At 40.5% G+C, this 59952-nt stretch overlaps 1 protein-coding gene across 2 annotated transcripts; it reads right to left on the reverse strand.

The window, feature by feature from the left end:
* Window positions 1-1366: 1366 nt before the first annotated feature.
* On the reverse strand, window positions 1367-59702 carry WDFY1 (WD repeat and FYVE domain containing 1). Of its 2 annotated transcripts, none has more exons than XM_049888316.1 (12): window positions 53976-57831; window positions 37382-37449; window positions 32362-32435; window positions 28751-28805; window positions 25730-25880; window positions 23977-24089; window positions 21791-21917; window positions 17155-17260; window positions 13878-13979; window positions 11805-11935; window positions 10257-10365; window positions 1367-9427 (listed from the first exon to the last, which is right to left on the reverse strand). In XM_049888316.1, exons 2-12 carry the CDS (start codon window positions 37386-37388, stop codon window positions 9368-9370), a joined length of 1035 nt encoding a protein of 344 aa, XP_049744273.1. In that variant the 5' UTR covers window positions 37389-37449; window positions 53976-57831; the 3' UTR covers window positions 1367-9367. The 2 variants fall into 2 exon arrangements, with proteins under 2 accessions (XP_049744273.1, XP_049744272.1); XM_049888315.1 differs by lacking the exon at window positions 53976-57831 and adding an exon at window positions 59471-59702 and having other exon boundaries at window positions 1372-9427.
* Window positions 59703-59952: the final 250 nt, after the last annotated feature.

Below are 59952 nucleotides of genomic sequence, written 5' to 3' on the forward strand. Positions count from 1 at the left end.
GGCAGTCATCAGTTGTAGCCAGGCACCATCTAGCTCTTCTGGTCTCAGGCTGATGTAGTCTCTGATTTATGTGGCACTTTTTGACTCTTGGGCTTGTAATTACCTTGTGTCTTTGGTGTTCTTTATTCTCCTTTGCTCCAAGTGGGCTGAGACCAATTGATGCATCTTAGATGGCCGCTTGCTAGCACAATCTAACTAGTCTTTTCACTAACCTTCTTCACATCCTACTCAGTGCTTCCCACTAAAACATAATGAAGGAGTTATCTCTAATTAAATGGGGCTTCTCAGGAAGATGGACTTTTCTTTCTTTTCAAGGCCTGTATATTGTCTAAAAGACCCTGAAATTTTTATTGAGGTCCACACAGACTATTAATAGCCCTTGGGTGCCATAGTTTCAGCTAGCCATTTTTCTATTCTATTCCATTCCATTATAGTGTAATGTAATGTCCATGAGGACAGGGGTTCATCTGTTTTGTTCATTGCTATATCTCAGTGTTTTGCTTAAACCAGTTCTAGCACCTATTAATGTGAAGGAAATATGTGAATAAATAAATGAATAAGTAAACATTTACCCTCTTTGATACTCTCTTCAATTGACTTTGTTGCAATTACCAGTTGGATCTATGTAATAACCCAACTTTCTTTCACTTCACTGAATTAAATCTATTAAGGCTCCTGATGACAGGGAAAAAAAAAAAATCAAGTAGGCTTTAAGACTTACTCAAAGCACACACACTTTCTTTTGTGTTCTTGGCAGTATGTAATTTCTAGGCACAAAGTGCAAACAGTGAGATAAAATTTGTTATAGTATTTTATTTCATGAGAAATAACTGCTCCTTGAATCTTGCTGCGACTTGGTTTTGAGACTTAGGCAATAAAAATAAATAAATAAATAAACCCAGTGTTACGCACTTAATCAGTACCCTCTAGTGCATTTATTAGGATGCAGACAAACAGTTTAAATACGGAGATTAAAGAGCAATTGAAATGGTTATAAAAGCATAGAAACAACTTGGCAACCAGAGGAAATTTTCCTAAATGTGCAATTGCATTTTCAGCACAATTAGATGCTTAATTGTATGCTATTCTTAGTTAATACATTTTAACACACAAAACATTAGATGCTTTTTAAAGCCACCTTTGTCTGTTTTTCAGAAACTCAAGGGCTAAAACAATATATGAAGGTTTCTTCCTACCCTCTTCCCAAAGTATTACTAAATAGTTCAAATTTGCACAAGTATAATCTGCTTAATATTTATAAACATTTGAAATTTTCTTAAAAAAAAATTATAAGATTCTATATGAAAGAAGTATATTCATATTCCCAGACACCAGCCACAAATTTCACAACTTTGTAACACAGTTAGGGCTTGAAATTCTTTTTTTTTAATCATAGTTAAATATGAAGATTTGAACTAGTGTATTAAAATGTAATTCTCATTTATCTACTTTCACAAGTTATAGTTGAAATGTGACAGAAAAATCTTTAAATTATCCATTACAAGGGTGCCACTAACTTCCAGGTTTTATGAAGACAAACAGGTTTTCTGAGAAGGGGGAAATAAAATTGTTTAAAAGCAGCCAGGTCCTCAAATGAATGAAGCACGGTACAGATTTAGAAAATCAAAAGGGTTAATGATTTCAAGGACAAAACAGACACCGCATGAAGGAAACTGAGGATAAGACATAGAGACCAGTCCCTGCCTTCCAGAGCAGGAGGGCTTCAATACATCACTACATGTAGCACGTGTACATCTCCTGACATGAATTAAAGGATGTGGCAAGTCTAGAAAATGGTTTAAATCAACTTACAATTGTTCGAAAATAATTTCATTATTTCTGAGTTCAGGTATCTGAGTTCAAACAAATCGTGCTAATTTTGATGAATAGAATAGAATAGGAATAGAATAGAATCGACCAGGAATCGACCAGGAATAGAATAGAATAAACTGAAGAAATCTGTGCCTATCAAAATATCTGGTTGTTTATCTTTATGTCATCAAAGCTGAATACCACAGTTATTTAATAAGTGAATGATACTTGGAATTCTGAAATATTAAAGTCATGACTGTTTTGTGACTTGATTAGTTGGGTTTGATTTTCATAGTAAAGTCTATAGGTTATAATTTCCAAAAGTTTTAGGAAGTGATAATTTCCATTATGAGGGCAGATTTAAGTAAAAGTTGCTTAAGAGGGCCGTGGGTTTAATAGTCATACCCCAGAAGAGTGATTCCCAAGTTCTTTCAAATTCATTAGCTTGATTTTGAGACATCCCTACATTCCTTGCTGTGCATTAATGTTAACCTGTTTTAGACAGAAATAAAATTTACTTTCTAGGAGAAATTTTTAAACGGTTTCAAAATAACATAAAACAATGTTGTGAGATGCCGTCGAGTCAGTTCTGACTCACAGTGACCCTGTGTACAACAAAACGAAACACTGCCTGGTCCTGCACCGCCCTCACCATCATTGCTTTGTTTGAACCCGTTGTTGCAGTCACTATGCCAATCCATCTCGTTGAGGGTCTTTCTCTTTTTCACTGACCCTCTACTTTACCCTCAACAAGCCACTGGATTGACACAGTGGCTGCAACAATGAGCTCAAGCATAACAACGATTGTAAGGATGGCGCAGGACCGGGCAGTGTTTCGTTCCGTTGTGCATAGGGTCGCTATGAGTTGGAACCGACTCGATGGCACCTGAGAACAACAACAACTCTACCAAGTGTGATGTCCTCCAGGGACTGGTCCCTCCTGATAACATGTCCAAAGTACATGAGATGAAGTCTCTCCATCTTCGCATGAGGAGCATTCTGGCTGTGCTTATTCCAATAAAGGAATAGAGTATCATAAAACGTGGATTAAGAATCACTCTTTCTTGAGTATACGTGAAATGAGTGGTCGGTTTGTAATAAACTTCGCATTGTAAAAGTCATCACAGATGCCACCTATGTTAGTGCCACCACTGAGTCATGATTACAGGAAGAATGTCCCCTTTGACCTTAAATGCCAGACTCGGAGAAAATATGTTGATGTAGAAGACATTCTGACCTTGATCTTGGTGTAAAGAAATTCCTGTTGCCTTCTTTCTCCAGAGTGTCAAATTTGAGATCTAAAATTTCTTCAAGTATGAGAGTCAGTATGGGCTAGAAAAACGAGCATGGGTTTTGAGATTGGGCAGACCAGTCTGAATCATTTTTCCACTTGAGTTGACCTGGGAAGTTATCTTTCAAGCTCCATTTCCATATTACAAATGACAAGACTGAAGTAAAAAATGTGGTCCCAGAATGTTTATCAACTTTCACGTGGAATCCTATGTGTCAACGTGCGAATAAGCTTCCCAAGGATGGTTTGCCTGTGAAATAGAAAGATACGGAGAGAGAACCAAGCATAGTGAGGGCAGTAAGGTAGGTGAAATCTAAAAAGGCCAGAAAAAAAGAACCTGCAGGTGTGTTTCCACTTTCCAGGTGAGAAAAGACCATTGGGTTGTAAGATGACATTGAGAACACCCAGCCAACCTTTCTCCCTCTGAATTCTAGTTCTCTAAGCAGCCTTCCAGTGATGATTTGGTTCCTATATAGACTCTTTTACAGATATTTGGAAGGCACCCTGGTGGCACAACGGTTAAGTGATTGGCTGCCAACAAAAAGGTTTACAGTTCAAACCCATCCAGCAGCTCCACAGGAGAAAAAGTTCTGGCAATTTGCTCCCATAAAGATTAAAAAAAAAGATTACAGCCTAGAAAATCCTATGTGGCAGTCCTATTCTGTCACATGGGCTCGCTATGAGTCAAAATCAATTCAACAGCACCTAATAACAACAGATACTTGGGTGGCTTGGCAGGTGTAATTCTCATTGTAAATTATGGAAATCCATAAATAAGACACTAAATATAGCTTTTTATTGCCAATTGCAAATTCGAATGTTGGCAATGGCTGAAGATACAATTAATGAGAATCAAAAACTTAAAATATGCATATTCTTTGAGTTAGCAATTCCCGCTTCCAAAAATTTATCGCCCCCCCCAAAAAAAGGAAAAGTGGCAAAGATGAACATAAAAGTATGCCAGTTTAGTGTTTTTAAATAGAGAAATTATAAATTGAAAAATGTATAAATAATCTAATTTCAATATGTTGTTATGTGCCATTGAGTCGATTCCAACTCATAGTGACACCATATGACAGAGTAGAACTGCCTCATAGGATTTCCTAGGCTATAATCTTTGTGGGAGCAGATTGCCAGGCTTTTTCTCCCAAGGAATTGCTGGTAGGTTCTCACCTCTGACCTTTCAGTAAGCAATTGAACATTTAACCATTGTACCACCAGGGCTCCTTAATTTCAACATGAAGTTGGTGAAATAATGTCTAGCCATTAATGGAACAGTGGAATACTGTACGCTGTATCAAGTTAGATTACGTTGCAGTAAATGCAACACACACCACCTCAGTGGGCTAAAACAATCAAGATCTATTTTACTCATGCCAAACCCACTGCAGGTCCAGGGCAGCTGTGCTCCGTAGGCTCAGCGTCATGCTCATCGTTTAACTGGAGCTTCCATGACCATTGTGGAAGAAACTGTCCTGGCAGAGCCTCTCACCAGCAATGAAATGTTCTGCCCACATTTCATTCTAAAGCAAGTCACATGCCTTTACCTAACCTCAAAGGGTTTGAGAAGTGCAATCTCAGCACCTGACTGGAAAGAGGAAAACTACTGGGGGCACAGCCCTCATGTCTACAGCTAATGCAGCAAGTATAAATGGTAGCACAGCACTCTGTTTTTTGGTATAGGCAAACTATCCATACTGTATCAAGTGGGGAGAAAAAAGCATGGTCCCATTAAAAAAAAGTATCTGTAAGTGTGTGTTGTATACGGAGATGTGGATTCAAAAACATTGAAAAGACATATAGCACAGGTTGAACAGCGTCTTCTCCAGATGATTGAATTAGAGGGCTTTTTTAAATACACTTTTTTATAGCTTTTTTTCTTTTCTATTAAAATGAACATATATTATTTTTGATCAGAGAAAGGAAAGCTTTACCTATTTTGAGAAACACAATAAACTGCCCTCCTAGTTCCTAAGTCAACTTCTTAGCAGTTTGGCCAAGGTATTAGCTCTCTTGGATCTGAATCACCCTGTGTTTACTCACAAAACTGAGCCATTGAAGCAAAGGACCAGAATGCAGGCCAGGTGAACCCAGGTACTAACTGCTCTCAGAGCCTAGAAAGCCGCAGCGATGCTGATGGATGATGATTCAAGTAGGGCTTCACAAACTTCAGGGGATAATACCTGTCTCCCTGTTATGGATTGATTGTTTAAGCCCTAAACCCTGTACTTGTGAGTGACCCAGTTTGGGAACAGGGATGTGTTATGTTAATGAGGCCATGCCTGAATAGGGGTGGATCCTAAACCTAATCACTTAGGAGTGGTGTCTTTAAAAAAGGGTAGAATAGACGCAGACACAGTTACATACAGGAGACAGATGCCATGTGAAGATCCATCTACAAACAAATGTACGCCAAAGATTGCGCAGTCACCAGAAACTAGGAGAGAGGGCCACAGGAGGAATCGACACTGCCGAGACCCTGATTTGGGCTTTCAGCCTCCAGACTGTGAGCATATGAAGTTCTGTCCCTTAAAGCCACCGATATGTGGTACATTTTGTGAGGGCAGCACTAGGGAACTAAGACACTTCCTTACATAAAACATGCATGGCATGCTCATACATTAAGGCAGCAGATATGAAGAAAGCATGTGCTTTCATGTCAAACAGAGTTTGACTCTGGAAGCTTTCACTTGTTGGAACCTTGGTTTTCTCATCTGGAAAATGGAAAAATAATGCCTTGCAGAATCATTGCCAGGACAGAGTGAGAGAACGTAGGTAAAGCATCCAGCATGCAAAGGGTGAGGAACAAACGTTAGCTACTATTATCGCCCTATGTCCAGACCAAACATAACGAAAACAAAATTAAGCAACACGGTAACAAGCAACGAACATTTTATTATATGCACAGTCTCAAAAAAAAAAAAAAAAAACCCCACAAAAACAGAACCCACAAACAGGAGCAGAGAACACAGTTTTCTAGTCTCTCTGGGAGACACAGGGCACATATTTTATAGAAACATAGCTAGTACAAGAACAAAAGGTACTAATAAACATTACCCTTTGCTTCCCCAGTCAAAAAAAGGCTATAGAGAAAAACACTTTAAATTGTATTCTAATATAAATTTGTTGCACAATTAAACTTCAATTTACTCAAAGAGTTATTGTACAGTAAACTGCAGAAAATAGAGTGGCATTCAATAATCTCACATTTAAAAATTAAGCAATAGACACTTGAATAAATACAGTATGTATTACTTATTTGTTAAACCTCATATTTATAATGAGCAGGTGGTTCACCATTAATAGTAACTGGTTTCTTACATTTTAGGAGATACCAAATCCAGTAACAGAAGTAGAAAGTACTTGAATGAAAAATGATTTTAGAAAATATCGCCTTGGGTCTGAGTCACTGTAGTATTTATTACACATTTTGGCCAGTTTCAACAGTTTAACAGTGTAGCTACTGGCGAGCTGAATTCCTTAGAGGAAGAATCAGAACAAAGCGACATATTTAGAGCAATAGTTTTTGTTTCTATCCTCTAGGTAACAGGACCGAACTAGGACATCATAAATAGAGAGTTACAGTCTAATGAATAATTTGTTTCTACTTAATGCTATAGGGGTGCTTTTATTACTTGGTCTAATAAAGAGAAATTTAAAAAATATATTTATAATGAGCAATGGGCATTTCCTTAGCATACACACACTAGATCTAAATGTAAGGATCTTCCCCAGCATTCTGTATTTTGTAATCCCTATTTGAGTGAATGAAAACGGCAATAAGCTGTTGTTACTTTATGACTCCTTCAAAGGACCCACTTAAAAGTAATGCAGTCTAAATAAGGCAATAACTATAAGCCTACTTGAACTTTCTTCACCTTCCCATTCAGTGAAATTCAGGAAATAATTTTTGCCCACCTCTATGAAGACTATTACCCCATTCGTGTTACCTAGTGTGTGACTGGGATGAGACAAGTTGGCCATGCGTGTTTTTAAAAAGAAAAACGATAACAGATTCAGAGTAGGGAGAGAGCTATATTGAAACATACTTCCTTCCTTTTCTAAGATTCACTGCTTGAATTCTTCCTTAAATAGAAATTTCCTCCTTGACTTGTCTTAACCTAATGCCTTAAAAACTTAATGCCTTAAAAAAAAAAAAAAAAAAAATTTTTTTTTTTTTGGGCGGTGCTAGAACAACTTCGTGTACTCTATGCAACGCTGTCTTTTTTTTTTTTTTTTTTCCATTAAGAATTGTTTAAAAACTAAAGATTGAAAGCTATGGAGCATTCTCCACAGCTGTAATATTCTGCCCGTCCTCCACAGAAATTAAAAAAACAAAAATAACAAAAAAAAACACCACATTCTACAGAAGTTAAGGGAAAACAAAACCACAGTATACACCCTTCACCATGGCATGGGTTTGATCACATTCTATTTTCCTTTCAGGACTTAATAAATGTCTGAGATAGCACCTTTGCATGGGCTGAACAATGAACTAAACTGAACTGAACTGAACTAAAATTAATACAAGAAGTTGAACATTCGTCATTGTGGCTTAAAAGTTACCATCGCTCAATTTTTCTTCCAGGCTATGTTGAACCTAGGAAAAGCTTTTTTAAAGAGAAAAATCTTTCCTACGTGATATAACACAAAAAATTATAAAGAGCAACAAAACCCTTCATCTTATTTCTGAAGACAAGTCAACTTTTAATGCAGGTCATGCTAGAATGTAATATACCTGTCCTCCATCTTCTTCTAACTGCCTTTCTTAAGAGTTAGAGTCCCTCTAAGCTGTTGTTATAAAGCAGATTCTGTGCCTTAGTTTTATCACGTAAGAGCGACCATGTTGTCTTGATACGATGCCAACCTGGTGATACAATAATGAGTTCTTATCAACTCACATTAGTAAAACTAACAAAAGCACTGTTGCTATCTATTTTTAAAGTTGTCCTTAAAAAAAGGAGGCCCCTCTCTACTCCCATAGCCCTAAAGTAACACATACATGTTCTGTTGTTAAAATATCAACAAATAAATATTTGAATATTAAATGACCGGGTCCCAATTTGCTACCTCTTCTCCACCCAGGTACTAAGTGGCCAAAAGCTTTAAAAATGCCATTCTGTACAACAAATGTTACCAGTTACTATGAAGGGACCTTATGGGTTGGTAAAAAAAAAAAAAAATTGTGTAAGTCCTGGTTAATGATTATGGTTCAGGGTCACCAGTTTCTTTCTGTGAAATATTAGTTACAACTGAAGGTCAGTATAGTTTAAAAGCTCTGGAGTACCCTTCTGAGGTGTGTATTAAGTTGTAACATCACATGGGCTTAAGTGAGAAGTAAAAACAGATTCTGTCTGTGAGTAGCAGGAGGACTGGGCTGTTCCACGGAACAGACTGATCACTTCCCATTACAACCATGGGGGTAACTTAGGTTTTCCGCTCGTCATTACTAATTGCAATGAGAAAAGGTCAGGCGGCTTGTGTGATCCTCATATTAACAGCACCATTAAAAAAAGTTTTGTCCTCAGAGCATATTCGGGGGAAATGGCAGACTGTGGACTGCCTTGGTTATCACAGAAATTTCACAATTTACTTAATCACAACTACAAAGATTTACCCTTGGGCATATTGGCCAGGAAGAGAAAAAACTGAAGTGAATGAAATACTAAGTGCAGATTATGGCACTACCTGAAGAGAACAGATATCTGTAAGAAGTTTATCAATAACTAAGTGTAGAGAATATTCACATCCTGCCAGAAGATAAGGAGAGATCTCTGGTTTGTTAAATTCCTATTGCCACCCCTCAAGAAAGAGAGAACAAGTCCTCCTTCCCCTTGATTTCTGCTCCAACAGAGCCACAAACAGCCCTAGAAAAGCCACGTAGTCTGAGCAGAGGTGTGTTTACACTTGGAACCACTTTGAGAAAGTTCTAGGCCGTTAACTTTTTTCTTCTATGTTTTCCCTCTAAAACTCTCATTTGCTAGATTATTCTTTCAGTACACAGTAGCTCACTGTTCATGAGGAAACTGCGTTGAAGTAAGTCCATTTCTCAGCGAACCACTACAGAGAAACCTTTTCCACATTAGTCCCACAGAGTAGTTGTACAAGCGCCCAACAACATGCTTTTACATTTTTTTCTTCTTAAAAATGTTGATTTAAGTGGCTACCATCCATTCACGCAACAGTGACCGTGGAGCTACACGGGAAGGATTTCATTTGGTGAAGGTTGCTTTCGTAAGGTGTATACATCGTCCAGCTCCTGGATCAATGTGTAGAAAATCCAGTTGCCAGACTGCAACCAACCACAGGCGTCATGTCCCATATCTATGAGAGAAATAAGATTTGTGGGGAAGGCATCATCCACCCCGTGGTCTAATGGTGAAAGGCAACACTGAAAAACAGACAGCTGCTAAACTTGAGAGGTGTCACAACTACTAATTCTCTCATTCTTTCTTCACTACAAAATCCCCCGAAGATTTATACAGTAATAAAGGTAGTTCATCAAAACATGAAAAAAAGCCTATCATAAGTAATAATTAGTATTATTTTAATACCTGAAAATTACATCATAATATTTTACTATAAATTAATTAAAGAAAAAAAAAAAAGAAAGCCCTCAGGGAATATAAAATATTTTATAGTTTCACAACTCAAGAGTGGTACTTAGTAGAAAACACTTTTCAATTTGTGTGTTAGTTACCTAGGGATTTAATGAAAAAAAAAAAGGAAAAAATATACATATGGTTACTCCTTATAATTAGGAAGCTTTCTGCCCAGGATGAAAAGGAAATTTAGGAAGGGAAAGAATGAGGAGAGAAAGGGGCCTGCTAAGGCCCAGGAGGGTTAAGGAGAGACCCTGTGACTTGCGCAGTGTTGGCTGTGATCTAATGAGTGCCAGCAGCTCACCAGCTCACTCTGTAAGACTGACATGGCAGAGGGAAACTCCCCCGGGATTAAACACCACCAGGGGAGTGGAAACTCACAATCATGCAGTTTGTTACCTGGAGCTCTAAACTGGTGATGGGTTGCTTATAGAAAGGGAATGCAAGCTTGCCAACCAGAATGCTTAATTACAATAGAAATGTCTCAGGTTCATTCACAGAGAGGAGCAATCTAAACTGAGATGCTAGCTCAGACAAGTAAGCCAGGTTACCTTTACAACGCGATCGGTCCCACAGGTCACCATTAGTCCCCTAGCAACGTCCATGGACATGTGGGAAATGTTATGTTTTCCTTCATGAAAGGTTGCCAGAGAAGTCCGACTAACAAAGAGAAAACAGATCATTTAACTCAACTGACTGTCCCTGTAGTTGTTAAAAAAAAACAAAAACCAAACTCATTGCTGTTGAGTGGATTCATAGTGACCCTACAGGACAGAGTAGAACTGCCCCATATGGTTTCCAAGGAGCGCCTGATGGATTTGAACTGCCGACCTTTTGGTTAACAGCCATAGCTCTCAACCAGTCCATTTTGACTCATAGCGACCCTGTGTGACAGAGAAGAATTCTCCCATAGGGTTTTCTAGGCTACAATCTTTATAGGAGCAGACCACCAGGTCTTTCTTCCACAGAACCCCTGGGTGGGTTCGAACCGCCAATCTTTTGGTTAGCAGCTGAGTGTTTAACTGTTGTGCCGCCAGGGCTAAGGAATAACTTCTCTTAGCAGCATGAAAGAAACACAATAATAGTGTTAAAATTTGCTCCTAAAAATGTGGCTACAATTTTGAAAACTGAATCCATAACTAAGGATGGTAGAAGGTGTGATAAGTTACAAGATTGTGTTATAAAACACCCAAAATAACTGATTTTTGTTTTCTTAGAGGAAAAGCCGATATACTCCTAAACATAAAAATAAGAACATTTAGTACAGAAGAGGAACCATGGTGTAGGAGACCATGCAGCATGGGCAAAGCGTCCATGGGCAGCCAGCGGGATCCCCCGAAAACGCTCTGCCCTCCACTGAACAGTGCTCTCGCACAGCTCTGCCTCAAGCGCTGCCCGGGGAGTTTGACAGCCCTACCCTCCATCACTAGTTCATTTACCAACACCAGTGGTGATGCCTTGGCTTCCCACCTTGGGCCTCTGCCAAGGCTTGCCAGTCTGCTACTTTAAAAGATGGTTCAAAGGGAAGGCAAACAGAATGGTGGATCTGCCCTAATGGATCTGCCCAAGTCAGGATAGAATGGAAACCAGGCACATAGACAGAGATATTTCTTACATATGAAGTTATTTGAGGACAGATTGCTAGCTCAGATTCTTGTGGAAGAAAGAACATTGTTCTCTCGAGTTTTCTCAGCAATTAAATTTACATACATGTGTGAGCAAAGATTGGAAATCTGGGTGTTTTTGGTAGATAGTCAGCTAAGCCACTGCCATCAGTTTGCACATGGACAAACTGCCCCTGTTGCCACTGCACAGTAACCCAGCAGAGTGCAGGGGTCAGGAACGTCCCCTGAACTGTGAACTGGTCTTAGGAACATCATTCCTCACAGTGGTTGGGAAGAATTTGTCCTGGTTAAGTGGGGCAGCTTGAGATAAACAGTAACATGCTCTTAATTACAACGTTAGGGCAGAATCCTCTCTTTAGAAATTGTTTATGAAATTCAGTAGCGACAAACACACGGGTGGAAATATTATTTCTCAAGCTCTTCTCATTTTTCTCATTTCAGGTGCGCAATAAAGCAAAGGTGTGTGACACTTACTCTTCCTCTTTGATGGAGTCATAACAGGAGTCGCACACCCGGACCTGGAACTCGAAGCCCATGATGGGGTAACTGGAGCGCTTGCTGCTACACTTCCCGCAGACGGCCTGCCCGCATTTCCTGCAGTGATGCTTCCAGGAAGACCCGAGAGAGGAAAGGGAGGGGGTTAACCTCTGTTTTAATGCACACGGGTTCCCCTTCGAGTTGGGGAGTGGGGAAGACTTGCCTTGAATTAGAATCGCCCCAATTCAATGTACCAATTAAATCTCAAAAGATAGACAATTTTGATACTTGGTAAGGATTTCCAAACAACCTTGCCTACGGTCATACACTGGTTTCTATTCATTCATTTTATTTGTCTGAATGTCAACAACCAGTTACCAGTTGCTGCGAGGCTGACTCCAACTCATGGCGACCCCCTGTGTGTCAGGGTAGAACTGTGCTCCACAGGGGTTTCAGTGGCTGATGTTTCAGAAATAGATCACCAGGCCTTTCTTCTGAGGCGGCTCTGCGTAGAAATGAACCTTCGTCCTTTCAGCCACCGGCCATAGTGCATTAACCGTTGGTACAACCCAGGGACTCCAGGTGTCAACAAACAACATTGTAACAGTCAAGTTCATTATGCAACCAACCCATCGGAGATGTCGGGAAGAAAAAACCTATTCCTACGTCGGATAAAAGTTTTCAAATAAAGTTTTAAATGTAATTTGTCCTCAACAAGACACTTAAAAAATTCATACCCATATTCATGTTTTGCTATTTCTCTTCATCTTTCAAATTGTGGTTCTGGAAATAAGTTTCAAGAACATTCCAAAATGTACAATCATCATTACTGATTTTGACATCTTCTTTTGCTACGAAAATTAGCGACCTGTACCTTTCCTCTCTCTTCCATTAGTTGTTAGCACATAGGAGTATAATTGTTTTCTTCATGTTTCTGTTAGAAATAGGGAATACTTCACCTATCAATTACAATGCACCGGTTACCACTAGACATGCGCCGCGTGAACTCGGCTAATGACGGAAGTCGGACGCTATCTCAGAGCAGTAGGACGTTAGCAGTGCTGAAACGATTCCTGCATTGCCAGCTAGTGTCATATCAGACCTTACTGTAGAGTAGCCTTGTTAAGTAAAACCAAAGAGAATTTATTAACTCACACAAACTTCAGGCTAATCTCCCATGAAATCAGCATTCTTTTTTACTCACCAGCACAGATTTATACCCACCTTTAGTGAGTGGCTACCCTCAAGGCCGCTGTAGAAATATATTGTTTGTAGAACTTTAGTATTACATGGATACTTCGTGCTAAGAGCATCTCTGAAACTTACGGGCTCACTGAGGCATGCTTCTTTAATTTAAAAGATGAAATACAGTACTTGAAAAACGTAATAAAAATGTTCCAGGTATACTTCTAACGGAACGACAATTCAATATCATCTCAAACTCTTGACCAGTTGCCACAGAGTTGACTTTGACTCATGGCAACCCCATGTACGGCAGAGGAGAACTGTGCTCCACAGGGCTTTCAGTGACTGAGTTTTGGGAAGCAGACTGCCAGGCCTTTCTTCCGAGACGCCTCTGGGTAGACCCAAACGTCTAACCTTTCAGTTAGTACCTAAGTGTGTTAACTGTTTACAGTTACAGATCAGATTCTTAGGGTCAGGGTATTCCACTGAGGGCTAAATTGTTAACTTTCTGTTTTCTGTCAGCATAAGGCATATAATTATATGCCCTAATTTATTCTAATTCTGATTGTCTGGCATGAAACACTGACTTTAACAATTAACAGTCCTAACCTGAAAATCTTCTGTCTATTTACAAATAGGCTCTCAGGATTCTCTATACATCCTGGCTTTTCCAGTGCAGGAGAAGCAATGGAATCACTGAGTAATGGTCTCACAGGCCCCAGGAAGGACTTTGCTTATTGTTAGCCTCACGATGGTAAAAAAATATAAAAATTGTAGAAATTGACAGAATTTGCAGGGAAGAAGTATAATTCCAAAAAAGAAATGTTAATTATACAAATAACAAAATACATGATACTCAGTGATGGCTCAGCATTGGCTACTAACCTGTCTTAATCCCAGGGTTTTTGTGTCCCACATCTGCTTTATATTCCAGAAAAAGGGCTGCTCACATTTCTGACAGGAATCACTTTCCAACCACTGAGGAGCCTGCGGGGCAGAAAGAGTCACAGCCAAAATTAGCGCAGCCCTACCCTCACGCAGAAATTAACACAACCGTTGGCGACCTTGCTGGAGTGGGCATTTCTTTGTAATTCCTTAATATTTTATAGCTGGTTGTCGTATTCAATATTATGTTCAATTGCGTTTTGAGTAATCTACAAAATTTTTAGCAGTGCTTACAGGGCTGTTCAGTATCTAATCTATAGATAAAAAAAAGAAAAAAAGAGGGAACAATTCAGTTTTCACTGTGAACTCTGAAGAGCTTTCTTTACATATTTCTTTCTCACGCCAGTTGTTTGAAATGTATATCCAACTGAGTAAAAACCCACTGCCTGCAGAATCTGGTAAATAGCCACTTGGAAAGGCTTTAGGGTCACATGGTGGCTGATACGAGAGGCCCGAAAAAAAAAAAAAAAAGGTCATCAGTTCTCTTAGGTGAGTAGGTGAGCATCACATCGGATTTGTCACTCCTCCTTTCCCAGTTCTCCAGAGTGAGTCCCTGGCTCCTGTGCCCCGCAAAGCCATCCTACAGCCAGACCCCTGCTCTAGCCGTGGACTCCCCAGTACTGTCATTCTTTGTGCCCCTTTCTTCCCACAGCCCTCCCCACTTGCCAATGAGTTCTCGAAAGCAGAGGCCTGGTCTTACTCATCTTTAGGTATCCAGTCTGTAACAGTGTAGCTTCCCCATCATTTTTGTCCAAACATATCAATTAAAGTCTCAAAACAACTTTATATAGTACTTAGGACATATTTCTCTAAACAAAAAATTACAAATTGTCCTCACTTACAAGATGAATGTATTGAAAATCTATTTAGCCCCAAACATCACCTGGGTGTTACAAGTGGCAACAAAAATAGAAGATAATACTTTCTATACATTATACCAAACAAAGATAAAGGAACAAGATATCCTTTTTTCTGTGTATCTGATAAGAGGAGGCAATGATGGCAGAACCATAGGATTTCTGAATTACACTGAACTCAGAAAATATGCAGCGAAGGTCAAGATCTTCACAGGGATTCTGAAGGGAATTTCTGGTGGTGTCAAGGATGGGTGCTCCTAGTTTGTTATTATGTTTCCTGATGTATCAAAACTTCTGGCTTTGCTATTTCTTATTTTAGATTAAAAAAAAAAAAAAGTGCCATCAAGTTATTATTTTCAAGCCAAGGAACACCAGAAGCAGAAAGAAAGAAGAAAGGATCGTCCCCTACAGCCTTCAGAGAGAATGTGGCCCTGCTGACACTCTGAATTTGGACTTACTAGTTACCAGGTTCTGTCAGGTTGATTTCAACTCATGGCAACCTTAAGTGTCAGAGTAGAACTCTGTTCTATGGGGTCCACAATGCCTTATTTTTGGAAGTAGATCGCCAGCCCTGTCTTCCGAAGAACCTCTGGACGGACTCAAACCTCTAACCTTTTAGTCAGCAGCCAGGCGTGTTAACTGTTTGCACCACCCAGGAACTCCGAACTTTGACTGCTAGCCTCCAAAACTGTGAGGCAATAAACGGCAGCCCTAGCAAACTAATGCACGGGTCTGCTAAAGGTTCAGGGGTATTCCGTAAGGATCAGAATCACCAACAGCCTAAGGCCACACAAAACAGGCACATGTGCAGACCTGACAGGAACACTGCATTAGCGTGTGGTGCCCACTGCAGTGCTGCACAGCCCACTGCGCTACACACAGCTATAGGGACAGCACACCAGCAAACCATGTGATGTCGCTGAACATATTAGCAACACAGTGTTCCTAATCCATGTACTATGCACATTCACCCAAGTTTCTAGACCCTACGGCCACCTCGTAGGTAGGTGCACAATAAATACTTCCGAAGTTAAACTAAAAGTCATTAGCACCCCACTCATACTCTAAAATCTTCTCCGGCATCTTATCTTTGTTTGTTTGTTTGTTCTGTTGTCGTTGCGAATACACACAGCCAAACATACACCAATTCAGCAGGTTCTACGTGTGCAATTCAGTGACACTGATCACGTTCTTCAAGTTGGGCAACCATTCTCACACTCCTTTTCTGAGTTATTCCCCCTCCCCATTAACATAAACTCACTGCCCCTTAAGGTTCCTATCAGATCTTTCAAGTTGTTGTTGTCAGTTTGATTCCATACAGACAGATCTTGAAATAGCACAATGCACAAGGCAGACATTCTTTACTAGTTAAGCTAAAGTATTGCTTGGTTTTAAGAAGACTTCAGGGGATATTTGGGGGCTAAGTGGTATCCCATCCTTCACTATCCACATCACAGGCTGTAGATGCTATTAGAAAAGATAGGCAATAGGAGTACTGGCAAAGATGAGGATGTATATGCTGCCTGGAAATCATTACAATGCTATAAAAAGCCTTAAGAATGCACACATTCTTGGCCACAGAGGTCTGTTTTCAAGAAATCTGTCTGAAATAAGTAACAATTATATGACAAGGTCAAGAATGTTCACTGCACTACTTAAAACAGAGAAAAAAAGTGAAAGAGAAATTGTTTAGATAGTAAGTGTCTGTTTAAAAAATAACTAGAATAGACCTTACATACCCATTGCCATCGAGTAGATTCTGACTTATCGTGACCCTACAGGACAAAGTAGAACTGCCCCATAGGTTATCCAAGGAGTGGCTGGTGGATTTGAACTGCCTAGCTCAGACCTTAGAAGTCATCTTATTCAACTATTTTACCTCACGTAAGAAGAAATGGAAGACTAAGAGAAATTAAACCACTGATTCAACTAATGTCTCACAACTAGTTAGTGGTACAGGTGTAAAAAGAAAACTATGTGACTATTAGTCAGGCGGCTTTTTAATATACTACTGTTGACATGGACTCAGTAGAGCAGAATTTAATGGAAAATAAAAGCAGAGAAACAGATGTGCAGTGGGACTATAGTTTTGTGGAGGGCCTCTACACCACCATGCCTCCCAATTTCCTTGGTATGAAAGAATGCTTTCTGAAGTGTCCTTGAAGCTGAAAATCCACCTAAACGTTCCTTCTGACTATGCTCATTACTTATCACGGTGGGCACTCTCTCACATATGGAGAGGGTGCAGTGCAAAACAGCATGAAGTGGGAGGCTGAACTGTCTACACCTAGGTGAGCGTTTACAGGTTGGAAAACAGAGAAGCCAGATTCGCTCAGCCTCGCCCTGCTCTGTCCTCTTACCTCTTCTCTGCTAACATCCATGTTCCACACAGCAATCCCACCATCTGAGGAGCAAGAAACGAGCTGCCTTGTGAGCTGAAGGTAGCACAGCGACTGCACCCTGTCACTGCAAACAAAACAGACGATGGTCACTTTTCTAAACGTGGGAACAAATACAAACGGTTTTCATTTTGGCTCAAATCTCTCCCCCATTAGAACTTGCAACTGGCATTTTATCATTGACTTTATTTGGTACAGTCATATAGATTCTAGTAAAAACTACATGGCATTCTATAAGTCATTTTATAGAATAAGAGTTTCTTTAAAACAAATACTACCATTTTGAAATCACTTGTTAAAAACTACAGGCCAGAGATGACATGAGGACTATGGGTTTCTGGACAAATCATCGTGGTTCTTTTTAAGGGGCTCAAGACTCAACAATTTGTTCAGAAGCAAAAAAAGTACCTGGAGCCAGGAGCCAACAATCCTTCATAGGAACACAATTTATTTAAACACATGAAATCAAAGACCACAGAGATTACTGGCAGGTCATGCACACACGCATACAAACGCGCACACAGAGATGAGATGAAGAAATGTGCTTCCTTGCCAGATTGCTCCTCTGGATGCCCGAGGAAACCATCTCCTGGACTGTGGACTTGTGTGCAGCATCTCTCCTTAGCTACTTTCCAACTTAATTCTGTTTACAGTAAACAGCTATAGCCTAACCAACAGGAGGAAAGGTAAAGAGTGTTCCTAGAGCAATAGTCAAGCCTAGAAGGCAAGGGCCTGAGTTTTACAGTGTCACAGCTATGTGACTCCAACTGCTCCAAACCATAAAGTAGTCCTTCCTAATGAAATACCTTTTAGAATTTAGAAAAACAAGTTTGACATCCAGTTCGAGAATGGCTTACATTCTTATATTGCATTATACACAATTGTCCAAGGTCAAAGTCCTCACCTGCAGTCTCTAACCCACATCTGCCTTAAGGAGGTATTTTAAAGTGGGGGGGGAGGACTTCTTGAGAGAGAAAGGTGGGAAGTGCTCTTTAGACTAAGAAGGTTTTGCTACCAAACACTAGACACTCAACCAAAACAAAACACCAAACCCACTGCTGTTGAGTTGATTCCGACTCACAGCGACCCTATACGATAGAGTAGAACTGCCCCATAGAGTTTCCAAGGAGAGCCTGGTGGATTTGAACTGCTGACCTTTTGGTTAGCAGCCGTAGCTCTTAACCACTATGTCACAAGACACTTAAGACTAGCAAAATGCAGTTAAAAGTGTACTACCCAGAAAACCCTGGGCCCATCAAATTGCTATCTTAAAAGATGGGGTTTAGAAAAAGTAGTTAAAAGGATGAGGGTTCAACACTTGTTTCACTTATGACCCCTGGAAATCGTTTTCTTATACATTGTTATTATTTTTTAAAAAGCCTCATCAATAAGAGCCATCACACGACTAGATGACTAGACGTATGCACACCCATGTTCCTTGCAGTATTGTTCACAATAGCAAAAAGATGCCAACAACCTAGGTGCCCATCAACAGATGAATGGATAAACAACCTACAGTAAAAAAAAGCCTCATCAATACCTTCTTAAAACAAGGTGTTTTAATTACAGTATAGGAGTTTAATAATAACAGCAACAACAGGCACTTGCTAAGGGCTGATTACATGCCAGAAACTGTTCTAAGCCCCTTAGGTAGATAAACTTAGCTAATGCCCACAGCAGCCCTGGGAGGTGGGTCCTATTATCACCCCCATTTCCTAGATGAGAAAAGCAAGGCAAAGAAAGGTTAAGTAACGTGCCACATGCAGCTCAGAAAAGCGGAGAGTTGAACCATGACAGTCAGGTCTCAATCCACTGTGCATACTACCTGCTTTAAACAGTAATAAAGAAAACGTAGCCACGGTCAATATAGCTCCCTTATTCTTACCAGATTGCTCTATTTATGTACTACTGCAGTGAAAAAGTTTTCCTTCAGAAAAGAAGTATCTTGTTTGAGACTGGCTAAGCTAGCCAACATAATTGCTTAAAAAGCATAGAAAAAACAAAATGACTGCTACCCATTTTTCTTGGTGTAAATTACTTCCCACAGCAACTAAAGTTAATTCAGTGGTTGAACTAGTAATTAGTATTTAAAGGCACTACAGTTCAAATGGATAATAAACTAACACAAAGCATTACAATCAACCAGGGGAAAAAAAAAGAACTCCAGGAAGATCACCAAAAAAACCCATTGCTGTGGAGCTGGTTCTGACTTAGAGTGACCCTATCGGACAGAGAAGAACTGCCCGTAGGGCTTCCTAGGCTGTAATCTTTACGGAAACAGACTGTCACATCTTTCTGTAGCAGAGCAGCTGGTGGGTTCACACTGCAGACCTTTCGATTAGCAGCCAAGTGCTTAACCACTGCGCCACCAGGGCTCCTTTCAGAAAGATCACAGGCAAGAATAAAAAAGGGCAGGCCTCCATAGGCCCCTTCTTATTTGCACATCTAACTTGTCACAGGAAATAGCGATGATGGCTGAATAACACACATTTCATGCAGGAGGCTTTCCTTCTCTGAAAGCTAAAAATATCATAAAATCCTAACTGCCTCTTGCCTTTCAGACACAATTTTCAGTGGTATATTTGCAGCATTTTGTACATGTTACTTTTAATTCTGTACTTTTCTGTCACATGCAAACACAGAGCCAACTGGTTTTATCTACTACTATACTTCAGTTGAGGCCTAGTAGCAGATGAACATGGTCTATCAATATGAACACTACTAAGCAGAGCCCATTCTGCCCTTAGCAACCCAGAGAATCCAAAGAGTAATGAATAGAGACAGAGATTTAGTATTTGGGGCACCCCCAATGATTTTCAGGAATTCAGTGTGACTACTACGGAGCAGAAATCTTGGTGGCCTAGTGGTTTAGAGCTACAGCTGCTAACCAGAAGGTCAGCAGTTCGAATCCACCAGGTGCTCCTTGGAAACTCTATGGGGAAGTTCTACTCTGCCCTGTAGGGTCGCTATGAGTCAGAATCGACCCAACGGCAGTGGGTTTGGATTGGTGTTTTGACTATGGAGCACCTACTAAGTGGCAGGTGATATGCTAGACATGAGGACGTAGCAGGAAAAAAGATGGACATGGCCCCCCACCCCAAGAAGCTTGAAACATTATTCTCAATTACTATAGGAGTCTTACCAACAGTATCAACATTTTATTTTTTAATTTGCCACTTGCTTTTATAAAAAAGCAAAATGCAATAAAATATAAAATTAATAAATAACTACTATTTTCTTTTTACACAGATAAAAAGGTAATTGTGTCAAAACTGAACTACCGGCTGACATGCAGCACCACCATAAAATGGGTCAAAATGTTCAAAAGTTCATAAAAACAACAGAAAGAATCAACAAAACTGAAAGTTGGTGCTTTGAAAGATCAACAAAATTGACAAACCACCAGCCAAACTGACAAAAGGAAAATAGGAGACGATGCAAATAACTCAAATAAAAAATGAAATGGGGGACATGACAACAGACGCAATTGAAATAAAAAGGGTCATAACAGAGTATTATGAAATACTATACCCCAACAAATCTGAAAACTACAGGAAATGGACAAATTTTTAGAAACATACTACCTACCCAAACTAACACAAAATGATACTAAAAACCTGAACAGACTCATAACAAGAGATTGAAAAGTTAATTAAAAAAAAAAAAATTCCGAACAGAAAAAAGCCCTGGCCCAGATGGTTCACTGGAGAGTTCTATCAAACATTCACAGAAGAGCTTACACCAGTGCTACTCAAACTATTTCCGAACATAGAAAAGGAAACGATACTTCCGAATTCATTTTATGAAGCCACCATAACCCTGATGCCAAAACCAGGCAGACACCGTAAAAAAAAAAAAAAAAAATTACAGACCAATATCTCTTATGAATATAGACGCAAAAATTCTCAACAAAATTTTAGCCAATAGAATTCAGCATCATATCAAAAAAATAATACACCACGACCAAGTAGGATTCATACCAGGTATGCGAGGATGGTTCAACATTAGAAAATCAATCAGTGTAATCCACCACATAAATAAAGGAAAGAAAAGAATCACATGATCATCTCAATTGACGCAGAAAAGGCATCTGACAAAGTTCAACACCTATTCCTCATAAAAACTCTCAATAAAACATGCAGAGAAGGGAAATTTCTAAAAAAAAAAAAAATTCAAAATTGGGATGTGGAAGATGATTTGCACTGTCCATGTATATAGTATAAAGGAGATTATGTCAACAGTAAAGCACCTTTCATGGAAGAGATTATCTCTTCAGAAATAAAAAGGAATTTGAAAAGCAATGTCTCTGTGTGAGTTTAGATGTATAGCCATGCTGAAACAAAATGCTTAAAACACAGTTAAGAGGCACTCTTTCAAGGGGTAACTAGGTACAGATAGTAAGAGTCTGAATAATAATAACCTGCTTTGATCTTCATAAATTAGACACAGTAGTGATATCTGCTTTTATGATAATACATGCAAGTTCTCCAATTCAACTCTTTGAGAGGTAGATTCATTCATATATCTAGAGTATCAGAACACTAATGTTTTCCCATCTCCTCCCAAGCTCAGATCTAGCCCCCTCCCAGTCACATACTGATGGCCCTGAAGCAAAAGTGTCCGGCCTTTCCTTCCTCCAATGTCCCACATGATGATGCTGTTGTCAGATGCTCCTGAGAAGAGTAACCGCTGAATAGGGTCCCACCAGAGGCAGGCAATACTACCTAGGAGTTTCAGAGAAAGAAAAAGATTAAATATAACTACACTGTTGTGTGACATTGAGTCAATTCTTACTCATAGCCATCCTACAGGACAGAGTAGAACTGTCCCATAGGGATTCCCTAGGCTGAAATCTTTAAGGCAATAGAGCACCAGGTCTTTTCTCCCACAGAGCAGCTGGCTAGTGGGTTCAAACCACCCATGTTTTGGTTAGTAGCCAAGCGCTTAACCATTGTGCCACCAGGACATTAGGACATTTGACAGCTGAAGGCTGAATCAGGGCCAGCTGAGTCTTTAAGTAAAAATGTATCTTCACTGTACAAAGGGTCATTCAACACTTTATCATAAGACACAGAGAAGACACAGCATATCTGTTATCCAAAGTGGTAAGATTGGGATTTTCTGTTGTACATCAAACTACTTAGAATATAAAGATTTTAAAAGAGATTTTTCCTTGTTCTGTACCAAAATATATGTATATATAAAGTAGGTATACATGAAAGGTTAGTTGAGAAAAAACTTTCAGAAAAAAAATAACTAGTAAAATTTAATGAGGAAAGCCAGCCAGTAAAGTTTACTGTGGTCACCTCATATAAGATAAAAATCTAGATTATTCCAGGTCTCTGGGACTTTGTAGGTAGTTTACTCCAAGATGTCTGTTTTTTAACAAAATTAAACTAAGTGTCTCAGAAAAAAAGCCCTGTACATGTACCACACAATCATGTCAGAGAACTTAGGTAAAAAAATCCAAACCTGACATTTCACACTCTATACTGGCTAACTTATCAAATTTGATACCCTTGGGGAAATCTGTCTTTCTACAGATTTCTCTTTCAACAGATCCCTTCATTGTTCCACTGACTGCTGCTTGCCTAGGAAAAAAATTAATCAACTTAATAAAACTGAAAGAGTCACACAAGCTAATAATGTTTTTGGTGGGTATACAGAAAAATGACGTAGGCATAATCAGAAGCAAACAACAGAAACTAGTTTCTCACATACACTTTCTAAAAACAAAAGTGAAAAAAGAAGTGCTCTGAAAACTGGCTACAGGAGTTAATTTTGGATGAGTCCTGACCCTGTTTAATCCTGGGTCCCATACTACACTTCAGCTAGAGGCCTAGTGGCAGACAAACACGGTCTTTCAATATGAACACTACTGAGTTACCAGAACCCATTCTGCCTTAGCAACCCAGAGAATACTTACAAGCCTGAGGGTCATAAGAATATTAGTCATAAACGGAGAAGTGGTTTCTTCAGGGGCTGTACTTTCCAGACTGAATCTATTCTAATTGAAGTTACTATTCTCCTTTCTTCCTTTACCCCAAGAAGGTCCCTGATCTGATACAGTCTATTTCACTTAAATAGATTAGCTAGAAAGCACAGAGTACATTTATTTTGTTAAACCTAGAGCACTAACTACTGTCCTAAATAGGTCCATCACTAGTTCTTTCAACAAATCACCAAGTCTTCAATCCAAGCCAGATAGCCTCAAAGCTTCTAATTTGTGACTTATCAGAATTTGATCCTGTGCTCCATATAAAAACTATAGCTTAGCAGCCAATAAAATGTCTTTATTATACATCTGTACATGATGAGGTACCCAATGTAACTAATGAAATTTTAAAGACCTGCCAGGGAGCCTAATCAACTCACTGCAGTGCAGAAATAATGAAATGCCACTCAGTAGTTCTTTTCCCTCAGTCCCTGCTCCAGGTATGTTTCCCAAGTAGAGGCTCAAACAGCCCTACACCTCCTCTAATTCTATTGATCTAACAAGTTCTTGTTAACTGACATGGAAACTAACAAATGAAAAAACAGTAATAACAATTCTCCCAAAGACTTTTATAAAGATCTTCTGAAAACAGTAATTTAATTTAAAAAGTAAACAAGATAACACAACACCCTACTTTCCACTTTTTAAGATCTAAATTCCGTATCTGGTCAATCAAATTTAAATCTGATGGGGTGTAAGGAGTTGATCATTCATGAAACCAGAGTTAAGAAGTGAAGGTGGATACCCAAATTAGGTGGAGAAAACGTCCAAGTGATTGTACAGCCTACCTTCATGTCCTTTGAGGGTTGTAATAACTGAACAGGTGTTCTGTTCAAGCTTCAGCAGGGTGATCTGTCCAGAATAATCCCCAACAAAAGCATACTGAGTATCAAAATCATATCTGAGGAGAAGCAGTCAAGGATATATAACACGGTTCATTTCAAAATCCTTCAATAAAAGAGTTATCAGCTTTAGTCAAAGTTATAAAACAGAAAAGGTACATTTTAAAGAGAATAAGCACAAACCTGAAATTATAAGGAGAAAGGAAATACCCAACTGAAAGTCACGCAACATGTAAAGATTGAAGAAAAAAATGAAAACAGTTGGGATTCCTGGGAAAATTAACATTCATTCATTCATTCAACGAGAATTCACTGAGTACCTGTACTATACCAAGCAAGATTCTAGAAACTGGCAATGAAAAAGATTAACAAGAGCTGGTAGGGAAAACAGACATGAAAACAAATAGTTACAATCAAGTTATAATGAAGTGGGAAAAAGTAAAATTATTCAATAGAGAATACAGCAAGAATGAACTGGAACAAAATGGCTATTTATGAAATCTGGAAATAAGGTAAAAGAGAAAGCAAATATAGGACGTGAATACGTCTTTCTTTTGGTATAGATGATTGAGCTTTAAATGAGGAGGATGGTTTAAATGGTTGAGGACAGTTTAGACAGCTATTTGGAGTAGTAGTAAATTTAAATTTTAAAAAGATATTAATTATTGGTAACATCTCATTACTTTCTCACTCTGCTGCCACAAAAATTTGTGGAAAATCAGTAGTTTCTATATTTATACAACAACTACTCTTTTATCTCTAAGTCAGACCAAAAGGAGCCCCTCAGGCCAGATTATGACTATCTGATGCTGTGCCATTTTCTATAAAAACATATGAGGAGCCTAACATATAGCAGGAACACTTATTTAGCTTCAAGATATATCTGAGTATTTTTCCCTTGCTGGATCCTAAAGTTTTAAAGGTCTACTGTAAATATCCCATGCTGTTCATTCATCTGTGGCAAAGATTTCTGATCGAGGCTTTCAATACAAAGAAAGAACAGTGCTCTGCCAGTCAACTCTGAGAGGGAGCTACCCCGGGTATTTGCATGTTGTCGGCAGAGTCTGGATTTTGCCGTCACTAAGATGCCAGCACTCACAAGTACACATACCAGCAAGGTGAGCTAGGTTTTAAGGCAAAAATTTTTAACATTTTGGGGGACGCTGTGGCACCTTTGAGAATATTGTAAAGGTTATATACCCGCTCCAAACAAAAGCATTAAACAAAACTTCGGTATAACATTTCAAGGAGTATAAACTGTTAAGATTCCTTGCGGCCCATTTATGGGTGCCAGGGCCACAACCCCTTATCGTATGGTACATCCTCTTACAGGTTCTGCAAACAACCAATTACTGGAAGATTCATTTCTTTATTTATACATCCAAAACCCTTTCAATCTGAAATGCAAAGAAACAAGGGAGAAATTTTCATGAGACTTAGGTTTTCCACGATTTTGTATTAAAAACCTATAGCACTTCCCGGAGAGAGCAGGAATTCATTTAATTGTTATTTTCAATAAACCAATTTTATACCAAAGAATGGTAGATACAGAAATTCTTGGATTTCATATGAAACAGGTAGGAATCATCCAATCTTTGGATCTCAGTCAACAATTTATGATAGACTCAAAACTCTATATTGAGAAAAGGGGCTATGGTATTGGGAAAGGAGGTGGCCCCGTGTTCTAGAGGGAGGATACTGTAAACACGAGGCCCAGGAGGTGAAGAAGTGCCTCCCGAGCATGTTCCCGCTCCGGGTGCACATCCAGCTGACGCACTTGTCATGGCCGGTGCTGATCACCCACTCTGCAGCCACGCTGAAGATGATGGCAGACACCCGGTTCTGATGAGCTGAAGGGACAGAAAGGGAAAGTCTGCACACTTCAGGAGGCAACGTTATCTGCCGAAACAATTCTCCACAGTGAAGACTTGGGCTTAGCTTCTCAAGCCGCCAGCCTGTAGACTCTTATTATGAAGTCTACACAGTCATAGGTATCATGGCAATCCCTCTGCTCTGTGAACAGAACCCAGGTAATTTGCCCTCCCCCCTCCCATCCCCACCAACATGTAGTCACAGGCACTGGAGGCAATTAGCAGCCACAAATCATTAAAGAGTACTGTTCAAGAGAGATTGGAAAATTGACTTGTTTACTGTACTCAAGAGAACCTTTTTACACATTTTCATGTTTATAGAACTTACTGTTTCAATAAGTTTGGGAAATAACTTTCAATAAGTTTGGGAAATTTCTGTATTCCAAAACAAGAGCTGAAAATGAGGAAGTGGCTTGTCTATTAGCTAAATTCTGAAATATTTGCATTTTTAGGCCAATTGTAAGTCACACCAGGGCAGTGGCCTGTCTTACTTCATCTGGGCTCCCACAGCATCTGGTACAGGACCTGGTATGTAGCAGGTGTTTAATAACTGCCCAGTTGGATTAGTGAAGTCAGAGGCTAGACAGAGAAACTGCTGAGCTTGCTCTCAGCTGTACAGGCTGCTTCGGAAGGACTGAGAGAATATTTTCCCAAAACCCTTTGTGAGTGTCACCATCACTAAGAGGTTACATTGAACAGGTAAATGCTTGCAAAAGATCCTGAAACTGAAAGGGTACGCTAATCGCTGTTAATCTTAAACAAGAGCAAGCCAAGTCTCAGACGACGACGACAACCATCTGCTGAGGCCCGACTCAGTGATGATGTTGGCGCTTTTTCTGCTGTGGTGGTACTTCCAGCTTGCACAAATACAAGGTGTATATTATGTCCATTTTCAGATAAGAAAACTGAGATGCCAACAGGTTAATTATATGCCCAAAGTCTAATAAGTGATAAATTGAGTCCATCCGACTCTACACAAACACTTTTTCCACTAACCTATAGTTGTTGAACCCAGGCCAATGAGAAAGTTTACACTAGTTTTTGGTAAAAATGTTAAATAACCAACTACTCTATCTTGGGAAGAACTGTTCTATTTCTAAGATTACATCCTTTCTGCTGTTTTGTCCTAAAAGTCCTTTCTTTTATGAAATCCAGTAAAATATAGTAATGTTTGTTTTGCTCCAATTTTTAAACCCCCTCACCTGAGAAAATAAAAAAGTTGGCAATCTCTATATCAATTCCCCTAATATATTTTTTAAATGTTAGTAGTCAATGAAATGCAAAGGGTGGAAACCACTGCAAAAACTATGCTGCCTAAGAGCTTATAAAGAACTGTGAACACCAAAATACAGATAAAAATACCACTAGATGTGTAAATATCAGATAATTTAATAAGGAATTTAATGACAGATGAAACTATTTTTTTAAGGAATCTGCTTTTTGATAAAACATATTCATCAGGCATTTAAGAAAGGTCTTCAGTTTCCTCATATATACTCCATAAAGGACTTAAGCCTTTTTATTTTAAAGGTAAACATGCAAATGGTGGCTGAGAATTCAAAGTTGTTGTTGCAGTTTTCATTTTTAAAAGGCAGCTCAAAGACTAGTAATGCTTGTACATAATTCAACAATGCAAGATGAAAAAGTGTCATAGTTCACCTTCACAAAACAGTTCACATGACCAAAACACTCCAAGTTAAAAAGTATTGTAAAGGTATCGCTTTTACCCTATTTTAAATTAGGAAAAGGTAAGCAGATATGTAGGAAAAGGCAATTTGGCCTTCTTATTAAAGTTCTATAATCAGCTTCCTAAATTCCTACATCATACAATTAGGCCAAATTTCATAAAGAGGAAAAAAATACACTTAAAACATCTGGACTAATTTTCACCGTTATCCACAAGCACAAGATACACAATTTTAGAAAGGTAAGGTGAATAAAATAAAATAAGACTAGTTGTTATTCCTCCAGGCAAAGTTTACGCATCACCTAACTGGCCAGACAAAGTCCACAACTTAATCAAACTGCTTTGGTTTTGCAACTCCAATCTAAAGTCACCATTAGAAGCTTGCTTTGGTTAAGTTTAAAAATATCAAAACACACAAGGCAAAGTGAAAACTGGGGAAAATATAGTTAACACAGATGTCCCACAGGATTAATAGTCTTTTAATGGGAGGCTCTTACAAATAAATAAGAAAAACACTGTAACTCCCTGGGAATATCAGCAAAGTCATGAATAGACATTCATAAAAAAAAAAAAAAAAAAAAGACAAATGATCAACATTAAACAAGGCTTAAATAAATTTCAAATTGAGAATTTTTTTTTTTAATCTATCAAACTGGAAAAAAAAATTATAAGGCAACAATGCTGTGAAGACTTAATGAGCAGGAACTTGCAGCCATTAGTCATGAGACTGTAAAGAATCTGGAAAATAACTCAAGAACATTAAAAGGTTTATAACGTTAGATCTAGTTACTCCACTTTCAGGAATTTGTATTAAGGAAGTAAAGTAACAGTCAAGGAGATACACACACACACACACACATACATTACAATGTGTGCTATCAAAAATGGAAGCAGTACACAGACCCAATAATAAAAAAGAATGGTTAAGTTACATCTGATACAGGCATACAATGGAATAGTATAAAAAACTTTAAATGTTAATGAGCAATAAAAGAACGACAGATAATTCTAAAAAGCTAATGACCTCTCACAAGATTGGACAAACAAAACTAAAAAGCTAACAGGAAAACCTAATTGTGATCATAAGAGAAGGTGTTCCAGTTGTGTGTGTGTGTGTGTGTGTCTATATGTACGTGTGCGGGAATCTATCAATTATAATTACCTGGATAGGTCTTGATAAAGTTCATCTTATTGAAATCTTCAGAAACATGAAATTCCTAAAAGTAAACATATGCAATTAGAAAATAGTTATGGTTTAAGAAGTAAAAGGACTTTAACTTTCGAAGCAAAGTAAAATCCAAAAATAATTATCGCAAGACCTGGGACATAAGATCAGCTATAAAAATGATATGACTCGCCTCCTTCAGCAGACCTGTACTCAGGTTATTATTTTTTCTGGGGACCACACTGAATAAAGTGCTGCTGACCATATGACGTTTTTGGCCAGCTCTTCCTCCACAAGTGAGCACTGTGTATGTTCTCTCCCTTTAACTACAAAGGAAGTTTTGTTTTGTTTTGTTTAATTATGCTCTCTTGGCTACATTAAGAATTTCTCAAGATGATACACGTGAACTTTAATCAATGCAATATACCATATTAATTGAATAAGGAAAAAGGGATACGATCATCTTGGTAGATGCAGAAAAATCATCTGACAAAATTTGACATCCTTTCATAATAAAAACACTGAACAAACTAAAAATCAAAGGGATTAAAAGGGAGTTTTCTCAACTTGAAAAAGGACATCTACAGAAAACTCACAGCTAACATTCTACTCAAGAGTAAAAGACTGAAAGCTTTCCCCAAAGTTCAGGAATAAACAAGGCAAGAAGATGAAATAACAGGCATCCAGACTGGAAAGGAAGAAGTAAGACCACCTTTATTTGCAAATGACATGATCTTGTATATAGAAAATCTTGAAGGCTACACACATACACACGCAGCTCAAAAAATAGTAGACCTAATAAACAAGTTCAACAAAGTTGCAAGATACAAGACCAATATACAAAAATTCAGTCGTATTTCTATACACTTGCAATGAACAATCCTAAAATGAAATTAAGATATCAGTTCCACTTACAATAGCATCAAAAAGAGTAAAATACCCAGGAAAAAATGTAACAAAAGAAGTGCAAGACTTGTACATTGAAAATTACAAAACACAGTTGAAAAGAAATTAAAGATGTAAATAAACGGAAAGATACCCTGTGTTCATGGACTGGAAGACTTAATATTGTTAAGATGGCAATACAGGTAGCCCCTGACTTATGACACACTTGAGTTATGACAAACCGCACCTAACAGTCATCTGTTTTTGTGGGGTTTTTATGTACATCCTATCATTTGTAATATGTACTACATGCAACGTTGCAGCACGTAATTTTGCTGATGTTATCATTTTTAGATGTTCATTCACAGATGTTTGATGTCACGATTTACTGCTCAAAACACTGCCATAGAGCAGGCTATGCCCTAATCTACGATGAAGTCTGTGTTGGTATCAGGAGTCGTAATAGATGGCAAGTTGGGCAACGTTCAACTCTTAGACACAGGACAAATGAACTGCACACGTGCCGTTACGACTCTGACTTCATTGTTACAACAGACACTGACTTCATTATAGACCATGCCTACAATGTGATCTTACTCAGTGTTTCATACCATAAAAAGAATCAGTCATTAATCTGGAGCTGAGCTGTTCGAGTTTCTCACATAATAACACCTGCACTGTTTATAGCTCCAATAATGTGTCTCGCAAAAGAAGTCATGTCACTATAAATTCTAATCCCAAAAAGAATGTGAGGAAGCCTCCACACAAGGATATAATGATAAAGATCATTAAGGTTTATGATAATGGAAAGAAAGTTGGTGAAATAACAGGTGTGGAAGGGCTGGCTGTCTCATTCAACCATTTCAACAATCACTAAGAATAAGAATAGAATTTTGGAGGCAGTTAAAGGAATGAGTGACATAAAATCAACAATTTTAACAAAGAGGCAAGGGCCAATTCACACGATGGAGAAACTGTTAATGATTTGGACAGAAGACCAAATCCAGAAGAAGATTCCTATGAGTTTACTAACCATTCAAACAAAAGCATGCAGCCTTTTTGAAAACCTGAAGGAACAGCAAGGGGAAGACTATCGCAATTACTTTAATATCACCAAGGGTTGGTTTCACTGCTTCAAAAGCAGATTTGGCTAACATATCGTGTATATAACTGAACAAGAAGGAAATGCCGATGTCGAAACTGCTGAAAAATTCAAGGATGGGCTGGACAAGATAATCCAAAATGAAGACTATCTACTGGAGCAGATTTTCAACATGGACGAAAAAAGCCTGTTTTGCAAAAGGATGCCAGAACAGATCTATATTCACAAACAGGCGAAGTTCATGCCTAGTTTCAAGGCATTTAAAGACAGAATCACGCTGCTGCTTGAAGGAACTGCAGTTGGATTTAAATGAAAACCTTTTCTTATTTACTGTTCTGAAAACTCCCAAGCATTCAAAAACCCTGACAAAAATAAGCTGCCAGTCTACTACAGAAGTAAGTCCAAGGCCTGAATAATGAACAGTGCATCTCCCTGGGAGAAAGTTACATAAAAATGCATGCAGGGGATATGGAAAAAATTGCTGAGCTGTGTGATCATGCTCCCAGTATTTGTTCAGGATAATGTGATGGAAGAAACCGATAGAAAAATCATCCATATGGCAACAGCACTGAATTTAGAACTTGATATCACCAACGTGGAACAGCTCAGAGGTCATAAGGAAAGGTAACTGACAAATCAGGACTTCATGGATTTTGAAGAGGAAAGAAGTGCGGGAGAAGAAATAATGAGCAAGAGGAAGAAGAGAAATGGTCAAAAATTTTTACAGTGGAAGGATTAGTTGAAGTTTTTTCTAAACTAAATCAGGGGCTTCGACTGCTTCAAAACATGGGCTCAAAGGCTGACTGCTTTGTTAAAACTGGTAGATTTGGGAAGCATGAGATGTGACCATGAAATATACGAAGAGAAAAGAAAAGGACCACACAGACAACTCTCACTGATTTCTTTACTAGAAACACCATCCCCATTCCCAGGGATAATCCAGATGATCCAGAACCTTCCACAGCAGAGTTATTACCACAACTGACAAAATGCCAACGTTGTCCAACTCTTCCACAACATCAGGGTAAATTTTTATAATTTGTGTATTTTTTTATATATGTATGAAAATATATCTGTAATTTATATGTAATGCTTCCAACCCCTCAAAGACAAATAAAGATCGGATTTATAAAGATACTGACAATAAAAGGTAGTAATAATGAAAACTAAAAAAAAAAAAATTAAAAAAATGAGGTACTCAACTTATGTCAAAACCGACCTACGATAGAGTCAGAACCCCAATGTAAGTAGGTACTACCTGTACCCTCGAAATTGATCTACAGACTCAACGCAATCCCTAATAAAATTCCCAAGCCTTTCTTGAAGAAATGGACAAGATAATCCCGACGTTCATATGGAAATGTATTGAAGGCTGTGCTCTGTGGGCTAGCCTGAGCACCAAACCATCAATCAGAACAGCATTCGGAGCTGGAAATTAATACACTCTTAGGTCTAATAGTAATTGCTGAATTAACCATTTTTTTTAATTAAAAAAAAATTTTTTTTTTATGACAATCAAGCAACACAGAGAGGGTACTTGTTAAGTTTATTTAAACTGTCTAATATAGGTGAAATGGGAAGGTCAATATAAAGAATATAATACATTCTGGAAGCTACCTACCATTATGGCTCCGTTATCCTGGCCCACAAATATCCGTCTACTGTCATGATGGTAAGTCATAGTAGAGCAAGGAGCTGCCAGAAAGACAAACGCAACATTAAGAGCAAAGCTAAGCATTTTAAGTCATTGTAGCAAGTACATTAAAAAAAAAAAGCTGTAGAACTGAGGTTTAAAAAAGGTGGTAAAAATGTGTTTGTGTTTTAAATAATGGTATAAATTGAAAATGTTATTAAAGTTCTGTCTGTTGTCTTAGCCAAAACACTCCAATTTTGAAAACCTTCTACATTATTTTTATAATCTTGGATGAAATTTCATCTGATTGAGACTCCTACCTTTAGCCTGGAAAAGTCTGGGGACTGGCACTTACAGTGGGAGATCTGCTACCTACACACAGAGCAGGTCATCCTGCTCCTGCAACTCTTCCCCAAACAAAGGTAAAAGGGCAGCTGGAATCGCTGGAAAGAGGGGTTCCCAGCATCGAGGTTCCCAATCCATGGCAAATGTAGGCAAGAGGGATAGGTGGAAAAGCCACTTTGGGATTACTCTTTTTCCCCAACGGTCAAAAATTGCTCCCTTTTGCAATGACACACACCAGCTAGTTTGCAGCGAGTGGAGCTGTGAGGTGTAGACAGGTTGCTCTGTCTAAAGCAGTGCATGGGACTGGGCCAGTGCCTGCCTTTTCTCATGGACATATAGTTCTAACTACAGTTCTTCCAGAAATCGTGGGCAAGAGAATGAGTTCCAGGAAGGAGAAATGCTAAATCATCTCCTTCCAATAAAAATCAGAATTCAAGTGATTTAGAAAACGGAGCATTAGGAAAAAGAAGTGTTTGGATGCATTTTAGCCTGAACGATTTTAGTTAACCAGGGAAGAACCACAACAAGGAAATGCATGCCAGGAAAAAACACTCGAGTATACTTTGAAATATAACTTCTAATAAAGTAACAGGAAATAAAGCAACTTATAAATGAAGTTGCCATTTGAAAATAGCTCAATTTAAAGTTCTCTCTACAGTGGGCTGATCGTCACCACCAAAATGAGAAAGTAAACTGCAGTGCTGAACACAGCTAGCGGCATGATCGGACAGTAGAGAGACTTTCAGCTGCAGTGGGAGGTAGGTACCAGGAGTAATCATCTCTACAGAGAACGATTACAACTGACTACACGCCTGTACACCCCATCCATCATACTGGTGTTTGAGATTGAAAGGATGATTGTTTTTAAGTATAACCACATAAATACATATCAGTTCTTATGATGGAAGTGTTCCATCGTAACCATGTGTACGAATTACCTTTGACAAATCAAATCATGGTTTGATGATTTCAGACTCATTGTCATTGTTTGTGCATAGTCTTCAATTGGTACTAAATCTTAATGCATTCATTTTAAGATTCTTTTACTGAAAAGAAAAGAATTCTTTTCAGTTCTTTCACTTCTTTTATCCCCACGTCTATGATTTAAAAATAGGTAAAAGTTCCCCTTTTGTTTAAAAATTACGAAGTGCTGAATAATTTTACGAGGTTACATTAAAAAAGAAGAAAAAAGGCTTCCCTAGTTTGTTTTGTATATAAAGAGGTCCTAGCTTTTCTCCTAGAAGGGAAGCTTCTAGTGAAATAAGCAATATAAATAAAAAAAAAAAAAAAGAAAAAATATTTTGGGTATTCACGTAGTTTTATAAACAAGCAAAACAAAACAACACAAATGATCTTTCAAGTCAGTGGCCTTTTAAAAAAGCATCACTGCAATCCAAAATTGTTTAACTCTCGATCAGGCCAGAGGCCATATCCAGCCAGCAACCTGTTCTGTAAATAAAGGTTTTTAGAGCACAGCCACTTCCTTTCATTATGTATTGTTTATGGTTGCTTCCATGGTACAATGGCAGAGTTAAGTAGTCGCCACAGAGATTTGTATGGACTGCAAAGCCTAAAAATATTTACTGTCTGGCCCTTTGCAGAAAAAGCCTGAGGACCCATCCCATAATTGTGGCGGGTAGCATAGGGTAAGTACCAGAGAATGGCATGGACTGGAATTCCAACCACAGCAACTGAATTAACCACTCTGGCCTCAGTTTACTTATCAGTACAATGGCGCAAATATCACCTACCTCATACAGCTATTGGGATTGTTACATAAAGTAAAATGACGAAAAAAAGCAGGTGGCACATAGTAGATACTTACAGAAATTAAGAATTGCCATTTTTTATCAAGATTCTAAATGTTAATTTTTGCTATATGAGATAATGTTTTGAAACATAGTTGGACTCTGTGTAGCAATATACTAGAGTTCGACTTACTGATCACAGTGTCAGGTCACTGGAACAAAGTTTAAATTGGTGGATGACCACTATGAAGTCCTAAGCTGAGTCATCTGCAGATAGTTCTAGAACAAACATGGCACTTATCCTCTCCTGTTTTGTTAATTTTGAAGTACCACAGTCACCCTAACTAATGAACGAGCAGTTATTCCTCATAATTCATTCACTGTTTTCTTCTGTCAGTGCCTCGCTGTTTTATCAGCAGACACAGCGCCACATGGAGGCAACAAAGCAGCATCTGGAAGCAACAGACTGAACATGTTTAGGTAAAACCCTTAGGTGTCAGCCACCCACAGCAGAAGTACTGTGGCTGTGGCCACCGGCCACTCCTTCCTAGGCCTGAGCTATTTCAGGAGGGGGAAGTGAAGTCAAAGACAGCGAGCCAGAGCCAGGTGCTCAAGATCTAAAAGCCAAGAGAGAAGGGAAGAGAGATGGAGAGAGAGCGCATGCTTCAAGTCCTATTTTTCAATTGCTAGGGTTTTGGTGCCCTGGGAGAATGGTTAATTACAAAGCTGTACTAAATACTTCTGGAAGTACAGGCCAAAGAGTTACTACTGAGACTGAACAAAGGACAAAATCCATCTCAGTCTCTCTCTTGGTTTATCTCCATCTCTTTCTCTTCTGTTGCCGTTGTTGGGTGCCGTGGAGTCAATGCCTACTCTTAGCGACCTCATGTGACAGAGCAGAACTACCACATAAGGTTTTCTTGGCTGCAATTTTTATGGAAGCAGATCATCAGATATGTCTTCCGTGGAGCGACTGGGTGAGTTCAAATCATCAACCTTCTGGTTAGCAGCTGAGCGTTTAATCGTTGTGCAACCAGGGCTCCTCCTCTCTCTTATAGGGTACATGAACTCCAAGGGTGAGGCCTCCAAGAGACTAAGCTATGGACAGACACAATACGAAGTGTGGAGGAAGGGAGGGTGGAGGGGTAATAGCAATAGCATTAACAAGACTTTCCACACAGATGACAAAACATTCCCCAGCACTGGTGGGAGTTCCTTAGGCTGCTGCTATTTCCGGCCATCAGAGCTATGAGCACTGGGACACTGAAGTGAGGAGTCACCAGCCTAACAGAGTCATATTCTTCCCACAGTTAGGTGAAGGGTAGATTCAGAGGCCCAGAGTGTCCCGCTGTCTCTGCCTTGTTCCAAACATTCAGTAAATTTATCAAACGGAGTCTACAGACATCTTTTCTAAGACATTGGACACCTCATATTTCAGAAGGAAAAATCAATGTTATCCATCCACAGTACCTGCAGACATGAGTAACGAGAGGATACAACTGCTTGGGACAATAATTTGTGATCAGGTTTTCAGGTAGTCCTTCTAACCTACTTTTTGTAAAGTTTTATGGTTCATTTTGTAATAGTTACTTTTATATACTAATATAGCAAAAAGCCTATTTCATTCTCTTAAATGGTTATTAATGCAAAGGAAAAAGCACTTGACTGGTCTGCCCAAGCTGTCAGTAGGAGGTAGAACAAATGACAATTCGGATAAATGATGGGTTGTTGTGACAACAATTTCCAGATCCAAGCATGCTGCATGGGGATATAAGTGCAAATGAGAAAATGCTAACCGAGGTGTAAATGCTTGAAAGGATGATACGAACTGATGCTTTAGAATTTGCTGGGTAACTGTACGTTTTGTGTTTATAACAATCTCGATAGCCTCTGGAAAAACCCTTAAAAAAGCCGTGGATGCTGTGCCTAAAGTATCTGCCAAGAGCTCTTCTTTGAAGAACTTTATAATGGTCTGCAGTAACAAACCAGCAAGGCTTTTTTCTTTTCTGAATACAGAAATCCTTCAGTGAGGCAAGTCTCTCATCACACACCAAAACCACGAGGAAACTAGCAGCTGTGGGGGCCTCCCATACGGCAATCTGGGAAAGCAGAGTTCCACCCTTGCTTGGGCCTGGCTGATACCCAGGTATCCTCTGCAGGGCTGAAGGAGCCAAAGCTGAGGGTGAGTGTGGGCCCAGGGGACACAATGGGCTTTTCAAGGAAGGCCAAAGAAAAAAAGTGGGAGAAAAGGCTGGCAATGCAGCCTAGATGTGCACAGAAAGAGCTAGAGTTTAAAAGTAAGTTTATGTCAATGGGCTACCATGAAACAGCCTAGGGTTGTTTTAAATTCTGAATGCAGAAGCTTTATCTTTTAGATTTATTTTTAGAACACACTTGAGAACTGAGAAAATTCTTTATTTAGATTGTGTTGCACCTTGGCCCAAATCCCTCCACAGTATCCAGAAGTTTGTTAAAAGGTTCAGCAAGGTTATCTATGCATAAGGCTGGTTTAAAGCTATGGCGTGTATGGTGCTCTTTCAGTGCCAATTTCAGCTATTACTAAGTATGAAGTTACTTAATACTTAATTAATACTTAGTGTATTACTATTAACCAATTCAAAAATATACAACAAAGGCAAAAGAAAACCAGGGGGGAAGAAAATGGGCTCTTTTTCCTCTCTTTTTTTCCCCCTCTTCAGTTCTGCTCAAGTCCACTTCAGTTAAGCCAAGATGACCCAACTTCCTGTACAAAGGAAAAGAAGTTTTCCTGTAGCTTACCACAGCCCATGAGAGGATGAGGCAACTAAGAAACTCATTCTGAAATCCAGTAGCATTATTTCATCAGACACTTTGGAATTTAAATCAACAAAGAAATTGAAGACACTTTTCTCATGTGGAACAGTTCACCTACTTACAGGCCATTGTGTGGTAAATGCTGGGCCAGTACTGACCGCTGTCTCTTTTCAGCCATACTCGGATGGTTCTGTGGAAGAAAAGGAAAGAGTAGTTTTCAGTAATTTTGCCTCCTTTTATGCTCCAGGAAAATTTATATTTATTTATTTATTTTTCAATACTAATTCTCAGCTGATCTTAAAATCAACTGGACAGTATCTTCAAAGACACCACATGAACTAGACATTCTGGCTTGTAAAGCAATTGTGAGAGAAAATCCATTTGAAAGTTGCCTCTCTCTCTCATAAAGTGTTGTTGGAATACAAAATAATGCAACTTTTCTCAACAGCAAACTAATAATATATATCAAAGTTATTTATACATATTCATATTACATCATATACTTAATATATGATATTTGCCCAGTAGTCCTCCTTTTAGGGATATACACCAAGGAAACAATCAAAGATTTATACATAAGAAAGTTCATTATAAAGTTAGTTTAATACCAAAACCATGTAAGTACCACAAATGTTTCAACCTATGTTATGACCATATATGGTCGATTATGCAGTAACTGTAAGTTACGATTTCAAGTAATTTTTAATAACACGGAAAATGCTCATTCTATACTAGTGTGTAAAGGAAACTAAGATTAACCGCTTTTCTTGGTAAAAATAAATTGGGTGAACTTTGTGGCTTGGGTATCTGAGCCAAATGAGGAACATAGAAGATACAAACGGAAAGAAAACGCTTCTTGAGAACTAGGAGTTAGAAAGAAGAACAATGCTGATACAAAGCACAGTCCACTCCATTTCTCATTCAGTGATAATTCTCGGTCTTCACAACCCCAGGGAGGAAATCATTCCACACCTCTCGGGGCTTCTACTTTCATCAGAACATACACAGGGAGATGAGGAAATCCTGCCCATATGCAGGAAAATGACAAATGACTAAAATAGCCAAAGTTTAATGTTTTGCTTTATTACCTCAGAGAAACAATAAGGACCACTATGATCCTCTCACCTACACTCACGAAGCCTTCTCTAAGGTCCGGGCCTCTTCCTCTTCTAAATCCCCTTCTGGCACTCACTGTGGCCTGCCATGTATGATCACTGATACCTGGCTTATCATCCCCAAGGGTCAGCTCTGTCACAGTCATTTCTGTATTTCTAACAACAGCAAAGATCTGTCAAGATTATTTCTGTATTTCTAACAATAGCAAAGATTCTGGCACACAGTAGCTGCTAAATAAATATTTACAACCTTAAACTAAAATACATTAAGACTAGCATATTAATGGTGAAAGAATTATTTGGAAAAAGGACAGTGAGAATGGTTGCACAACTTGATGCATGTAGTCAATGTCACTGAATTGTACATGTAGAAATTGTTGCACTGGTGTGTGTTTTGCTGTGCATATTTTCATCAAAAAAATTAATTATAAAAATTTTAGAACAAAAAAATACATTAAGCCTAAATGTTGACACTGTATGTTTCCTTTTTTTTTTTTTTTTTTTAAGTTTAAGACAAGTAAAACTGGTTTATGGGGACAGAAATCCGAATGGGGATGCCTCTGGGGGAGAAGGAGGAAAGAATGCAAAGGTCTACGAGGGAATTCTCCAGAGAAAGGGCAGGGCTCTATAGAGTTGGACACATGGGTGTAAGCATTTGTCAGGACTCATCCAACTATGCACTTAAGATCTGTACAGCTCACTGTATATGACTGTTGTTGTTAGGTACCATGGAGTCAGTTCCAACTCATTGCGACCCTATGTACAACAGAACAAAACCCTGCCCCACCCTGTACCATCCTCACTATCGTTGTTATTTTAGCCCACTGTTGCAGCCACTGTGTCAACCCATCTTGTTGAAGGTCCTCCTCTTTTCTGCTGACCCTCTACTTTACCAAGCATGACGTCATTCTTCAGGGACTAATCCCTCCTGATAACATGTTCAAAGTACTTGAGACGAAGTCTCACCATTCTCGCTTCTGAGAAGCATTCTGGCTCTACTTCTCCCAGGACATATTTATTCCTTCTTCTAGCAGTCCACGGTATGTTCAATACTCTTCGCCAATACCATATATGTGATTAGACCACATCACATAATGTGATGAGACCACAGTCAAAAGCAAATAGAGACTAGATGTTGACTTCAATTCATCCAAAATAAATAAAGAAGATGAGCTAGCACCACAATGAGCACAATGTGATTTTGTATGTGAACTGGACACAAGCCAGTTAGGAGCAGCTGTTGTATACAACATGCCCTGTCTTCTGGTCACTACTGGAAATCCCTCTCGTATCTTTTTCAAGCCATACCCTTCTCCTTCCTTAGATAGTGCTACAATCTCCCACTTTCAAAATTAAATCAAACCAATGTTAAGTTTAACCCCTAACACTCCAGCACTCCCAAGAACCTATGGATTAAACAGAGTTGTATAATTTCTGCTAGTAATACTGAAACTATTTTGTGTTACGTTCAGAACATTTTTCGTTCGTTTAAGAAACAGTTGTAAAAATAGATTTGACTTGGGCTGCTAATTACAAAATCAACAAATTCTACAGATAAAAAAACCCCTACTATTCAGTAAATTGGAAGCCAAATCTACTATTCAGTAAATTGAAAGCGAACATAATAATACAGTACAGTTAGTAACATTTACAGAAGCGAACTATTGAATAATCCAAGATGACATTAATGAACCCTCTAACTGCTAAAGTGTCGAGATCAGATGGTTTTATTTTTACATAAATCACAATATTTTCTGCCTAGATGAATGTCTGAGCTGCTCTCTCCATTGATATAAAACAGCTTAGATTCTCTAATACTTAACTTTACACCTACTCACCTAAACTCATTTTATGTTTTCCTTGCTGCTTATTCTCCCCATTTTTCAAACAGATGGATTTTTTAAAAAATTCGGAGACCATGTCAATCTGAAAAAAATATCTTTCCTTAAAACTAAGACCTTAGAAATATGTTCATTCCTTGCCAAGCTCTATTTTTAGAAGTTACTTAAAAACAATAATCTGGTATTATTCCAAAAGGTACTTAGAAAGGAAATATGTTGTTTCTCTCAGAGCCTACGTAAGTGTTTTTTAAACTTCCCTATTCTATTTTTTTTTATTCTATTATCCTGTGGAGAACCTCAACCATCAATCTCTTTTGCCTTCCTAATTAGAAAAGCACTGACTTACATATAGCTAAGACATCCTCTGTGGGCAGATCAGGAAAGGTATCTCCACATGAAACTATGTATATTGTTATGTATTCGTAGCTAGATTGCATGCATGCCACTACCATCATCTTATTTATCATTTTTCAGCATGCTAGGTAATCTATTTATTTTCTCAATAAATGATATTTTTAAAACCCAAACCAAACCTGTTGCCATCCAGTCAATTCCGGACTCATAGCAACCCTACAGGACAGAGAAGAACTGCCCCACAGGGTTTCCAAGGAGCACCTGGTAGATTTGAACTGCCGACCTTTTGGTTAGCTGCTGTAGCACTTAACCACTACGCCACCAGGTTTTCCATAATATACTAAAGCTGGGTGGTATTTTTTGATTTTTAACTAGTTCAGATTGGAATTTTTAAAAAGTGGATTGTTGTTTAGGGATAATCAAAGAAACAAAACAGCAATGAAATGCCACTGCTAGGGCCCTCATTATTGGCACTGTATATTAGAACTAACAACTCAGGCAAGTATAACACAAATAATGTGTTCTGTCATACGTTTTTTCCAACCTTGCAACCCTCCCTGCTATTTTCATAAACGAATTATAAAAACCCTTTGCCATCAAGTCGATTCTGACTCACAGCGACCCTATAGGGCAGAGTAGCACTGCCTCAGAGATTCCAGGGAGCGCCTGGTGAACTGGAACTGCCAACCTTTTGGTCAGCAGCCATAGCACTTAACCACTACGCCATCAGGGTTTCCTAAATGAGTTATGCTGCACATTATATCATGGGCGCACTATTTACATGGCCCCATTATTTGCAAAAAAATATAATAGTGAGGACCAGCCCCCTCACTGTGGTCAGAGTAATAATAATAATGATGATGACAACAATAACAAGGATAAACTTTGACTCAGACACTCCAGTCTTGGCATTTGATTCTGAAGAAATTATTTAGAGAGAAAAAAAAATTGCATGTTAAAAAAAGCTCATAAGACCATTGTTCAAAGGAGTAAAAATCGGAAGAAAATGTTAAATAATGAAATGAGTTACTGATACATTGATTCAATAGCTTTTGCAGTCATTTAAAAATAGGAATAAAGACCACAGGGCCATGAAAAAATGTTTATGTTGTTAAAAAAAAAAGCATAATGCAAAATTATATAACTAACTACCCTGTATAAATCTGGACAGGGTGGGTGAAAAGGCAGATAAGGAGCTGGCAGACACTGAGGGGGAAGAACACACCTGTGAGAAAAACAAAGACTTTGGCTCCTTGTGAGGGGCCCCAGAGAAAAAATGCTGAACGTGGAGAATCAGGAGAACAGCAGGGTGAACTGTCTTCCCCATCAGTAAGCACACTAATAACAACAAAAAAATAACAAGCCAACATTAAACACCCTCCTTGTAACTGAGGCACTTAAGGACTTATTTGGTCTAATGTTCGAGTGTAGCTGTCTAAAATTCAAAGTGTAAAAATTTCCCACTCCCTAACCAGTGTCCATTTAATCCTCGCTACTGAAAGAAAGAAAACGAATCTGAGTGGTAAACCAGGAGTCAAGTCTCTAATGCTTGTGTAACCGGAAATGCTGGAATCAGGGGCTATTTCAAAAGCAGTGGAGCCGTTTCTTCCTTGTTTTAATAAGGTGGGTCCTACGTGCCTCACTGAGGACACTCACTCTGTGATCTGCGCTGCCCGTCAATGTGAACTCGTGCCTAGGTTCAGGCTTGTTCTAACCCAAGATGAGTCTAGTAGGGGATCTGATGCATCCACAGAGGTCCATATAGAGGGATAAAAAAGCCCTGGTACCGAGTAGCAGAAATGGACCTAGACACGTTCTCAACAGCTAGTGGTGCCAAGGTGGACAGGGAGGGGTGGGGACACAGAAGGAGAGGCCATGAGGATACCACTCCCAAAGGAGCAATGAGTAGAGGACCAGGTGGGCAGAGCAGAAAGACAGGAGAAGGACAGGGGAAGAGAGAGAGAAGACACTTCCAGAAGGCCCAGGACTCTCTGGCCTGGAAAGATAAAGGCAATGAACTGTGCCTCTTCATAAACATGGATCATCCCAGCTCCACATTGTAAGTTCACAGTGGTAAACTGGTGGCACAGACAATGCTACTTCTGGCATTCTAAACACACATCAGGATTCAAGAAAAGCTTGTGATCTGTTGAGAACATGATGCTACATCCTGTGAGGTAGCAAAGATAACAGACATGACCTTCATTTTATATTTAAGGAGGCAGAAGCTAACAGGGAGAAAATTCTAACATTATACAAATCAACATCAGCACTGACTCAGGTTTTCTGACTGTTTAGTTGTCTCATCCAGCATCATGAAAATTCAATTTTAGAATATTGCTGTGATCGTTAAGGCTGTATGTCAACTTGGCTGGGCCATGATTCTCAGTGGTTTGGCAGTTATGATGTAGTTTGGCAGTTGTGTAATGATGTAATCACCTCCATGATGAGATGTGATATAATGTGATCACCTCCACGACGGTATCTGCTGTGAGTAGCCAGTCAGTTGAAAGGGAGTTTCCTTGGGGGTGTGGCCTGTATCCAATACAGGTGGATTTTCTGGCAAGGATTGAGGGCTTTTGCTTGCTCTGGATTCTGCAGCTGGCTGGCTCCTGTTTGTCTGACTTCCAGTTCTTGGGACTTGAGCTAGTAGCTTACCTGCCATCTTGCCTGCTGATCTTGGGATTTGTTGGTCTGTATAGCCTGTGAGCTAGAGGCCAGCCCAAGCCTCCAGCCTGGCCTGACCGAGGGATGCCGGACTTTTCAGCCTCTACATTGTGGGTAGCAGGTCAGCGAAAAGAGGAAGACCCTCAACAAGATGGACTGACGCGGTGGCTGCAACAACAGACTTAAGCGTAACAACAATTGTTGAGGGTGGCGCAGAACTGGGCAGTAGTTTGTTCTCTCATACATGGGACCACTATGAGTAGAAGCGACCTGGCCTAAGACAATTACCAAGGTAAATAATTCAAAGCAAAGTAGGCTTATGTGGTAAGGAATATGCAGAACATTAAAAAATAAAAAAGGCTTTTCAGAAAACTCTGTATTTGATTCTTCCAAGCAGTAACTCCTAAACAATAAAGAAATATGAAGCATTAAACTACCCCCCCCAACAAATAAATCCAGAGTATGGTAAAATCTAGGTCTAACTTCAAAGCTCTCACAAAGTTAAAAGAAATTCTGATATCTGTACTAAACAGAAACAGTGATTCTAACAAAATCTCCTCTGCCTCAAGGTCTAGACTCAGGTGAGTCTAAGTACAATGTGGAATCTAAGTTTTTGTGGTAAATGAAATTTAAAATATACCCAATTCTTTACCCCTCCCTGTATCCATGCCCTTTACGATGTGATGCTGCAGCTCCTCCCATTAAGTGGTGTAATCCATTTCTCCACCTGTCTAATATGAGGTGGCTTATGGCTTGCTTTGGCCAATATAACACAGCAGAAGTGAGAGAGTGCCAGCCCTGAGACTAGGCCTCAAGAGACCTTGCCTGTTTTCACTTCCTCTCTTGGACGCTTGCCTAGGTTATATGAACAAGCCCGGGCTAGCCTGCTGGAGGATAAGATCACATGGAGGAGGGCCTAGTTGTCCCAGCTAAAGCCACCCTCGATCAGCCTGCAGTTTGCTAAGCCAAAACCAAACCAAGTCAGTTGCCATCAATTCAGCTCTGACTCTTGGTGACCCCATGTGTGTCAGAGTAGAACTGTGCTCCATAGAGTATTCCAAGGCTGATTTTCCAGAAGCAGACAGCCAGGCCTTTCTCCTAAGGTACCTCTGAGTGGACTTGCGCCACCAACCTTTTGGTTAGCAGCCCAGAGGGTTAATCATTTGTACCACCCAGGGACTCCACACCTAGCTAACCCCCAAATATGTAAGAGACCAGCTAAGATCAGCAGAGTTGACCCACAGCTGACCACAGATGTCTGAGTGCGCCTAGTAGAGACAAGAACAGACTGTCCAGGTGACCTGTAGGCTCATGAGGAATAATAAATACTTATATTTGTTGAGTTTTTTTTTTTTTTTTAAGTCACTGAGGTTTGAGATAGTTTGTTACAAGAGAACAGATAACTAATACAATGCTCTATTCCAAATAAATAGTATACCTTTAAGAATACTTAGGAATCTGACCTTAAAATTACAAATAAAAATAGCATTTGGTATTTTCTGAGTGCCAAGGATTATAAAGTACTTAATACACAAAATGCTCCACTTAAGCCTTAAATTGAAATATACAGTCCCCATTTTGCACAGATGCTAATTTGAATCCTCAGAATTGAAGAAGTCATTGGAAAAGCATAAATAAAGTTATTACTCTTAAATACTGTGCAATAATATTGTTCATCCTATCTACCAAGGATAACAATTCTGTGTGTTCTTTTACCTTACTATTGTAGATTGCGGAGCAATGAATTACTTAATGTGGTCCTTGTGGTCATTCTTTGGAGCCCTGGTGGCCTAGTGGTTAAGGCCCTGGCTGCTAAGTAAAAGGTCAGCAGTTCAAATCTACCAGCTGCTCCTTGGAAAACCTATGGGGCAGTTCTACTCTGTCCTATAGGGTCGCTATGAGTTGGAATTGACTCGATAGCAATGGGTTTGGTTTTTTTCCTTAGCCAGTTTCTGTGACTCACACATAAGGATTGAGAGGAGCTATCCAAAATAAGGTATATGGAACCCAGATGAAGGGATTGGCCAGTTTTGCCATCCTGCTAGGCTTAAAATGAGCCATCCCAGAGGCGGGAGGAGAAGATCTCACCACCACCAAGAAAGACAAGGCAGGAGTGGAGTATGTCTTTTGAATTTGGGATCCCTATACTGAGAAGCTCCTGGAATCAGGAGACAGAGAAAAGAGAGAGAAAGAGCTATAACACCTGGACTAAATCAAAAGCAAACAAGTTTCCTGAATAAACTGAATGCTTCGAAGGCCAGTGTAGCAGGGGCAGGGGTTTGGGGACCATGATTTCAGGGGACATCTAAGTCAATTGGCATAATAAAATCTATTAAGAAAACGTTCTGCATCCCACTTTGAAGAGAGGCATGTGGGGTCTTAAACACTAGCAAGTGGCCATCTAAGATGCATCAATTGGTCTCAACTCACCTGGATCAAAGGAGAATGAAGAACACCAAGCACACAAGGTAATCACAAGCCCAAGAGACAGAAAGGGCCACATGAACCAGAGACTACATCATCCTGAGACCAGAAGAACTAGATGGTGCCCAGCCACAACCGATGACTGCCCTGACAGGGAACACAACAGAGAACCCCTGAGGGAGCAGGACAGCAGTGGGATGCAGACCCTATATTCTCATAAAAAGACCAGACTTAATGGTCTGACTAAAACTAGAAGGACCCCGGTGGTCATGGCCCCCAGACCTTCTGTTGGTCCAGGACAGGAACCATTCCCGAAGCCAACTCTTCAGACATGGATTGGACTGGACAATGGGTTGGAGAGGGATGCTGGTGAGGAGTGAGCTTCTTGGATCAGGTGGACACTTGAGACTATGTTGGCATCTCCTACCTGGAGGGTAGATGAGAGGGTAGAGGGGTTAGAAGCTGACAAAATGGACACAGAGAGAGTGGAGGGAGACAGCAGACTGTCTCATTAGGGGAAGAGTAATTGGGAGTATGTAGCAAGGTGTATATTTAGCAAGGTGTATATAAGTTTTTATGTGAGAGACTGACTTGATTTGTAAACTTTCACTTAGAGCACAATAAAAATTATAAAAAAAAAAAAGAGCTGTAACACCAAGGACAGCAAGCAGCAGCAGAGAAACAGTGTAAACAGTGTCAGCAGAGCCAGGATCGGCAGGAGACAGCCCAACTCACAGAGAGAAAGCTGAGTACCTTCAGGCACGTGGCTTGCTGGAGTAGGGTGCCTCAGGACACTTGGTGGAGCCAGGTTTTCCAACACAAGGAGCTAGAGCTGGGCTTACTGGCAGAATGGGGTGCCTCTGGGCACTTTGGCAGAGCTAAATGAGCTTCGTAACACTTTCCCTAGCAGGGCAGAGGTAGAGGGCCAGAGAGCGAGTGGCCTGTCTGTGGGCATGGCTGAAAAGAGGCTGTCCTGATCGAGGAACTATATCCTGAGCGTTCCTGAACTTGAATTGTAACCTGTTACTTCCCTAATAAACCCTGTAACTGTGAGCAGGGTCTGTGAGTTCTGTGTGACCACTTCAATGAATTATTGAACTAGGCAGAGAAAGAAGCGCTGCCACAGGAGGGACGGTTGGTGTCACAATTGGTGAAAAAGGCTGGCGAGAGAAGGTATGACTGACCTCCACCTCATAAGAATCAGCCTTGGGCTATTAATCTTGATCCTCCTTCCTTCTTGGGAAGTTAGAGGAGGTCAGACACCTCAGCCACATCATTTTTACATAGCCATATGAAAAATAAAGGGTTAAAACCACAGTTCTGGTTAAGAATGAAGTATTTATTCCAGGAGATTAATGTTTGGTTTGCCTGATGATCAGAATTGGTGGAGGGGCTCCTTTTCATTTCCTTCAGTAACTTTGACTCCCTCGAAGAGCTAATTAAGAGTTAAAAAATATATATATTTTAGGGAATCAGGGATTCTATAAAGCCTCAATTACTTAGGCCATAATATAGTAGGAGCAAAGATTCAAAGTGGGATTTTTTCTTCTAAAAAGCACCAGTTCTCAAACCAGAAGGCATCTTTTAAGTCATGAATAATGCCATTTTAAAACCTATAATTCCATTTGAACATATATTTGGATTCAATACATATAATTTTCCAGCATGATTACCTTGAAAATCATGCCCATACTTTGAGATAAATAGACTAAAGTAGCCCACAAAGTCTCTGCAAGTGCACAAGGCCAAGTTCTGCCTCTCCTGAAACACTGGCATTTCTAAAACTTTTTAGAGAAATCTCAATAAATGCCCTAATCATCCCAAAAGGGTTGATTTAAAACAACTTAACCATCTTTAAGTTATATCCACATATGTATGGGTTATTCGGCCAATCAATTAAAGAAAAAATACAGCGTATGCAATAGGTTGCAAATTAAGCCCAGGGTCTGATTTCTTTTAAGCTCAGGGCTGATAGTAATTTTGAGGAAATATGATTTTCCAGCCCTGGCACTGCAGTGGTTAAGAGCTACGGCTGCTAATCAAAGGGTCGGCAGTCTGAATCCACCAGCCACTCCTTGGAAACTGTATGGGACAGTTCTACTCTTTCCCATAGAGTTGCTATGAGTCAGAATCAACTCGACGGCAACAGGTTTGTCTTTTTTCTTTGGTCACTACTGATACTATTTGATACCTTGGTATATCTCAAAACATTTGTCATCTACTAAAACCAAAAACCAAACCCACTGCATCGAGTCGATTCTGACTCATAGTGTCCCTACAGGATAGAGAATTGCCCCATAGTGTTTTCAAGGAGCAGCTGGTAGATTCAAACTGCCGACCTTTTGTTTAGCAGCCAAGCTCTTAACCACTGCACCACCAGGGCCCCAGCAAAGGATATTTTTTCCTCTGTTGACAGTACTTCCAGGGGACAAACAGAAATGTAATTCTGGTACCCAAGGTGGTTTCTATAATATAAAGATATCAGCCTAAAAGACAGAGAAGAAGAGATGGTCTTCAGTGCAATCTGTTTTTACCAAATAAATAGCAACTTCCTTCTTATCAAGTCTCCTGACCCTGCCCTCTTCATTCCTGCTGCAGAAAGAAGTCTCCTTTGGCAACACAGGTGGGAAAACACTAGATTTTTATTGAATTATCTAAACTAAAAAGCAGAGAAACTACCCTCTTTTTTTGTAGGAAAGAATTAGATTGGTTCAGAAAATGAAAATTTCCATCCCCTTCTACAGTCTTAGGAAGGCATACTGGACAGCTCCAAAGGTCAATGACAGCGAAGAGCAGCAAACAGCTGATTTTGTTGAGGGCAGGATTTTATCCAGGTAGCTTGCTGCAGGGTACGGAAGGAAAACCACTTGAATCTTCCCAGCATTTGCACCACCCTGCAAACTAATTATGCTTCTCCAGAAGCTAGATGGCTTATTTTCTCGCTGCAGATATTTTCTTTTTACTCAAGAAAGCATTCCTACTGCTATCTTTCCACTGTTAGCATCAAAATGATTTCTGGTGGCCTTAGCACCCCAAAGAAGGCTATAAAACACACCACAACTTCTAAAGAGCAGAAACAATCTAGAGAGAATAAATTCAGTGCAGGGTTCACACAACACTGTTTCTTTAAAAAAAAAAAAAAAAAAAAGTCTCAAAACTCTATTAAGAGTCTACAAGCCTTGAAACACAAGGTTGAACTAACCCAAAAGAAGCAGTTTGGGGCAGTAAGGAAGAGTAGCCTAGTTTAAAAATTTGTGCCACACTTCTTTATTCCTTACAGGTCTTTTATTTATTTATTTTTTAATGGACTCACTCAAACTAACATTTGAGAGACTATTGCAAGCTTTACATTATTTTTAGGTGTCAGAAAATTGAAGAGGAATAAAATATGGGCTTTGCCACCAAGAAGGTCACCATTTAGCTAGAGAAACCAAACATGTAGATGGGTAATAATAATATAATGTGACAAGAACTATGGGAATGGCGAAAACCAAAAAACCAAACCAACTTATTGCCATCAAGTCAATTCCGACTCACGGCGACACTACAAGTTTCAGAATAGAACTGTGCTCCACAGGGTTTTCAATGGCTGTTGATATTAGGGGAAGTAGATCCCTAGGACTTTTCTTCTGAGACACCTCTTGGTGGATTTGTACCACCAATCCTCCTGTTAGTAGCCAAGAACAAACCTCCTAGGGACATTGGGAATGACAAAGGGTGGATTAACGTTAGGAAGTGGTGACGGTGGTGCGATGGGTGAGGGATTTGGTAAAGGTTTCAGGAGAAGTGATGGCATTTACAATGAGCTCTGTTGGATGAGCAGTTAGTCAAGGCATAAAATAGGGAAGAGTAATTGAGGGAGAGAGAACAGCACAGCAGTAAGGGGCCTGTTTGCGGTACTACTAAACAAACAAAAAACCCATTGCCATTGAGTCAATTCCAACTCATGGCGATCCTATAGGAGAGAGTAGAACTGCCCCACAGAGTTTCCAAGGAGTACCTGGTGGATTCAAATTGCCAGCCTTTTGGTTTGCAGCCGTAGCTCTTAACCAATAGGCCACCAGGGTTTCCCGGGTACTACTAGAAACCAAAAATGTCCCCATCGACACTGATTTCCCTCTGAATACCCTACTTCACATTAGACTTTGTAAGTGGACACTACTGATGGAAGGCAAAGCAAATATAAAGGGCTATGAGAAAGGGAGCGAGGGAATGCCACAGGTGACCTTTAACCTAGAACTTCTCTGAAAATGGCCTGCTGCAGATCCACTCTATCTCCTCAAGGGGGAGCCATTCGGAGTGAAGTAGCATGTGGTCAAAAAAAAAAAAAAACCTGTCAACAAATAAAAATGAAGAGCTAAAAAGATTATTTCACTATGAAGCGTGACAAAAATACATAATTAAGCCAGCATATTTGTTTTCACAGTATCTTAATAATGCTCAGAAAAATTTGCCAAGCATATATTATGGAGAGGGATGATGAACTCCAAAACTCTGGAAACAAATACCTATTATGTTACAATGCACTTCGTATGAAAGAACTGGCAGGTTATTAAAGCACCACGGAAGAAAGGTACCTTTTTTGCATTTCCAATTACTGAGTTTATACCAATCCAAACTCGCTGCTGTCATGAGTCTATTCTGACTCATAGTGACCCTACAGGACACAGCAGAACTACCCCATAGGGTTTCCAAGGAGCAGCTGGTGGATTCGAACTGGCAACCTTTTTGTTAGGAGCCAAGCTGTTAACCACCATACCACCAGAGCTCCTGTATCAATCCGCCAGTGGATATTTATGGAGTACCTGCTAGGTGCCCTGCTCTGTGGAGGTGTAGACTATTTGGGAAGAGAAAGTGACTAAACATGAAGCAATGGTAAACGGGAAACCCTGGTGGTGTAGTGTTTAAGAACTATGGCTGCTAATCGAAAGGTCGGCAGTTTGAATCCACCAGGCACTCCTTGGAAACCATATGGAGTAGTTCTACTCTGTCCTGCAGGGTCACTATGAGTCGGAATCGACTCGATGGCCATGAGCTTTTTTTGGAATGGTAAATAATACCTGATCATAACCAATTATGTAAGTAAGTAAGATACTACAGTTGAAGGCAAGAACTTAAAAAAGGAGAGAGTTTGATGGCCTCGGGAGAAATATTCAATGGAGGAAGTGGAAGCTGAACTGGCCTGAGAAGGTAATTGGAATTTGAGAGACAGGGAATATGGGAGACAGGGATTGGAATATGAGAGAGAGGGAAGAAAGGCTGTTCCCAGTAAGGGGAGGTACAGGGTAAAGGCATCCAGGTGGGAAATGTACAAGGTGTTAATGGGACACGGAGCATATTGGCTTTATCAAAAACCAAACGCACTGCCATCGAGATGATTCTGACTCATAGTGACCCTACAGGACAGAGCAGAACTGCCCAATAGTGTTTCCAAGGAGCAGCTGGTGGATTCAAACTGCTGATCTTTCTGTTAGCACCTGAGCTCTTACCCAGTACGCCATATTGGCTTTACTGACACTAAAGAACCACTGAGAAGTAAAAAAATAAAGCCGGACAGGGACAAGTTATAAAGTCTACAAAGTCCTTCTGCAGACAGGATGAAAGAGTTAATGAATGGCCATGGGCAGGGGAAAGGCATGATAAAAGCAGAATCCAAGATAAGGGCTTATAGGACAGAATCAAGTAGGGCATCCTTAGACATAGAGAAGACAGCTAATAGGCTGTTGGAATAATCAAGATTTAAAAGATAACCAGTGACCACGCACTAGGTAATTATGGACAGGTGTACAGAAAAGAGTTCACACAGCAGGGCTGAGACTGCTGTCCTTAAAAGGTCTGTTTGCAAGTGTCTTAGCTAGTGCTGCTATAACAGAAATACCACAAGTGGATGGCTTTAACAAAGAAAAAGTTATTTCCTCACAGTAAATAGGGTAAGAGTCCAAATTCAGGGCATTGGCTCCAGGGGAAGGCTTTCTCTCTCTGTCGGCTCTAGAGGAAGGTCCCTGTCCTCAATCTTCCCCTGGTCGAGGAGCTTCTCAGGGACAGGGACCCCAGGTCCAAAGGACTCACTCTGCTTCCGGTGCTGCTTTCTTGGTGGTATGAGGTCCCCTATTCTCTGCTAGCTTCCCTTTCCTTTCATCTCTTAAGAGAGAGAAAAGGTGATGCAGGCCACACCCCAGGGAAACTCCCTTTATATTGGATCTGGGATGTGACCTGGTAAGGGTGTTACAATCCTACCCTAATCTTCTTTAACATAAAATTACAATCACAAAATGGAGGACAACCACAGAATACTGGGAATCACGGCCTAACCAAGTTAATACACACATTTTTTGGGGGACATAATTCAATCCACGACAGCAAGACTGGCCCTTGGCTGGCATCTGGGAACTTAGATTTGGGGAGGCTCCCTACCATCCCCTAACTCACAGGAGTGGCTCACTGTACAAAAATGAGTGGTTGTGTACAAACCTGTACAAAAAAATGTGGTTTATGCTGAACATCTGCTTTCTTTCTGGGCATCTGGAATTTTGGTACTTGGTAGGCAGAGGGTGCCTATGTGAGCAGCCCCTGAGGAAAACCCTGGGTCTGTAATGAGCTTCTCTGGTATACACATTTCACACATGTTGTTACAATTCAATGCTGAAGAATTAAGCGGGTCCCTTGTGACTCCACAGGAAGAGGACTCTTGAAAACTCACGTCTGGTTTCCTCCAGACTCCACCCCAGGAGCCTTTTCCCTTCACCGATTTTGCTGTGTATCCTTTCACTGTAATAAATCAAGTCCTGTGAGTCTCCTCGCAAATCACTGAACCAGGGGTAGGCTTGGGGACCCCTAACACAGGGCAAACTAATACACCTGATAGGACTTGTCAGTGACCAAATACGGAAATGAAGAAAATGCATGACTCAAAGATAGTTATAAGCATTTAGGTTTGTAAGTAACCCCTCAAATGGTATAGTTTAGTCAGAAAAAATTTCTTTTTTTTTTTTTTTACTCACACACACACAAACACACAGAGCAAATACAGACATCTTTAACTTTTGGTAAGATTAAAGCAATTAAAGGGAATGCAACAATAATAGCTAACAGGTGAGCCTTGTTGGTGAGCTACTGCTGCTAACCCCAAGGTCAGCAGTTTGAATGCACCAGCTGCTCCTTGGAAAACCTACGCGGCAGTTCTACTCTGTCCTATAGAGTCGCTATTAGTCGGCATTGACTTAACGGCAACAGGTTTGGTTTACATAGTGCTTAGGAGCCCTGGTGGTGCAGTGGTTAAAGCTCTTGGCCGCTGACAGGCTGCCGGTTCAAACCCACCACCCACTCTGCAGGAGAAAGATGCGTCAGTCTGCTTCTGTAAACGTTACAGCCTAGGAAACCTGGCTACTCTGTCCTATAGGGTCACTATGAGTCGGAATCAACTCAACGGCAACAGGTTTCGTTTGGTTATACTGTAGTGCTTACTCTGTGCCAGGCACTGTTCTATGCGCTCTACGTATATTAGTTCATGTAATCCTCACAAGATCCTATGAGGTGGGTATTATTATTAGCTGCATTTTGCAGAGGAGAAAACCAGGATACAGACAGGATGAGTAACTCGCCCAAGGTCACAGGGCTGGGATTCAAAGGGAGGCATCTGGCTCTAGAGTCTCTGTTCCTAATGATGCTATAAAAAGAAAATGACTGTGACGCTAAAGAAGCACTGCGACAACAATCTGTGCATTCCCGCTCAGGCTTTCTGCTGCCTTCCCCCTTCTTAAGTTTATTTCATAAAGCAAATCAAGAAGTCTACTGCTGGGCACTGCATGACAACTAAAACACGACAGTTAACACCCTGGTTTTTTGTGTAAGCTAACAACTTCCAGCTCTGCCAGGTCTCCCCTAAGGATAACACTTAAAAATCAAGTTGTTTATTTAGGAATATTTCCATGTGAACAATCTATAAATATACAATTCCTTCCCTCCCCCCAAATCATCACAGTATGCTTAAAAATGCCTGAGAGAAACAAATATGTTAAAGTATCTGCTGTAAATAGGAAAAAGAGGCTGCCAAGGAAGTTTTAGAAGTTGGTTTTCTGTAATCTTTGTTTACCAGCCCATGCGCAACATCTTAAAATATTTTCAAACATGTGAGATCTGTTCTTGTTTGAATTAGGCCAAACAACGCTGAGATTCCTGCAGACCCCCATCTTGGTCCACAGGCCCCGGAAACAACAGTACAAACACGCACATCCGCAAAACCTAATTTTCAAACGTGGGGACAGCAGACCTACAGCCTTAACTTATTCATGAGGCTTTTATAATAAAGTTACTACCTTTTAAAAATTCTAGCCTTCTACCAACGAACTGTGTTAGTCTTTGGTGCAGTCCAAAGAAGTCCCAAAAGCAAACCTGTCTGGAGTCAGTTCCTGCCGGCTCACCACATTTCAGTTCTGTTCTAAAACTAGAGTCTCGTTTTCTGTTTCCCCTACCAGAAAGTCAAATTCTGAAACTTACTGCTGATTTTTTTTTTTACAATTTCCTGAATAGAAAGATGGTCCTACTTTACTGATTCAATCATCTTTTAAAGAAAATTCATGAATTTTTCTTATAATTTGCCTGCCCAAATACTCTAGTTCCAAAGTGCAGGCAACTAATACTAATTTAGGTTTAATGGAAGAATAAATAAAAGAGCTTACGGATTTAATGCTCCAACAAAATATCAATGAATATGTCCAAAGGGGTCCCACCAATCTCTGGTAACCGTTCACAGCACAGCAACTGCTGAAGGTTTCTAACCACACTCAAAGCTCACTGCCTAAACCATTAGTTACCAGCGACTCCAGGTATGATGGAATGAAACTCTGATATTCCATACCGGTTTGATATTGTTTGGGGAGATTCTTTGTATTTAGCTCTGTTACATGTAGTTGGGTGTTACCGGGAAAGAGGAGAGGACATGTGAATGACCCCAGGCAAACATTCCTGAAGCTATCAGAAAGAGGACAAAGTGTCAACTGTATTCTCCCTCAGTGGGTCTACACAGGCAGGCACACTGATGACTAACTCTCCTCTCGCGTACAGCAGTGGTTCTCAAAGTGTGGTCCTTTGGCCAGTAGTATCAGCAACACCTGGGAACTCACCAGAAAGGAAAACTTGTAGGCCTCACCCCTGACTTACCCAGTGAGAAACTCTCAGGGTGGGGCACTGTTTTAACAAACCCTCTGGGTGATTCTCATGTACACCAAGTTTGAGAACCACAGCTGTAGAGAGACCAGAAAAACAAGTGCACGAAGCCTAGGGCAGGGTTTCTCAACCTTGGCTCTAATGACATTTGGGGCCAGATTATCCTTTGCTGTTGGGGGCTGTCCTGTGCATTGTAGGATGCTGAGCAATATCCTCATCCTCGACCCTCTAGAAGTAGCACTCCTCCCAAGTACCAAGTACCAAGTACCAAAAAAAAAAACCAAACCCACTGCTGTCAAGTCGATTCCCACTCATAGCGACCCTATATAGCACAGAGTAGAACTGCCCCACAGAGTTTCCAAGGATACCTGGTGGATTTGAACTGCCGACCTTTTGGGGTCAGCAGTTGTAGCTCTTAACCACTACGCCACCAGGGTTTACCTTCCCAAGTAGTGACAATCAAAAATGTCTCCCGACATTGCCAAATGTCCCCTGGGTGAAAAGGCACCCTTGATTGAAAACCACCACTTTAAAGTTTAGGAAAGTGGGCACTACATTGAGGACAACCCCCATATCTTTGACTTTTCCACTCAAAATGCTCTCAGCTAGTCCTCATTGCTTTTAGCTTTTATAAAATGAATTAACTGCAGTTGGACGCTTTACATGTTAAACGTTACTTTTCTGAGCAGTAAAGCAGAAATGGTACCGAGAGTTGCAAGCCAATTTTTTTTCAGACCTGAAAACTAGTAGAAAGGAAGGAAAAATAACGGAATTATGGCTGCCAGAGGGTCAGTCACTGGCTGACATTGTCTGGACTCAGTTTCTCCAAATGTGTAGCATAATGGAAAGAACTAGAGCCTTGGAGGAAGGCCTGGGTTCAAATCTCAGTTCTATCACTTACTAGCCACATGACCTTGGGCAGTTGCTTCAATGGCTTTTGTGCCTCAGTTTCCTGACCTGTCAAATGGCAATCACAATATATATACTATACATTTCATAACACTCCCTGACAGAGCCTGGGACTGCACCTGCAATTAAACACATTGCTATTTCTGCAGTAAGACAGATGAATATTCACAGTGCATGGGATAAGGAAGGATTATAAATTGTGTCATCTGTTCAGGTCAAGTTTTAGCACCAAATGAGTTTTCAGGTCCAACTTACAGAAGAAACAAAACATTTGACTTTTAGAATGTATTGAATTTTGGAACTGCTGATAAGGGAAGATGGACTGCTATCTACCTTATGGGGGGATATGTGGATTGGATGCTGTAACATACGTATGGTCTAACTCTGTACTGGTAGAGAAGGGATCTCAAAAGGTTGTTGTTAGCAGCATTGAGTCAGTGGGCACTCTGCATCCACACAGGAAGAGGAGGCTCCTTGTAGAGCCAGGTCAAGAAAAGCAGCCCCATACACAATAGGATTGGACCGCTGTGATCCACAGGATTGTCATTGGCTGATTTTTGGAAATAGATCAAAAGGTTAGATATGGTTATTTCTGAAGTACAAACTCTGATCATGTCATTTACCTTCTTTGAACTCTTTGATGTTTCCTTACTGCCTGCAAAATAAAGACCAAACTCCTAAGTATGGCATGCGAGGAAGGCCCTTCCCAAACTGGACACTGGACCTTCCAGAGCTTCATTCCTCTCTCCTACCGTGTCTCCCACACACCTTTGGCTTTGGTTGCCTCAAAGGAACTGTGGTTTTTACCCCCTCGATATTCCACCTGTTCTTTTCCACTGCCTGGAATGGGCATACCCATCCCTCCTTCCTTCCTACAGACCACTCCTCCGTCCCCCAGGACCAGCTCCAATGTCATCTCCTCTGGGAGCTTTCCTTGACCTCGTCCCACCCCAAGGAGCCTTCTCTTCTCGTCTGTGATGCAGTGCCCAGGGCCATCTCTTCTCTACCCGTCCAGTGCTTTGGAAACCGTGATTCGGTATCAGCTGTTTTTCTACACCACAGATCTAACACGAGACCCAGCACATGGTAGGTGTCCAATAAATGGTTGTTGGATGAAGAAGGGCAGTCAGTGTTCTGTTCCTCAGAAACACTGGTTTTATCAGGTCAGGAACATAAAAACCAGTGAGTCAGAAGTTACACGAGGGCAGGTACTGTGGCTTTTGATCTGTTGTATCCCCAGGGCCTGGAACTCAGTAAGTACAGCATTTCTAAAGAAAGAAAGGAAGGGAGAGAGGGAAAGAGGGAGGAAGGGTTTCACACATATTTACGACAATGTAAAAACAAACCACTACCAACAACAAAAATCACAGCCTTGAGTTTTCATTCAATCTCACCAAGTGTGACACCTATTAAAAAAAAAGTCCTACCTTCAAGGAAATTCCATGGGCCTAAAACACAAATTAGAAACCCAAGGTATCAACCATCACTCTGCCCAGTACCAGGTCTCTGCAGGAACAGTGGTGCCCGAGAGAGGAAATAAGCTGATCTCAGGCTCCCCCAGAACCTTTCAGTTCCAGGGCAGCTAAGCACTTTCCGTAAAGTGTTTATCAGCACTGCTTCCAGCCAGTAATCTCAGATATTCAGCAACTGACCCAACATGCATGAATCATGAATAAAACTGTTTACAGAATAAAGACTGCTAACTTTTATAAAGTGTTGCTTGCACCTAAATTATTCTTTGCCTTTTTCCAAAACTCCTCTCTCTCCCACTGCCTTTCTGCTTATATAAACCCACACCCAGGACCACCAACCACTCCCCTTGTTTGAAGTCAGCTACTCACCAACAGGCAGGCAGAGGCCACTACCTGTTCACAATAAGTTCACAATCTAGTAAGGCAAAAGGCATCAAAACAAAAATAAAATACAAAAGGTCACATAAAAACTGGGGACTTCAGGTTTTCTCTTCCCATTCAGGGCAGGCCCTCAGTGTTACTTGCTTCAAAATATGATTCCAACTCGAAGAATGTAATCAGTGTCAATGAACTGTACCTGTAGAAATTGTTGGTGTATGTTCTGCTGTTGTATTCTCAACTACAAAAATAAAATAAATCATAAATATGTATATATATGTACATACATATATATACAGGATTTCAAAAGCTGGACTCCGCCTTCAGCTTTAAGAGAAAAGCTGTACCTTTCATCCTCCAGAAAGCCTTTCAACTTTTAGAGACATTACCATTTAAGAAGATTAATTGTACCAAGGAAACACAGTTCCACTTGACAAATATCAGTCATTTCCTCCAAATTCCCACAATAAGGCCACTAAAGTTTAAAACCTTTCAGGTTTTAAAAAAACTAAAGTTTTAAAACAAATAATACCACTGCAACCCAATCAGACATTCCTGAGAAGACTAGAAAGCCAGGGTGGGGAGTCCTGGGCTTGCATTTCTGACTTCACCAGTGTCTCTCTGACTCAGAATAACTAGCTTCATTTCATGGGCCTCAGTTCCCTTTTGGGTAAAATGAGAAAACTGGACAAGATCAGTGTTTCCTAAAGAGTGACAGGCAAGGTGCAAGATGTTTTAGGTGCACACAGACTACTGAGTCTCACTTTAATAGTTATTAGTTTATGCAAGTGATACTGGCTTTCCGTTAATGTTGCAAATATATTTCCTTCTTAAATAAATGCATTTCAGTTTTTTAAAAAGTGAGTAACTTTTAGAAACTATGCAGTAAATAAGGGTTCAGGTGTTTCTAACAGCTGTGGCAAAAACATCTGGTCCGGGGGCCTAGTATTGGGGTACAAAGACATAAACCCCAACGTAAGGGGAAAAAAAAAAAAAAAAAAAAAACTAGTGGAAGGAAGGTGGAAGCTCCTGGAAGCAAGGAACAAGAACCTAGCATTTACAGGGAAGGAGGAAGAGAATTCCACGTACAAGGACCTGAGGTAACCAGCCACTGCTCCTCCTGGCTCTGGGGGCCATAGCTTGGAACTGACTCGGGGAGGGTTAACTCCTTACCCCGAGGTCCCGCACTTCTGAGCACCCAGCGACACCCCGCAAGACTGTAGAGAGCCTGGCTGGGTGGAGAGCTAAGGCTAGAGAGCCCACAACGAATACCTGACGGGGAAAGGACCGGTGGCAATCCGGCTGGAGAGGCTGAGGGTCCTGGGCTACAGTGGCACAGGGGGGCGGAGGTCTGGACTGAAGGGTCCGCGGGGGGCTGGCGGGTGGGGCGGGGGTCCCGGGCTGGAGAACCACGGGAGGTTCCTGGCAGAAAAAGCGCAGCGGAGAGGGGACCCGGACTGGAGGGCCGCGAGGGGATCCCCGCCCCCGCAGGAGCTCAGGGGAGTTCCAGACAGAAACGACGCAGCAGAAAGGGGGTCTGGACTGAGGCCCTGTGGTGCGGGTCCCGGCTAGGGGGGTGCGGTGAAGTCCCCGGCCAGAAAAGTGCGACAAAGACCGGGGTTCCGGGCCAGGGGGACGGGGCAGTGTTCAGAACTGAGCACCCGCGGCGAGGGTCCCGGCGAGGGCTCCCGGGGGAGGGGGTGAGATCGGAGGTCCCGGCGGCAGGAGGGGCGCGGCGAGGGCGTCCGGCCGCGTATCCCCAGGGCCAGGGGCGCCCCCACGCGGGAGAGACGGGCTGCCGATCCTGCCGCCCCACAACCGGGGGCTGGTCGGAGCGCGGGCCGTCCCAGCCGCCCCAGGCCAGGCACACGAGCCGCCGGCGCTACCTGTCCTCGCTGGCCGTGATCACGCCGTCCTCCTTGGGGATGAGCAGCGCGGCCGTAACGGTGTCCTGGTGGCCCTCGATCTTGCTCAGCAGCACAGGGCGGCTGCTCTGCGGCCTGGAGTGGATCTCGGCCGCCATGTTCGCGCGGCGGCGGCGGCGGCGGCGGCCTCCCCCGCGGGCGGCCCATCAGCTGACAGCCGGGCGGGCGGGGACGTGCCGGTTTCCCTTCGGCTAACCGGGCCCCGTGAGTGCCGCGCCGCCGTAAACTCCCGAATGCTGCCGCCATCCGCCCGTATTGCCTGGGGACGCCGCGCACACACAAAAAATTACATTGGCCGGAAGAGGACCACAGGGGGCACCTACGGAGAGTGGAAAAAGTAATAGAGGTGAACGGTAACGGCATTCACTCAATGGACTGGACAGTTGAAGAGGACGAGGAATTACCCTCCAGGCCAGAGCTTTCAGAATATAATAATACTGTAT

Source organism: Elephas maximus, chromosome 6 (assembly GCF_024166365.1).
Source record: "Elephas maximus indicus isolate mEleMax1 chromosome 6, mEleMax1 primary haplotype, whole genome shotgun sequence".
NCBI classification, from domain to species: domain Eukaryota; kingdom Metazoa; phylum Chordata; class Mammalia; order Proboscidea; family Elephantidae; genus Elephas; species Elephas maximus.

Bases quoted from the DNA above. Each gene is read 5' to 3' on its own strand.
- WDFY1 (XM_049888315.1), bottom strand. From the start codon at position 59,607: ATGGCGGCCGAGATCCACTCCAGGCCGCAGAGCAGCCGCCCTGTGCTG. The intron at 32,436-37,381 runs GTAAGTAGGTGA...TCTTTCTGGCAG, and splicing joins CATTTACCACACAATGGCCT to CTCCTTGCTCTACTATGACT. The intron at 17,261-21,790 runs GTATGTGACTGG...TTTTGTTTGCAG, and splicing joins CTTTTGCTTCAGGGCCATCA to TGACAGGGTGCAGTCGCTGT.